The sequence below is a fragment of the Rhinolophus sinicus genome, linkage group LG03, assembly GCF_036562045.2.
Source record: "Rhinolophus sinicus isolate RSC01 linkage group LG03, ASM3656204v1, whole genome shotgun sequence".
Taxonomy (NCBI): Eukaryota; Metazoa; Chordata; class Mammalia; order Chiroptera; family Rhinolophidae; genus Rhinolophus; species Rhinolophus sinicus.
The window spans coordinates 124,811,857-124,883,945 of NC_133753.1; the positions used below are offsets into that span (position 1 = coordinate 124,811,857).

General features: G+C 36.0%; 2 protein-coding genes across 2 annotated transcripts in view; both read right to left on the reverse strand.

The window, feature by feature from the left end:
* Nucleotides 1–15,213: 15,213 nt before the first annotated feature.
* On the reverse strand, nucleotides 15,214–54,807 carry WDR36 (WD repeat domain 36). The gene is made up of 23 exons (XM_019727769.2): nucleotides 54,507–54,807; nucleotides 52,661–52,688; nucleotides 50,571–50,671; nucleotides 49,077–49,194; nucleotides 46,758–46,890; nucleotides 45,208–45,262; nucleotides 43,703–43,835; nucleotides 43,250–43,425; nucleotides 42,797–42,917; nucleotides 42,225–42,290; nucleotides 40,745–40,831; nucleotides 39,372–39,517; nucleotides 34,968–35,082; nucleotides 34,303–34,468; nucleotides 33,950–34,058; nucleotides 31,669–31,748; nucleotides 26,440–26,547; nucleotides 24,899–24,996; nucleotides 24,140–24,285; nucleotides 21,605–21,724; nucleotides 21,326–21,407; nucleotides 19,748–19,935; nucleotides 15,214–18,590 (listed from the first exon to the last, which is right to left on the reverse strand). The coding sequence occupies exons 1-23, from the start codon at nucleotides 54,666–54,668 to the stop codon at nucleotides 18,441–18,443; spliced, it is 2,688 nt and encodes an 895-aa protein (XP_019583328.2). The 5' UTR covers nucleotides 54,669–54,807; the 3' UTR covers nucleotides 15,214–18,440.
* Nucleotides 54,808–67,513: 12,706 nt separating this feature from the next.
* Nucleotides 67,514–72,089, reverse strand: part of TSLP (thymic stromal lymphopoietin) — a 6,548-nt gene continuing 1,972 nt past the window's right edge. Inside the window, exons 4-5 of the mRNA XM_074329201.1 lie at nucleotides 71,974–72,089; nucleotides 67,514–69,943 (exon numbers count right to left, since the gene is read on the reverse strand). The exon at nucleotides 71,974–72,089 is cut by the window's right edge and continues 490 nt beyond it. Coding sequence (XP_074185302.1) covers nucleotides 69,806–69,943; nucleotides 71,974–72,089 — 254 coding nt within the window. The 3' untranslated portion in view covers nucleotides 67,514–69,805. The remainder of the gene's footprint in view (nucleotides 69,944–71,973) is intronic.

Consider the following 72,089-nt stretch of genomic DNA (forward strand, 5'->3'; position numbering starts at 1 on the left):
TTCTGAATACCTCATTTCATTTCATCATGTAGTCATTGTGTCATATCACATCATCACAAGAAGGGTGAGGACAGTACTAATATTTTGGGAGAGAGAGAGAACACATTCACATAACCTTTATTACAGTATATTGTTATAATTGTTCTATTGTTTATTAGTTGTTGTTAATCTCTTACTGTGCCTAATTTATAAATTAAACATTATGATAGGTATGAATGGATAGGAAAAACCGTACTATACATAGGGTTTGGTGCTATCCATGGTTTCAGACATCCACTGGGGGTCTTGGAACGTATCCCTTGCAGATAAGGGGGAACGACTGTACTGTACAAACTGTATAGGTCTGCTTAAAACTGGAGGTGACCTGCCTGGGTGTGTTCCACATGTCAACACATACTTGGACACCAATCACTGATCACCAAATGGGTCCTGGCACACACCAATTGAAAATGATGCATTATTTTACATGGAAAAAAACACATATATTATGAAATATTAAAAAAAAGATGCAGTTTCTAAAAGAGGTGGGCCCGACTATTTCAGACTATCCCCTGTGATTCCAGGACATAGATTTACTCTCCTACCCCATGAAGATACTTCAACAGTCACCGCACAGACGTACAGCACCAGGAGGTGCCCAAGAGACGTGCAATCACATGTGGCTGATGACAACAGACCCTACTGTGGGTGTGGCATTTTCCATGAGCCATGGTGAGCTGTGCATTTTTTAAACCCTGCTTTCAAAGCTGAAAGGACTCCAGAGCTTCCATCAGGCCTGCCAGAGGGTGAGGCACATTCCAGAAGCAATGTTTTCTCCTTTTATACTTGGAGATTGGCAAGGAGGGCATCCTAGGTGGAACAAAGAGCATAAGAAAAAAGCATACAAGTAGGAAAGCTTTGGTTACATTTTGAGAACCTCATGTAAGTAGCAGAAGTGGCTGAAGATTAGCGTGTGTTCAAGAAAGAAATAGGCTCACGGCAAAGGAAACCATCAACAAAACAAAAAGACATCCTACTGAATGGGAGAAGACATTGCCAATGATACATCTGATAAGGGGTTAATATCCAAAATTTATAAAAAAACTTATACAACTCAACCCCAAAAAACAAACAATCCAATTAAAAAATGGGCACAGGCCATGAAGAGACATTTCTCCCAAGAGGACACACAGATGGCCAATAGACATATGAAAAAATGCTCAACATCACTGATCATCAGAGAAATGCAAATAAAAACCACAATGAGATATCACCTCACACCTGTCAGAATGGCTATCATCAATAAATCAACAAACAACAAGTGTTGGTGAGGATGTGGAGAAAAGGGAACACTCATGCACTGTAGGCGGGATTGCAAATTGATGCAGCCATTATGGAAAACAGTATGAACAGTCCTCAAAAAATTAAAAATAGAACTAACTTATGACCCAGCTGGAAAATTCCACTCCTGGGTATATATCCAAAGAAATCCAAAACACTAATTAAAAAAAAAACCCATATGCACCCCCTATGTTTACGGCAGCACTATTCACAATGCCAAGATATGGAAACAACTGAAATGCCCATCAATAGACAATTGGATAAAGAAATTGTCACACATTTACACAATGGAGTATTACTCTATAAAAAAAATGAAATCTTACCATTTGCAACAACATGGACCTAGAGGATATTACGCTAAGTGAAATAATCAGACTGAGAAACACAAATACCATATAATCTCACTTATATGTGGAATCTAAAGAACAGAAAAAATGAGCAAACAAAACAACAGTAGACTCATAGATAGAGAAAAAACTAATGGTTGTTAGATGGGAGGGGGTTGAGGGATGGGTGAGAAGATTAAGAGATTACAAGGTACAAACTGGTCATCACAAAACAGTCATGGGGATGTGAAATACAGTGTGGGGAACATAATCAATCATGTAAATACTATGTAGAGTGTCAGATGGGTACTGGACTTAACGAGGGGGATCACTTCGTAGATTATATAAAAGCCTAACCTCTGTGCTGTACTCCTGAAACTAATGTAAAATAATGTTGAATGTCAAATATAATTATATATATATAGAAACTATAATTATATAGTCATGGGATATAAAGCACAGCATAGGGAATATAGTCAATGGTATTGTAATAGTTATATACAATGTCAAAGTGGTACTAGACTTGTTGGGGTTATCACTTTGTGAGGGGTGTAAATGTCTAATCATTATGTTGTTTTATACACCTGAAACGAATAATAAAATAAAATTAAAAAACAAACAAACAAACTTCCTTGAGGAAAAAAAATTAAAGGAATAAGCTAAGAATGGTTACATTGTGGAATACAAAAGAATAGGCTAAGTAAGTGTGTTGTATTCTGAGCTTGCCTTGACAGAATGGGGAGTTTGTACCCAATCCATTGACAGCACAGACACTGGAAAGGGGTCCAGAGAAGGCAGAGTTACAGATACACACAAGCTAAGCCATGAGGAGAATCCTCTCAAAATGCTCTTTGTTTTCCTCACAGTCTCTTCCTCCTCCTGCTTCTGTTATTCCTTCACCTCATCACTTTAGATACATCTTGTAGAATAAATGGTCAAGGAGTTTATAGGTAAGGACATCCGGTAGGAAACGGTTTAAAGCACCACCACTCATTCCTGTACAGTGGAAGCCCTTGGTCTGGGGGCAGATTAAAGCCTTAAACTTGGGGAAATTCTGAAATACAAACTACTTTTTACAGGCTACTAACTACAATCAATAGTTTAGTTTTCCACAGCCAAGAACTTTCTGGTCACTATAAAAGTGCCAAATAGTATGGGTTTTTAAAGATGCAGTTTGGGGGTTAGTGTTTGTAATGCAGGGTCTCTGGTCCCACTCTCGGCGGGTGGACACAGGATATGGTGAGGCCAAAAAGGAACACCAACAGAGCCATGGATAGGGGGTTCATACCACTATATTCTCGCTGGCAGCTGGGTTGGAGACACAGGAAGCAGGAGCCACAAGATCCGCAATCTGCCGGCTGCTTCTCTGCCAACCTCCTTGCCAGCTTAGCCACGGCAGTTGTATTAGTGGCTAATGGCTAACCAGTAACAGCTGATGGCCACTCAGCTACAGCGAACGGCCATCTGATTACAGCTGATGGCCATCTACTACCCGAGCCAGCACCTTTCCACATGAGGCCAAGAGCCTGGAAACTGCTCTCTGGAACTCCTTCCCTATAGTGTTTTTGAAGGAAGGAGAAGGAAGAGATATATTTTTAAATTGCTATAATAAATTTAATGAGAAAAACACAGAGTACTCTATGTTCTATGTTTACATTTGTTTTCTTCAGAATTCATTTTAAAATGTAGTATTAGTTGTTCCTGGAAAGTGATGTGACATGCTTTGTCTCCTTAAAATATGTCATTTCCCTTTCTGTCACTTCTTCCTTAATGGAAAGGAAAATTTATAGATACATCTTTATTTTTTAAAGTAAACATTCTTTTTTCTGAATGTAGCATATTTTAATGCAGATGTCATTGATAATAGCTTTTAATTTAATATAAACCATTGGAAAATGTGCTGAAATCTTCCCTAGAATCTTCTTTCTAATATTAGGTCATTTAACAATTTTAGATGAGAGAGTGAAAGAGATGGAACCAACTCTGTTTGCCATCACTTGGTTGAAATGTCCTCTCAATCCTTAATTTTCGCAGGGCATTGCTGCTGACAAATGAGGTGCTGAAAGACTGACTAATCAGCAATCAGCACTTTGCCCACACATCCTGGACTAGACCTAAGATTGACTTCTTGTTGAATAAGCGCTGGACTCCAGGAATCCAGCAGAGGGCACTCTGACCCAGCCATGGTGTGTTGATGCCACCAGATGCATGCATGTGTCCAAACTCATCATGTGTGCATTTTTTTTGTGTATCAATTATAACCTCAATAAAGCTTTTTTTTTTTTTTAAAGCAATTATTTGAGTAGCCACTATGCTCATCCTGACTTAACCAGCAGAGTGAGGCACTGACGGGGGTACAGTAAGAGCAAGGAGACCACCTGGTACCATCTCTTATGTTGGAGGAAGCCTGGAATTTAGGCTGCTGTTAAAAAGCAAATTTACACAAAAGAGCAGGATCAGAGCTTATCACAGATGTCACCTTCCTCTTTAAATCTTACCTTCCAGTTTCTTTTCTAAGAGTCATTGAGATCAATTCTAGAAGTGTTGTGTTCATCACTCATTGAAGTATTGTGTATCCCTCATAGACGTATATCACTCATAGCTACTCAGAGAAGGTGAGCTAGGCTCTCAAGGCAGAAAAAAGTTGCACTATTTGGACCATTTTTCATTCCTTTAAATCAAGGCACTTTCATTTCATACTAAAATATTTTACCATTGTTAAATTATACACCAAATATCTTTCATTTGAATCATATTTAACCCATAACTCAATAAAAACAATCTCTAGTAGACAATGAATGGTATAGGAGTTCTTGGTTTTTGGTATTATAAACCAAAGACAGTGCCCATTGCCAACGTAAGACAGCAGTGTCTGCCATTCCTTCCCTTTGAACAATATCCCAATTTCATGTTTCAATAGTGCCCATTACTCTCTTTCTCCAGTCATGAGGGATAAATCATATTTGGTCTAAGTTAATCATTTCTCTTTATTAGTGATTGACCAAACGGTAGTCATGCGAGCCAGTTCTGCCCAGTTAAGACTTAGGCAGCAGTGTGTTTGGAGGGTAGTTGAAGATCTCTCCAATTAAAAGAACAAAGCCTCAAAAGGAGAAACAATTTTGTCTCTCTCCCTTCTTTCCTACTTGGGAAGGTTTGATAAGATCTGATGTCTACAGTTATTGGCAGCCATCTTAACACCACAAAAGACAGAAATGAGGAACTCTGTCCCTGTCATAAAAATGAAGAAGGGAAAGTAGGGAAAAAAAAACAAAACCCTATGTCCTTTACAGCATCATTAAATAACTGACCCAATGTGAACAACTGCCCATCTCTAGACTTTCTGATGTATAAGAAAAATAAGTCCTGTTTGTTGAAATCATGATTAGTTGGGATTTTCTGTTACTTAATCTGAAATAATTTTTAACTGACAGGTAACTGTCTCTGTCAGGTAAGAAGGAAGAGGGTGAGTGTGTTTTATTTGTATGAAAGATAGTATATTATTGTTGCTGCTTTATTGTTGCTGGGGAGTTTATGTACAGAACAAGGGTGTGTGTTAGACAGCCACGGGGAGGATTATGGGGATGTCTGTCCTACTTTTTCACTCCAAATACCTCGAGAACACTCTTTTTATGTTTGGAGAATTTCCCACTCACAGTCCCAGCATCACAGAACCCAGAACCTCACTCTCTTGGCCTCCCTCATGACTTGGGTTCAGGTATGAGCCTTCAACTGTTCCAACTGGATTCACCCACAGGACAATATGATTAGGAGGCATTGCTGCAGAGGTGGTGCTGTGCAGAATCCGTTCCAGTAAGGGTCGTCGTCAAGACGCCCAGCTGTAGAAACACAGGAACACATAGCACCAGGGCCATGCTGGTGCCTTGGAATAATCTAGACGTGGTGCTCAGCCACAGAGGCCACAAAAGATTTGGAAAGATCTCTCATGTTCTTTAATAAATTTATTTTCTGCTGAAAATAGCTGAAACTGATTCCACACACCTAGACTGATACATTTCATTATATTCACACTCTAAATAATCTTGATTTATTACTTCATGGTCTTAGCTTAAAGTTTGCAATCAGGTTCTAACTGAACTCAATAGACCACTTGATCCCAACTAAATCTGAGGTTGAAGGGGATCTCAAAACCTGAGAGCCACCATGGCTCAATTGGCCCTCTCAGAAGACCTGATTCATATTCCCTATCTTGGAACATCAGATTTTAAGACATTTTTGGAGATGCGCATTGGGTATTGCATAGTATATGCTGGCACCTCTTGTTGAGGTTACGTATTTCTTTAACCAATCAATTAGGGCGGTAATTCTCAGCAGTTTTGGTCTCAGGTCTCCTTCACACTTAAAAATTATTAAGAACTCCACCAAGTTTTGGTTATATAGATTATACCTACTGGTATTTCCTGTGTCTGAAGTACTGAGATCAAAGAGTCAAATAACTTCTTAATCTTATTATGAAAATGGTTTTTCACAGCATCATGCAGACCCTCTGAAAGGATTTCAGGAGCCCCCATAGAATACTGGATTTTTCTATAAAAACCATGGAATCAGGTATTTATTGAATATGTGTTGTATGCCCAACATTGAAATGGACTTTGTAGTAAATTTGGAAGTTCACCTAAGAGTGACAGCACAAGCAGAGGCAGAGTCATGGGAACGAGACTGCCATGTTGGCAAAAGAAGAGGAAACCAATAAGGCTGAGCCCTTTGAAGATGTGGGAAAACAACGAGAGACAGGACACTTGACTGTATGATCTAAATTTACCCTACGTGCTGCTAAGCAGCGTTATTTGTTCAGAGATTTTACTACATAAGAACTAGAAGAAAGGAAATTCTTTTGTTTCAAATAAACAATAATAATTTTTCAAGGGTTAGTATTTTTTTTTAAAGATAAATTGCTTTCAAGGTTTCAAGTGATACAAGGTGTGGTATATTTGTTAAGTGATTGCCATTTCCCAACGGGAAGGGGAATGGTAATTTCCTTCTTTGGGCTGGTAAAGGGAAAAGAGATAAGCTAATGCTATATATCTCTCTCTCTCTCTTTGCCATGTAGTTCATGTGGAATCAAGGGGACTATTTATATCTAGTGTTAAAAGAAAGTGAAACTCTCCACCCCAATGTTCCCCATGCTTTCTGAGAAACCTCAGGCATGTACCACACCATTTAGGTAAGGATCTCTTCTGCCAAGAGCTACACTTCCCACCACATCCTGGAGGAGGTCCAGGCTCAGTCAAGCGCCAGATGACTCATGGCCACTTCCATGGGTCTCCTACCTCGCAGCTCATGTCAGCATAGTGCAGAGAGGAAACAAGACCTCAAGACCATCTGCTCCTCTCAAAGAGCATATGCAAGCATGTATCACCTGGTACCTGGAGGTTTCTCAGAAGGTTCAGTGATTTGGGCAATAAATACAGTTGTGGCTTCCAGGAATTGTCTTCCAAGTGGAGGTGAAATTCTAGCCAGCCACACAGAATAATTGTGTATAATAGGATGCATGTACATATGGATGGGGAGATACATATAAATAAATTTTATTTAAAAAATTAATAAAAAAGTGAAAAATTAAGTAAAATAAGCTAAAAACAGCTAAATACAAGAAGTACTGGAACGTGTGTGTGTGTGTGTGTGTGTGTGTGTGTGTGTGTGTATCAATGCCCAGCTTCAACAGTTGTTAATATTTTATCCTATTTTGTCTAATTGTAAACAGAATTTGCCATGAAATAATGTAGAAAAGTTAAGTTTCCTTTGTACCCAGTTCATGGACCACTGTCCTCCACGCATCCCCAGAGGCAACAACTAGCATGCATTTAGCCACCCGGGACTTTCCACTGCCTTCATCATCTCCTTTTGGTTTCTGAATTCTGTCTCTCTCTGCACCACCGCCCTCACCCCCACCCCGCCGCCCGCTCCACCGCCACCCACCTCTCTTTCAAGATTCATGGCAGTTGTCCTCTTCTCCATGCAGCCTTCCCTGACTCCACAGAGCAGGTGCTGTGCTGCCTCCTGTATGTTCATCTCCTGGAGTTCTGGGTAAGGCACCTTGTCTCATTTGTGTTGTTATCTCCAACAACTTGTCAACGGGATTACTGAATGAAGCACTGACGGACGGGAATGGGGTGGATTGAGAGAAGCACACGGGTCCCCACAAGCATCCAGTATTTCTTCACTGGTTACAGTTCTGGTTTGTGTGGTGCCCTTCACCTCATCTTCTTGACAGCACAGCAACAGGCATGAGCAACTCATCCTGTCCCCTGCCTCTGCCTTCCCATCCAGTTAGACTGTGTCTAGTGTGCCAGCAATTAACACTGGCACCCAGCCCCTTGAGGAGTGACCCTTTGCTCCGAGCCATGTCTACCAAGCAGGGCAAGGCTGATTCCTTGCCTTGGCGTCCCCAAATCTGGCCATCTAGTACCAGCACATTTTGTCCAGAAAATGAAGAGGTGGTGTCTTCTGAGAAAAAGAGTAGGGTTTTTTTCCTCCTTAATTATTTTATCTCTTTGTATGCATTGCTTTTCTAAGCTATAAGCAAATCCTTTGTTAAAACAAGAATGGCAGGCATTTTGTCATATCATACTTTCCATGCAGGTATACTACTAGTACATTTAGGTGCAACTTGAGACCTCTATCTGCACACACACAGATACACACAAACACACACGTATGCACATGTGCGTATTTCGAACTTTGAAACAAGAAAGGAAACTCCTGGAAATCACTCTTTTTGCAAAATGTCAAGGCTCAGAAACAGTTTCTCTTTCATCTCTGCTCTAAAGGCAAAGAAGCCAAGCAAAGAATGATTTGCAAAAATTAAGCTCGGCAAGGACTAGAGTCCTTTTATGTTTTGTTTTTTGAAGTATTTCAAAAGCATAAAACAGCATCTGAGACAGAGTAGGTGCCTAGTATTTGTTGAGACAATGAGTCAGTCAATGAATGATGACAGGAGCGTAACACTATGCTGGAGGGTGAGGCTGTCACCTTTTGGTGTATTACACTTCTTAGATACTCAATCTACATGGAAAGCTGAGTCTAGGTTGGGCAACCCACTAACCTGCCACTCTTTCTCCCACTGGGTTTGCATAACATTTAATCTAGAAAGCAGGGTGTGACCAAGAGTGAGGAAACAGGGGCTAGAGTTATGGGACAGAGGCCAGATTTGGAAAGTTCAGAGGAGAAAAAAGGGCCAAGATAAACAAGTTGTAAAGACTGGAATTTAATGAGTGGAAATTTTTCAATGGTAGCAAAAAAAATATGCTGATTTGAAATATCCATTTCTGGCCGTAATAGCAGTAAGTGACATGGCTAAAAATTATGTCTAGGATGGGTGCCATTCTCAGTGAACATCAAATTTACATGTCTGTGGTCCAGATAGATCAAGTTTTAAGAAATGGAGATGAAAACTAAATATTCAATATTTTATATACCTCTTTAGAGACATTTAGAAATCAACTGGAATTGGAAATTAGTATAATTGGATTTGGAAATTCAGCATACGGTACAGACAGTTGTACAGACACAGAAGAAAAATCCCTACCGAATCTTTATAAAACTAATTAAATTTCATCATAAGTGCTCGTACTCCTGGATTTTGGGAAGGGGGCTACAAAATTACCAAATAAAAAGTTTCTCAATCTCTTTCCTATCAGCTTAGGCTCTTTGGAATAAATAATTAGTGAAAATTTATGTTCAGATTTTCTAAGGCTGTTTCTTCTTTCCTCTCAGCGGTTCAATCCACTCCCTTCTCCTGTCCACGATGTCGCACGGGTAAAGGGAAAGCCAGACCTTTTCCTCTCTTCCACCCACCACTTAGCCTGTGCCTCAAGTCTAAGTCAGCCTTCCAGCGGGGCCCTGGGCTGGGGTAGTGCTGTTCTCTGCTGTGGGTCACAGCTCACTCTGCCACAGTGTCTCTCTAGCCAGCCTGTTAGCACTATGCTTTCAGCTCTCTCCCTCGTTCCCCTCAGGAAGCAGGTGGAAACTTCCAGAACTCTCTAAAGAGCCAGTCCTGGAAAACTTTGTCAGCTGTCACAGGCCTCTCTCTCCCTCTGCCTAAATATGTCACCATACAATCACCCCTCCACTATGCTTCAAAGTTTAAGTAGGCTCATAGATTTTTTTTTTTAAAGATAATCACTTTCTAATCAGTTTAAGGGGAAAATATATAAATTCAGAGCTACTGAAAATTGAATTGCTTCAAGTTTTGATCATTTATGTTCCCAGCACAAATAAGATTCTGGAACGGAGTAAGTCCTCAAAAAGTATCTGATGAATCAGGGAATGAGATCTTGATGGAACATTTAGCCAATGAGAGCAAAAGGGGAAGATGGAGAAACTGATTCCCAAGGAACCCGTGCATCCAGCAGTAGGTAAAGCCAATTTTTATCTCTGGACTTTGCAGACACTCATGTGTTTACTTGGACTTCTGTCGCCTGCAACCAAGTGATTAATAAAAAGGCATAACCATAATATAACTTACACTAATAATCTGAAAATTTAAATTAAAGTTACAATTTGTAAGGAAAATATAATTTACCAATATTGGCTTGAGAAGAGACAAAAAATCCAATTAGTTTAGTAAACGGAAAAACTTCAAGAGGCAAAAATCACCATATAATAAAGACTTTACGCAAGACCTTTTTTTCCCCTTTGAGTAGGCTAGTTTTAAAAATATATATCAAGGATAAATAATTCCATGAAACAGACAAATGCACCAGTCTCATCTTACTTATAAACAGTTCTATCCAGATAATTGAAAATGATTCAATATTAGAAATCTTTGAATAAAACTTGCTAAATTACACCATTAAAATAAGATATTGATCTTCTAATACATGATGAAAAATCTCTTGATAAAATTCTTTCACACAAAGGGATTTATAGATGACGTAATACAGAATTGTACACCTGAAATCTATGTAACTTTACTAACAATTGTCACCCCAATAAACTTTAATTTAAAAAAAAAATTCTTTACTTACCTCTAATTTTAAAAAGTAGTAAATCAGTAATAAAATAGAGCTTAACAAAGGGTATCTACCAGAAATTCAGAGCATACATTATCCTTAATGGTGGAACATTAAAAGCATTTCCATTAAAGTCAGTCAAAAGCTTCTGCTAAGCAATGCTAGTATCCAACGTGTAGCACTAGATCATAGCTAAAGCAATGCTAACAAAACAAACGAAATATGAATATTGGATAGAAAATGAAGCCTTACGTGTTCTTGTCAAGATGGCAGATTAGGTAAATGCTGTGCTTACCTTCTCTGACAAACACATCAAAATTAAAACTAAACTACAAAACAATCATCACTGAGAATCACCTGAATCTTGCTGAACAAAAGCCCTACAGCTAATGACATACAAAAGAAGCCACCTTGAGACTAGCAGGAGAGGCAGAAACGTGGAACAAGCTGGTTCCACACCCACATGTGACCATTAAAAACAGGGAGGGATATCTCACCTGCAGAGGTGCCCCCCCTGAGCAAGGGGCCCCAGACCCTCTCCAGCCCAGAGTTCCAGTGCCAGGGAGAGGGGACAGAAGTCCTCATAAATTCTGGTTGTGAAAAACTAGTGGAGATTGTGGTTGAATGAGATGGAGGGGCTTGAATGAGCTGGAGTCCCAGGCCCTCCTCTTAAAAAAAGACTGCACTGGCCTTCCAGATGGAATTACGGGCTCTCAGCCACAGTGCTGCAGCAGCAGCTAGAGGTAAGAGGGACATATGGGAGGGAACTGAGTTGTTTGACTTCAGGATGAGAACTGGACAGCTATCTCCAGGACAGAGGACCTGGCAGAAGCCATTGTTTCTTTGTTGAGCCCTTCCCCTTCCTGGTGTGCAGACATAGGCGGCCAATATATCAGAGTTTCCATCAAGCTGGCAGACATCATTGGTTCACCATGCCCTGGTGATCTGAGAGCCTGACCCACCCAACCTTTGGGCACACCCCAAAGCCAGTGGCTTTTTCATATAAATCATCTGCTGTGGCTCATGCTGCGCTTTCCTAGGGTCTCTCAATGGTTCGCAGAACTCAGACAAGCAGCATCTGGCTTGAGTGTGTCCTGTACCTCTGGCTGAGCAGCCCTAAGCCTGGTATTAATGGCAGCCGGCCTTGGTTCACAGTTTGGCCTCTCGAGGCACTTACAACACAGCACGGACAGCAGCCATCTTCGGATTGCTGTGTGGCTCCTGCCGGGTGTCCCCAGATGGGGCACAGGCTGCAGCTGAACTTGACCTGCAGTGGTTCCTCCCTCAGTTGAGGCTGGGGCTGGCACACCCAGTGGCCAGGCTCGAAATGAGCTGGAGCATCACCCAGCTGCCTCTGAGGACGACACACCAAAGGGCAGATTGGGCAGGCACCAGAGCCCTGCTGAGGCAGATTCTGCTCTGTAGGGTCAGCCCCTGCACAACTCCTCCACTGTAGTCATGGCCAGTCCTCACAACCAGTGAGCCTGAGGGTCAATCCCTCCCACTGACACGTACTTAGCAACAAAGGCTAAACTAGGAGAGGGGGGCACACCCAAACTCTGCACAAGGGACACACCTGGAGTGCAGAGCTCAGGTGACCAGGAGGACTGCACCACTGAGCCTCACAGCACACCTACTACATAAGGCCACTCTACTAAGACCATAGCAGCTCTACCTAATACATAGAAACAAACACAGAAAGGGAGTCAAAATGGGGAGACAGAAATATGTCCAAAATAAAAGAACAGAACAAAGAGCCAGGAAAAGGACTAAACAAAATGGAGATAAGTATCCTGCTAGATGCAGAGTTCTAAACACCGGTTATAAGGATGCTCAGTGGCCTCAGGGAGAACTTCAGTAGAGATAGGAAACATGAAAATGGACATAGAAAACATAAAAAAGAACCAGTCAGAAATAAAGAATAATGAAGAATACATTACAGGAAATCAACAGATTAGATGAAGCAAAGGATCAAATCTGCGTTTTAGCAGAAAACACCCAATCAGAACACAAAAAAGAAAAAAGAAACCAAAAACATGAGGAGAGTTTAAGGGGCTTCTGGGACAACATCAAGCATACCAACATTCGTAGTATAGGGGTACCAGAAGGAGAAGAGAGAGAACAAGAAATTGAAAACCGAATTTAAGAAATAATAACAGAAAACTTTCCTAACCTGGTAAAGGAAATAAGACGTAGTGTAGGAGGAAGTGTGGAGCATCCCAAACAAGATGAACCAAAACAGGCCCACACCGAGACACATCATAATTAAAATGCCAAATGTAAAGACAAAGAGAGAATCATAAAAGCAGAAAGAGAAAAGTAGTTACCTACAAGGGAGCTCCCCTAAGACTGTCAGTTGATTTCTCAACAGAAACTTGGCAGGCCAGAAGGGATTGGCACAAAGTACTCAATGTGATGAAAAGCAAGGACCTACAACCAAGATGACTCTACCCAGCAAGGCTATCATTTAGAATCGAAAAACAGATAAAGAGCTTCCCAGACAAAAGAAAGCTAGAGTTCATCACCACCAAACCTGTGTTACAATGGATCTTAAAGGGACTTCTTTAATACCATATACTTATATATAATAAAATGGCAATAACTACATACCTATCAACACTTTCAATATAAATGGATTAACTACTTCAATCAAAAGACAGCAGGGCTGAATGGGTAAGAAAACAAGATCCTTACATATCTGCCTACAAGAGACTCACTTCAGATAGAAAGGCACACACAGACTGAAAGGGACGGAAAAAGATATTTCATAAAAATTGAAAGCAAACAAACAAAAAGCTGGGGTAGTAATACTTATACCAGACAAAATAGACCTTAAAGCAAAGACTATAACAACGCTATTTACCCGAAAATAAGACCTAACTGGACAATCAGCTCTTATGAATCTTTTGGAGCAAAAATTAATATAAGACCCAGTTTTATATATGTCTTATATAAGACCGGGTCTTATAGTAAAATAAAACTGGGTCTTATATTAATTTTTGCTCCAAAAGACGCCTTAGAGTTGATTGTCCGGCTAGGTCTTATTTTCGGGGAAACACGGAAGAGACAAAGAAGGATCTAGTATTCCCACTTCTAGGAATTTATCTGAAGAAACCCAAAATGCTACTTCGAGGGGACATGTTCCTCCATATGTTCATTGCAGCATTGTTTACAATAGCCAAGATATGAAGGCAACCTGTGTGTCCGTGAATGGATGAACTGATAAAGAAAAGGTGATACACACACACACACACACACAAATGGAATATTAGCCATAAAAAAGGACAAAATCTTGCCACCTGTGACATGGATGGACCTAGAGGGTATTGTACTGAGTGTAGTTAAGTCAGACAGTGAAAGACAAATGTCACATGATTTCATTTATAAGTGGAATCTAAAGAAAATAAACAAAACAGAAACAAACTCATACATACAGAGAACATTATGATGGTTCCCAGATGGGAGGGGGTTGGATGTGGGTGAAAAGAGGAAGGGATTAAGAAGTATAAATTGTTTGTTACAAAGTAGTTATGGGGATGTAGGGTACAGCACAAGGAGTAACTACATATGTTGTCAGATAGGTACTAGATCTATCGGGATGATAGATGGGAGAGGGCTGGGGACAGGGTGAAAAAGGTGAAGAGATTAAGAAATACAAATTGGTAGTTACAAAATAGTCATGGGGATGTAAAGTGTAGGGAATATAATCAATAATATGGTTAATAACTGTATAGTGCCAGTGGGTACTAGTCAGGGGGATTATTTCCTAAATTATATAAATGTCTAACCAGTATGCTATACACCTGAAATTAATATAAAATAATATTGAATGTCAACTATAATTGAAAAATTAAAAAGGGGAGGGGGAATAAAGGGGAATAAGAGGTTCAAATTTCCAGGTATAAAACAAGTAAGTCATGGGGGTGTAACGTACAGCATAGGAAATATCATCAATAACATTGTGATAGCACGTGATAGTGTCAAGATGGCTGCAGGACTTATGGTGATCACTTCTTTAGTACGGAGAATATAATCAATAACATGGTAATAACTCTGTATAATACCAGGTGGATACTGCTGAATAACTATGATGTACACCTGAAACTAATATAATATTGTATGCTAGCTATATTTCAATAAAAATCTTTAAAATATAAAAAAGAAAACGAAGTCTCACAATTGCAGAAGATGGGATTATCTTGAATTTTCAAAGAATATTAAAATTTTAAAGTGTTGCAAAGTAGTAATAGGTGAGCATATTAAAAATCAAATTGCTTACCATGACAGCAATAACCAATTATAAAATATATTTGAAAAAAATGGTGTATTTTCACTATAGCAACAAAAATAAACCCTCCCAAATAAATCTGTCAAAAAATGTATAATTATATAAATAAATCTTATATAAGATTTCTGGTATGCCCACAATAAAGACATGCATTGATCTTCAAGAGAAACATTGTAATTTTCTTCAAATCAATACTATAAATTTAGTGCAACCAAAATCAAAACTTCAAAATATGCTCACCAATACCATGAAATTTTTGAAACATTCAGGCTTTACCCCCACCAAATTTGAAAACAGATCAGAAAACTACAATCAAAGCAATATATTATTTATTAGGGATATCAAATACCCCAATTAAAGAATTTAACACATAGAACAGATTTGAAATCAGTGAGAAAAGAATTCACTTCAGTAAATAGTTGTTGGACTTTTCAATAAAAGTAGCTCTGTATCTTACATTCTTCACAAAAACCAATTCCAGATGAAGATCTAGATGCTTACAGGATAAACATCTTTGAAGAAAATATGGAATATGCTTTATATTTTGAAATAAAAGTCATAAAAATAATCAATTTGACTATATAAATATAAAACAGCTATAAAAAAGATACAAGTACAGTTAAAGATAAGTGACCAACTGGGAAAAACATTGGCAACAGACATGAAAGACTAATATCTAAATTCTATGGAAAAACTCCTAACAAACACATAAGATTAAAAAAGAATAATAATAAAAAATAATCAGGGGCTGGCCTGGTGGCTCAGGCGGTTAGAGCTCTGTGCTCCTAACTGTTGGAATCGAAGGCTGCCGGTTCGATTCCAACATGGGCCAGTGGGCTCTCAACCCCAAGGTTGCCAGTTCAATTCCTCGAGTCCCGCAAGGGATGGTGGGCTCTGCCCCTACAACTAAGATTGAACACGGCACCTTGAGCTAAGCTGCCTCCCGGATGGCTCAGTTGTTGGTTGGAGCGCGGGCTCTCAACCACAAGGCTGCCAGTTCAATTTCTCGAGTCCCGCAAAGGATGGTGGGCAGCGTCCCCTGCAACTAAGATTGAACACGACACCCTGAGCTGAGCTGCCACTGAGCTCCTGGATGGCTCAGTTGGTGGGAGAGCATCCTCTCAACCACAAGGTTGCCGGTTCGAGAAAACGGCAACTAGACTTGGAGCTGAGCTGTGCCCTCCACAACTAAGACTGAAAAGGACAACTTGACTTGGAAAAAAAAGTCCTGGAAGTACACACTGTTCCCCAGTAAAGTCCTGTTCCCCTTCCCCAATAAAATCTTTAAAAAAAAAAAAATCATTCAGTAGAAAAATGAGCAGTGTAAAAGGTAATTCACATGAGAAATACAGTCTAAAATAAACATATAAAAGATGTCCAAACTCACTAGCATCAGATTTTTAGAATTATAATGAGTTTTTACCCATTAGATTAATAAAAAATTTTTAAATCTAATATTAAGTGTCCTTAATGATATGGGGGCAGGCATTCATTCATTGCTGAGAACCTATAACTTGTTAACAGCCGTTTTAGAAGCCAACTGAAGTATCTCTTTACAACTGCCTAACTCTGACCCAGTAATCCAAAAACGAATCACATACACATACAGGATGACATTCTTTCAGCATTGTTTGCAATTAGAAAAAAAGAAAAAGGAACCTAACCTAAGTGTCTATTAGAGTATACAGATTGTGGAACACTATACAAAAGTAGAGATTAGATACGATTAGACTGAAATAAAGAAACCAAGTAAAAAAGTGGCACAATGATACACATGTTTATGTTAAAACCAAAACTATACATTTTCTGAGGCTATATATAACATCTACAGACATTAACAGAAAAAGGTCTAGATGGAAAGTTAACTGTTCCTTCTAGAGAAGGTACTGAGATTGTCAAAAATAGACTTGTCTCTGATGTTTTTATAAGTAAAATGTAGTCATATACTACATTTATAAATTAAATTTTAATGGAAAAACAGTATGCACAGAGTGATACATTTTAAGAAAGTATACTCATATACACACAAATTGCCCTTTGCATTTCTTTCTCTCTCCCTTTCTTGATGGCAAACACAAAGGAAAGGTTCTAGAAGATTAACTTCCAAAATAAGATTGTAATATTATCTAAATAAAATATCTCCAATAAAAATACACTCAACTTCTGTACTCTCATTTTAAAAAAAGAAGAAAATTCAGTTCAAGATTTATAAAAGCAATACAATATCAGCTGAGCTCTCTTATTTTCAGTTATTTACAATCTTCACGCGGTACATGATTGTATATTGGAATTTTGCTACATCGTTAAAATATAGTATCTGGGGCAGAGGGATATACAATTTTTGAAGTTAGAACTAACTCATTATTAACATTTCAGTCAGTGGCTTTATTAAATTTATAGACACTTTTAAAAGAAAAACAAAACTCGGAGTACAAAACCAGATTGGCTGATTTTTTTAACAGTTTACTAATTCTACCTCTACATTAAACACTTTGATATTTAAAATTTAAAATTATCATTGACAACTTCTTGTGAGAATAGTTCCTTCTGGAGTTTATTCTGTAAAACCTTCTTATCCTAAGGAGAATGATACTGGCATTCAAATATAACAAGCTGAATTTTATGAATGACACTACTTTTGAGTTGTTTTTGGAGCACTGTGCTTTTAAGAATTGCTTGTTTTTAATTCAACGTATTGATGAAGATTTGAACTATATCAAGAAAATAATGATGAGAAAAGAGGAACTTCCAGAGCTATCTGGTTTCACAACGGTTATGAGAGAAAAGTACAGTCAGCACTTTCTTGCCAAATAAAAAAATTAGGAAAACCTTTAAAGGATATCTTCAACAGAATTCAGAATTTCCTTCACCTATCCTAGATACCTGTTCAACTGTCTCCTATAGCAATTTGCCTTGTAAAAGTGCCTCTCACATTCCTGAAAAAGGAACAAGTTCCTTTAGGAAGGCTACAGTGGAGCGAGCACTGTGGCAGTGTTAGCAAGTCTGGCTCCCTCACTGAGATCCCCGGTTGCCCTTATTTAGCAGATTCTTCTTCTGCATTACACGAGGGCTGCGTTAACAAGCCTTCCTTCCAGCTCTAAAAGCCAATGAGCCATGCTTTCATCAGAGGCCACCAAGAAGGAAACACAAACAAGCCCTTTTACTTCATATCAGGAAGGCACTTTTATAGCTATATTATATATCAGTTTTATCTTCAGCATAATTAAGCAATGCTTTACAGGAAACATCCAGCATTTCTTATATATGCTACAAATATTCAAAAAACATGAGTTGGTGATGACAATTCAAAAAAAATCATGTATAACCTAGGTGAAGAGACTCACAAACAATTTAGGTAGATTCTTTTAAACAAAAGGCTGGTATAATTTTTTTCCAAGGAGGTATTTAGCATTTAAAGTGAGGAATGACTAGTCAGTAATGCTAGCATTTTTTTTTCCCACAATGAAACCTGAAAAACAAAATATGAATTAAAATGAACCCACTTAATCTTTATTTAATCACTTACATTTATTTTTATAACAAAGCACTTTTTATATAATTTAAAACACACATGCTTTGATTGAACAGTGATTGTAAATAGATCCAGTTTTCTTCCACTTGTGATGACAACTTTGTCATTTCTTCTAGAAGTGTTGGATCTGAAGAAAGCATTTTAAGGTGCAACTGAAAAGAAAAATATGATAGTTGAACATTTAAAAAAATTAAAATTTTGTTTATTCTGGATTCAACTTTTTTACCAAGGAACATGAGAAGACACTATGCTGAATATTTTTTTCTTAAATCCTGGTTTATTACCATCTCCCATTCTCTCTCCTCTATCATTTTTTTTTTCCTTTTATTGTGAGTTCCTTTATGACACTGTCACTCACTTAGAAGAATTGAAGTTGTCATCACTGTCCTCCACCTAAGGACAGTCCTGTATTCAGAAATAAGGACATAGTTCTAACACGAAATCCCTATTTTTGTGCTTCTGTAAGGTTCTGCGTTCACTGTAACCCACTGGTAGTGAACGCCAAATGGGCCCTTTGCTTTATTTTCTAAAGATTTAAGTCACTTTATATTCAGGAACTAATCATGGTAAATTTGGGAAAGGATATTGAAACAATTTTTGGCATTTCTATTTTTTCATGGTACCATCTAAATATCTACCTTTTAAATAATTTTAAATAGTTAGATCAAGTGAAAACTCATTTTACATATTAATGATAAAGAATCACATTTGCTATCATTGAAAATCAGCATCATCGACTTCCTTCAATACATTATACTTTTGAAATAAACATGAGAACTCCATTTCATTGGTCATAAAAGCAACTGTGTTATTGCCAAATCGTTTGAAACTCCTTCAACCAACATAGAAGTAAATATTTCGATTTCAGCAGTAGAAAAAAAACAAAACATAAATATAAAACGTGACTTCCTTCCACAATCGTAGGAAAAAAATGCCAAAATGTAATTACCTTTTACAAAGTTAATAGTTTAGTACATTGAATCAAATAGATGACCCAGAAAAGTCAGGGAGTTGATTCAAAATGTGCTGATTAAAAAAACAAACACTACAAAGCTGCATGATCAAGCTGTCTAAAATGGTAGTCACTAGGTACAGGTGACTATTTAAATTTAATTAAATTTCTAAAATAAAAAATTCAGTTTCTCAGTCACATTAGCCACACTTCCAGTGCTCAGTAGCCACATGTGACAAGAGGCTGCCATGTTGGACAGTGGAGATACAGGACATTTCCATCTTTGCAGAAGTTCCATCAGACAACACTACTCTTGAGGAAGGCAAGCTAGGAAGCACTGTCTTACATTAAACTTACCTTTAGAAACAAAGCAAGATATGCCTGGGCCAACTCAAAATCACGCTTTCTGTCCAACATCATCCCGATCATTTTTAAGAAACTCTGCATAACTTCTACAGACCCGCCACAATCAGGAGACAAGGTTCGAAGCTCTGTTTCAATTCCTGATGGGCCTAATTCTTTCAGAAGGTTAAGAGCAGCTTCATCTGAATTTAGTTTTAAAAAGAATCCGGTTAGTACCTACAATCACTTCTCTTAAAACTAGTTTTCATTTCATAACCCAAGCAACACATTTAAATTGCACACGAAAGTCTTTCTGTGGCTTAATTTTTTTCCTGTTAAGTAGCAAAATAAACCCAAAATTAAGTAAAAATCAGTACAAATGATGAGAGCAATACAATAAAAAGTACTAAACTTTTTGTATTTCCTGTAATACCAGGGTGATTTTTTCTGTTAAAGAAAGTTTAATTAATGCCCAGTAACAGATACTTTTAAATGCTCATAAATAAATCAGATTAAATCTAAATATAAGAAGGCTATAGACAGTACATACCAAATTATTAGTAGTAGTTGCCAATGTGCCAATGGAAATAAAATGAGGTAAGGGAATTTATTTTTCTTTCTTTTTATTGTTATAAAAATTATAGAAGTACCATATGCTCATTAAGAAACACTAACAATACAGAAATATGTAAGGGGAAAGACCCCATCTTATTCTTACCCACCCCAAATCTCCTTTTGCAGAAGTAAAGCACTCTTATTTCATACTCATCCCACGATATTCTACACACAACTATTTTTATATGAGGCATTTCATATTACAATGGCAATGAATATGCTTTTAGCTTTTTGAAAAGGAACACCACCAATGACAAAAGTGTAATAAATTTTACTTTCTGTCTTCAGTATATTCTAAACAATAGTGATTTTCTTCTTTGTGCCCCATAAATAAAACAAGTTACTCCTTTTATGATTCTGCTATTTCTCAGTCATCTACAAAGGCCATTCTTTGGCTTTGCCAATGGGGACTTGAGTGATACTGGTACAAAAACCAAAGCATATGGATCAGAAAACAAAAGGCTAAGTCAAACAGGACAGTGATTGTGATTTTGTTTATTGCTTATAGCTTTTATTGTTTATCATTATTAGCTACAGACTGTAGGTTTCAAAATTCAAATCTATTATTAAACACACTCAATAAACAATTTTTAAAATTGTCTTTTTATGGGATAATTTGACAATATCTGAAATTACCTAAGACAAAAAAGTCTCTTCTACATTGCAAACTGTATTGTAAACTGCTTTTATAAATAAAAACAAAAGCAAAAGCTAGAAGTCTAATTTTCATTACAGAAAGTGTGAAAGATTTTCAAAAGATAATTCTAATATCAACATCTGAGGTTAGCATCACTCATTTAATATAACAGTACAGAAGCTAAAATTAGTTATTTCATAGTAAAACCAAATTTCAATCCTTTTAGTTTTTCCTATCTTCTTTCAGCTACTAAGAAATCTGCTAATATTTCATTCAATTTCTCTTTATATAAAGTAAAATAAGATGAAGCTACTTGGTAAAATATTTATAATTTAACTTACATTTATTATTTACCAGTCCTTCTTCGAGTCTCAAGCAGAAATCTGATTTTTGAGCCAAAATTCCAAGATTTACCACTTTAGACTTAAACAAAAACAAACACACATTATTCAAACAACACAAAAAAATGTACAGTTTATAATTAAAAGCTACCATTAACTTATGCACGTAAAACTTGGTGTTGGTAAAGAACTACAAATGTATAATTTATAACAAATGTATAATAAAGAAGTACAAATGACACACACCACATACTTAGAATGCTCCAATTTGGTTTTTACCTGTTGGGGATCATTCTTTTGTTCTGGAGCCACGTATCTGGGTACAAGGCCAGGAACTGTTGGTATAAAAAATGGTGCTGATTTGGGTACTTTGGGTGGTTCCTTTGGTTTATTCTTTTTCTGATGAGAAAGGGAAAAAGATTAGTAAGTAATTATCTTGCCAACAGTTTCTAATACGTAATTTGAAATCAATTTTAAAACAAAGTCCAAAAAGGAACAAAAAAGGAGTGGAAAATTTTCAGATTAGAATGCTAAAATAAAATCTCATCAATCAATATCATAGATATCCATAAATTGGGCTTCCCAGAGTAAACCTCCAGTACCCTTGCTGATAAGACAGAAGGAAAATGACAGGGTTCAGAAGCCCTAAGACAAAGACAGTTCATTTTCCTGAAACATGAATATTTATATGAATTTTAGGTGAAGAAATAATAGTCAAGCACTTCTGAACTTCTTTTATATTGAAACATTTTAGCAAAATGGGCTAGAAAGCAAAATTTACATATTCACTCAACAGTTTCTCAAATTTTTCTCCAAAAGAAATTTGGACCCACAGGTAGACTCTACCATTAGAATTTAGGTGAAATTTTTTTCTGAAGCATATCCCTAATTCTTCTATTTTGTTGGAATTTTTATTTTTCCTTAGTATTTTGTGTTTTTAAAAAGCATAAGAACACTAATGCTCATTTATAAAATATTTCAAGTGTCAGTAAAATTCAATCAGGCAAAACCTCCATCAGATTTCCCACTGACAGAATTTAGTTTTGGTGACGACCTTGGGGCACATCACTATCACGGGAGCATTTGATGAAGAACCTTTCTATGGTAAACTGCCTCACAAAGGAGTCTCACAATTTTACCTTACACTATTCTTCTTCCATTCTTTAAGCTCTGTAACCTTAGGGAGATTTGCTTTTTGAAAGAAAGCCAGGGATATTTGTGGCCTCACGGAGGCAGAGGATGAAAGAAAGTTCCTACACGAAAGCAGGATAAAGTACTGCTAATTACACTGTAAGCACAGCCCTTCTTTGGGATGACAGAGACTAGTAAGAGTCACAGTTACCCTTCTGACTCACTGTTTTGGAGTTAGAAGGGATACAGTCAGAGCTGCAAATAAAATAAAAGGCTTTGGAGGAGCTTCACAGTGCTCTGCAAATTATCTTATCTTCTAAGGAAAACCAAAAGTAGAAAAGTTACCCAAAGGACAAATATAAGAATCAGACCTTTTATTATTCAGTAGGAAATAAAAATATTAAAGGTGTAGCATATTTCTCTCATAAAGATCATTAAGTTTCTATATAAAGTTTTATGTAGAATAAAGTATATCTTCGCAAGGAGCAGAGTAATCCAAAAACTTAGCTCACATAATTGGGTATTATTCTGATTGCTTCTTTCACACTCATCTACTTACACTTGTTAATGCATTGCTTTTAAAGCTATTCCATTAAGTACTCCCTTTATAGCTGACAGATTGGACGACATGAGGGAGAGATTTCACAATTATGCTGCTAGACAACATCCCTTTAATGCGATGCCCAATCTCTCTCAAAAAAGTGAGCAAGTAAAAAGAAGCACTTTTAACTTCTGTGAGAATTAACATGTGAAAACTTCCTTCTCTTTTCTTACCGAAGACGCTCATCGTTTCTGGTGCTAAGTTATCAGTTACAAAACCACTTAGGCACCTTGTCATAGTTATTTATGTCAGTGTTCCTCATACTTTTTTATGCCGGCTCACAATGTGACTTAGCACATACATTACCTCTAGTGGATGTGTGCATGTGTATTATCTAATCAAATCAAGTGTCATAAAACAACACTTAACCATCATCACTGAAATTTTCTACTCTAGTCAATTCCTTTCAATTGCTTTTGCTTGGGGAGGGGGTCATGAAACAATGCTTTGAAAAACACTCATATATGCTGTAATTGTCCATTTTTCATGAAAAATTATAGTATCCTCAAGTAGAAAGGGCTAGGTAATTTTCCACTGCTGCTATCTCAGGACATTACCTAGCACCTAGTTCAGTCACTTACATGCCTAGACTTGACACAGCAAGCTCTAAACATCTTCTTGGAGTTGGCAGAGTAGGGTATGGGATGATAAAGGGTAACTGAAGCTTAATAAAAAAAAAGACCATTGAAAGTCTTCCAGTCTCAAATGGCTAGCAATAGAAATATCACATATTATGTTGGCAATTTTTTTTCTTGTTTTAGAAGTTAAAAAAGTAATTTATAGGCTGGATTTAAAATATCCAGTTTCTAATAGCTCTGTAGTTGCAGGCTGTACGTTTGCTATATCCCAAGGTCTGCTGAGAGCTCTCAAAGTCAACATGCATATAGAATATACATATAGACAGAAAATCTAGTGATAATCACACTGGATAAACAGGATTCAACTAAATGGCATTCTCTTCACTGCCTTAGGTATTAACAGCTCCTCCTAATGCCCTCAAAGTAGGGGAAGCTTTCTCTACTAAAGAAAATGCTTCTCGAATGTGCCTTTCGGGGTCAATATTAATTGTACTATGGTATTACCTTAATAACATCCAGATAAAGAAGGCTTTTCCACCGTGATTCAGGAAGGAGTGATAGAGTCACCAACTGCTCATTCAACTGTTCTGGGGAATCATACTCTATCATTTCATCGCTTGGTTCTACGGTTTCTTCTGCTAATTCTATATCTTAAAACAAAAATTTTTAGGTAGAACAAATTAACAAAAATGAGATTTTTAGCATATAAAAGCAATTTTATTCATTCCAAATCCATTAGTATTTCATACGATGTTCACTCAGTGTAGCCTTGTAAACACTTTCTATTAATTTCATTTCCTCATCTTTTCATATTAACTACAACTCCCATCGCTAGACCTAAAACTTCTCCACTGGTATACTATTAGATATCTTATCAATGCCATGCCAATCATTTTTGCAAAATTCATGAAGTCATTCAAAACATTTCATATCAGTTAAAAAATACTTTGATCGAATGCATTAAACCAGGGGTGTCCAAACTTTTTTCAACGTTTTTCACCAAGGGCCATATGTGGTAAAATACACAAACAGCCGGGCCACTCACTCGAGGTGAAGTACGTATTGCCTCACCTGGTTTAGTTAAGTAAACTAAATATATTTTTGGAATTTGCTGTGGGCCAATTAACAATGGATTGCGGACTGCAGTTGGCCTGCGGGCCGCAGTTTGGACACTCCTGCATTAAACTTTGCCTTCAGTAGCAATATCACTCATTTCACGTTTGTTACTATACTTCAAAAATTATTTTACTGTTTTGTGATTACCTTGGGTTTGACAAGTACCAGGAAGCATCACTACTGAAGGAACATAATCTGTGGGAAGTGGCCGTATTGAAACAACTGAATACAGGGAAATATTGGACCTGAGAAATAAAAACATAAGCAATATTTAAAAACTTATAAAAATTGGTTTTTCAGAGAAACTCCAATTATTGCTAATAATTTCTATAATCTTGAATTTGGATACAGATTCCAATCACTTACAAATTAAAAAAAGATCTCAAACATAGATAGTATTGATTTGAAAATGCTTTGATTTGTGTCATGAATGTCATCACATGAAAGCTAGGTATAAACATTATTAACGGGGTCTTTATTTTTAATGTAGTACAAAAATGTATTTATTTGAGAGACAGGTACTGGAATAATACTTTTATAAAGTAACATAACCTCCACCAATTTATATTGTTTTGACAAATGTCACCCTTCATTTAAGGAAATATAAATGAAGATAGACTCGGAGAGTTACATTAGAAAATATGCTGACCAGATCCTTAGGGTTAACAGTCATGATTTCCCCTTCTCTAGAGTGGTCCCCTAAGTGGCCATGTTTCTGCTACTTGACTGTGCACCATGACCTTGTATGACTAATCAAGAGGCAGCTACCTGTTCCAAAGTCGGCAATCAGATTCTGTTTCCCATATATTATGAATTTGGAATGGAAAATAAAGATTGGGAATATCAGGTTCTGAGTTATATTAATAGCAGTACTATATACTCTTGCTGCTGAGGTTCCATAGCTACTGTTCTTCTCTTGTCTTGATTGTTCAAGCCTCACAGATTCCAGGAGATACGTACTCCATTTTGCTTATTAAGGTGGCCAGAGTCTATTTCCACTATATATTGAATTTATTTTCATATCCTAAAAATCTAATTATAAAATTTTATAATTAGAAAAAGAAGTAAAATTTTTTTCTCTTCCTCAATATTAACAGTTAAAAGAAATAGACATCTGAACTCAGGAAATAGACAAAAATTTTTCTAGACTCAGATGAGGGACTATTTATTTTGAATTCTTACACGTTTATCACGTGGAGTTGGCAGATCACCATAAGTATCTCTGCATGGTTCTCAAGAGTTGTACAACTAGAATAAATCTTAGTAAGCATTTTGCCCACGCTTATGCCTTATTTTATAGACAAAGTAATCTGAAGTTAAGAGATTGGCCAAGGTCAGAAGGCAGTATTGTGGTAGTGGCAGGAAGCCCAGGGCCTGGCTGGGGACTCCCCTTTTCTAACATTTTTAAATTCACTTATCCTTTCTGCAAATAAAAACTAAATGTAATAGATAAAAATCAATCCTGTGGTTTAGAATACATTTGAACAAAGCTATTTAAATTATCAACCAGATGTTGAATCAGTCATAAACTTATGGTAAATTAACTCTGTGTTAACTATGTAACATTTTTATCCTACAAATTAAAAAAACGAAAAACAAAAAAACTAAATGTTAGCAACTGTGATTCTCTGACAATATCATCTTCCTTCTCTTCCTTACTCAAAACAGAATTGTATGAAAGAACTCACCATAGATAAATTCCAAGGTGGTCAACGTGGGAAGTGGCCAGAAAGTCTCCAGTAGGCGACATAGTAACATTGAGAGGAGCTGAGTCCAACAAAAAGCTGTCTATAAGGCTATAAAAAGAATCAAGACATTACAATATTTTAACACTACCAAAGGATATAATTCACAAAATACATTTTTGTTAAAAGAATATGGGATAAGATATACAGAAAATTTTCATTTTTATTTTTTTTTAAATCACCACCACAAGAAAGTCATCCATAACAAAGAGCTCTGTCAACTAAGTTGCTATATGACAATAATCTCTTAATGAGAAAGCCTTAAAATACTAAATAGACCAATTAACCAGAGAAAAGAGTTTTCAACAGGGAGAATACAGGAAGAAATACTCTGTTTTTCTGAAATTCCATTTTGGTAGACTAACATGTGGACAATTCTGAAGATATCATATGTTTAAAATAAATCTACTTATCAGCACTCTCTTATATTTTTGTTATCCCAGTGAAAATAATAAAAGGCTTAGGCAATAGAAGAAATTAATAAAATAAAATGGCTGTAAATAAGAGAATAGTAATGCAAAAAAATTGAGCAGTTCTACCTGTTTTTCAAATAGGTAACCTGTTTTTCAAATATATATTTCATGCTATACATGAAATATATAAAAAAAATTCAATCTCTAGAGCATAACCATAAAGCAGTGTATGGAAACTAGTCTCATAGCTTTAAAAGCTGGAGGGGTGGAAAAGTTGGGGAAGAAAGGGGAGTGATGACACCCAGGTAAGAGACTCAGAATAGACTTCTCAGAGAATACAGTATTGGATGCATAAGGATAAGGCTACATACAGGGTCTTGAATACCAAACATCTGAGGTTGTTTTTATCTTTTAATCAATAGAAAAAATCACTAAAGGCATTTGACCAGATAGTGGTGTAATCTTCACTTTCATTAAAAAAAAAACAAACAAAAATCTGCCATCACAATGTAGAGTGTTTCTGACCCGAAAAACAGTAGTGGTCATCTAACAAGCAATGGGGATCTGAATGAAGTGGATTTAATGAGCAAATAGAAAGACCTCCTGCAGAGGATGCTTCTCAGGCTGGCTAAGTGTAGGATACTTTGTATACTTTAAGAGGAATATATGGTTTTAACCACTGCTGTTTTAAAAACTTTATTCACTGAAGCCAGTACATTATCCATGGACAGGCCCCGCAAAATTAAGTTCAGAATCTACATTAAATAAAACATTTCAAGCAAAAAAAAAATCACAGCAGTTATCACTTTTTTTATTATAGATATCACTTTTTTTTATCACTAGGAAGTATCTTGGGCACTTGAGTCTACAAAAGTAATCCTCATGACCTCATGGGTAGATTCATCCTTACTATATAGGTCAGAAAAATGAGGAACACACAGTAAGATTTAAAAACTTGTTCAAGGGAGAAAGCAAATGAACCAGGACGTCACCTCTAAATCACTATAAACTCAGTAAAAACACTACTGAAACTAAAGGTACACAAAGCTTGTTAGTACATACACACCCGGGAATGCCTACACTGGTGATTCAGGGAACACACTCAGCAGCTCAAATGGAAATGAAGACTCCCTAGTGGAGACAAGTGACTCGTCCATGATGAAATCTGTCCCTTTATTTGTTCAGAAAATGATTAACAATGTAAATTTAAATAACGAATGCAAGGTAGGAAGACAAGACTAAAATTAGGAGCACTGGGAACACATACTCAAGTGTACTCAGGACGGTGACCGCTGTTTAATTCCAGTGTGGGGGAAAAAGTGAGTAATAACCTGTCTCATTTCTGTTCAGACCTACTTTCGAAGCTCACAAGAATGGCTTCTCTTGGGAACCAGGAGAATTGAGAAAAAGGATACACTGGTGAACACTTATTATATCCAGAGACTGTTACATTATTTATGTGAATTCATTGAATCCAAAAAACCTGAGCTGAAAAACCTGAGCAGAAACATTATCCCAATGTATATAGATGATAATTAAACCTAAACACAGCAATTTCAGATCTTACCATTTCTTGTCTTAATATTTGTTTATTAAAAGTGTAAGTATGTGACGGGTTAAACTCCGTAACACATTTAAAATCTGTTAAAAATAGAATCTACTGCTTGAGCAAATTTATTTTATGTGATACTATAATTATTTTGTCAAATTCACTGTGCAACTTGATTCCACAGCTGTTGTTGTGTGTGGGTAGAAAGACCTTCCATTAGTAAAAGCATCAAATTGAGGAAGATGGTTTCCACATACACAGCATATTTCTTACATGGCCACATTAGTTCATAAAGCATAAGCGTGCAGACTTAATTCCAGACCTAACTACCAGATAGTCTCCTGCTAATTGCACAGAATGAAAAGTCCCAAATAAGGTATATATTGAGAGAATATTAATAAAATTCCCATTCTAAGGAATCAGAGTTTCAAGCATAGAGCCCTGCATATAGCAATAACACTGATTATATTCTGAATAAATGCAGAGTGTCTAGATGGTCAATGTCCAAAGTGATGGAATCACCTTACACAGGAATCTTTAATGAATAGAACAAAGGGATGGTTTTACCTCAGTGAGAAATGAAAAACAATGTTCTATGCCAATTATTCTCATGTAATTCTCCTCAGAAAGCAATGGTGAGACAGAACAAAGTGCAAAATTCTATTAAAACTATATAATTTTATATTTTTCTCACCCCCAAAAGAGTTCAACCTGAACTTCCAATAGGTTGAAAACAACCAGAAATATAAAGTGGTATTGATAGGGAATGACAGATAAGTTCAGGGATAAAAAACTTCAACTCTGCTTCTCTGAGAATCCTACAAACACGAGAAAATTTTCTGCACTTTAAAACAACTTTACAGGAAAACTTCAGTACCTATGCAATTTGTTTTAGAAGGCACAATTCCAGACGGATACACTGGTATGTTACCACACCCAAAGGTTTACTCATAAATAGTTTCACTTTTCAGGCTATGTAATGAGTATACTCATTCTTTAAATATTTGACATGTTATATAAAGATAAAGCTGCTTACTGAAGAAAGAACTAGGAATCTCCAAAGGCTGTCACACTAATTATGGTTTAAAACAAGGGGGAACCCAAAATTCCAATAGTTACATATCGTTGTATGATGAAATACTGATCCTCACTTCCTTATTATCTTCTACATCAGGAAAACAAGTTCACAACTGTTGGGAAATCTGTTTCTTTCTCCTATGCTTATTACAGCAAAATGCCATTTATAAACTATGCCACCTTGGGCAAATCACTTAACTTCTCTTTAAGCCTCCATTTTCTCATTTGTGAAATGGGATTCCTAACAGTAATAGTACCCACATCCATTAGGATATGAGGGAAGATGAAATATAAAAGCATATAAAGTGCCTTGTGGCTCTTAGTAAATGTTAGCTTAGTTGCAATTAGGTAGCAGTAGTTGTGTGATATTGCTTTTCAAGCTTTCTCATTTGCTCCACTTCAAATCTTAATTAAAGTAGTACTTATTTTTGTCTTTATTAAAAATATACTTTGGTTCAATCACTGTAGATATTATTACATTTTCTTTTAACAATCCCTTTGTGCCTCATTTGTTGCTCTTGGGTTTCTTTTAGCTTCATGCCTCTGTATTCACCTAAAATTACCTCAGTGTTCACCCAAAAATAAGATACCAGAGTTGAAAAACTGTCAAATTTAAATCTGCTCAACTTTCTACTGAAATAAGAAATTCAGCAAAAAGGCTAATGCTGAGTCAAAGATTAGCAGCTTTCAATGTTTTCAGATCCTAAATTTTCCATTCCAAAGAAAAACTTGCGACTCTTAAGAAATATTTTGCTTATTTAGTACTACTGAACCTTAACCTACCTCTCCCATCTAATGTGAACGAAAACTACTTAAAAGGAAAACGAAAAGGGCATAATTGTGCAACTTTCCTACTGTAATTAAAGCAACTCAAATTATAATGTTCATTTTTAGAAAGTTGCAAAAGTCCAAGAAGCAACCGACTACCAAATATTCTATCAATATTTCTAATGGTGCCTTTAAAAAAAGTTTTTTAAAAATTAAGAAAGTACCAACTTTAGGTTAACTTTTGGAAGTTGGAGAACATAGCCAATTAATTAGATTTTGCTTCCTCTATTTTAAGTGAAAAAGTGACACACCTGTGGACAAAAGTCCCTAGTTATTAGATAGAGCTGGACTCAACAGCAACACCTGCTGTGCATATCCCAAATCCAGTGTGTGTTGGATGAATAGCTCTGCCTCACTGCTGTACCAAACTTGAAGGGAAATGAGTACATCAGGGATTTTCCTTTCTAAAGGTCAAAATGCTTTCAGGTATGAGCTTATCCAATTCCCAAGAAAGAAAAGGAAATAGATTTGGACAGAGCTTAATTGAGAAATATTTCAGAAGATTAAAAAGTATAATCCTTCCTTCTCACCTTTCTCATCAATGTCTTTCCTTATGGTGTAGTCCTGTTAAACTAGATACTTTGCTACTCCCATCACTCCTTTTATACTTAATCCAGCAATTCTACGTTAAGTGATATGATTTTAAATTGTATCTATTCCTATATAATTTTTAACAACAGCAAAGTTCTCTCTCTCTCTCTGTCTCTCTCTCTCTGTCTCTCTGATCAAATTATTTAACAGAATTAGAGGTTTCCTCTTCAAGTGCTGTTTTAGTAGAAAGTGTCAATCTATAAAACAGATTTCTGAACACTGCTGGGTTTTACCCAAATCTTAAGTCACACATTTTCATTACTTAAAGGTATCTACAATGTCTTCTTTCAGGAATTATGTTACACAGAAAATATATAAGATACATAAAGGAAAGTTAGGGCCTTTGACCTTTTAAACTAAATTCAATATGAACAAAATAAACAATCAAAAAACATTCAAAATAAAAGTTGCAGTCCTAAAGTCTGAGGTGTATTTTAAATTATCGAAAAGACCAAATGAGCTTTTTTAAGGTTTATGCAACTCACTTTTATATCTCCATTTTGCAGGTACAGAAAACCTAAAGAGACTGCATTTTCCTCACCATTATTTTCTTATGGCACTACTGTCCTTGGAGATCAAAAACACTCCAAGGACAAAGTACCATCAAGTTAGAAAATATATTCCTATTCAAAGAAGCAGATAATCCATTAACTATAGGTAAAAGACAATGACTGGGAAATCTGATAGAGGTTGGGGATTTAAAAATAAACTCACCACCCAGAAGGAAGGTCCCAAGTTCTAATAGTGCAATCCATTGAAGCACTTATTAACCAACGACCATCAGGACTGAAAGCCTTTAAATTTAAAACAAAGAACACATATATAATTTGTGTGTGTATTTATGTGTGTATTTTTGTGTCTGTATTTTTAGCAGCTCAAAGAATGTAAGAAATGAAAAGGTGCAGGCTTCATTAAAAATTCAGACTGGATAAAATTTAGACCACTCTCTTTTACATAAAAGAAAACACCATTTCTTTTATGCTAGTAATTTAGATATAGATAAGGATTAGGCTTACATGAATTATAACTGTTATAAAACTTAACAGTATCACCCAATTTTAAATTTTTACTCCAGAATCTCCTATAATTTATAGACAATAAACTGTCTGACTACAAATCATTCTTAACATAAAACAGCTAAGTCTGAGAACATTCAATTAGAAATATTTCGTTAGTCTAATTTTAGTTATAAAGTATCTGTGAAAGTAACAAAAACCACAAATTTCTTGAAACAGTCTATATATTAAACTAGCTTTCTAAGACTTAATTCAAAATGATTTTGAAGACAAGAATGCAAATTCTCTTAAAATATAAAAGTTACTAAAGAAGTCTTTCTACTTTTACTTGCAGCTTCAGTTAAAAATTCTCCTTTTCTTCCTTAACCATGCTTTATTTCCAAAATATAATTTAAAACCACAATTATCAGATTTTCAAAATAAATTTAAACAATAAACTACTTATGCCACCTTAAAGAAGTTATATCTCTTCTATCAATAAAAATGGATAAATAATAGTTCTCCTTGCCTGCAGCTAGTTAATGTGGTAAGGTTTAAATCAGGTCAGATTTATAAGAAGACCCGAAAGGACAAACTTTAAGGTTTATAACGGTGGCATGATAGTTCATTTAGGAGTCTAAGCATACCACGGGGATCACGACTCTCCATATTGGCAAATGATACTGGGATAAGTGAACACTAATTTGTTCATTGGGTTGCAGTGATACCACGGAACCTCAAAACTTAAGGTCAGAGAGCTCAATTTACAGGATAGTGCAGATACTAAAGGATGGGAAAAATGATTCTGGTAGGTAGAGTCATGTTATAAATATGCATAGATTTAATTAAACAGGAGTAATTTATTACTGAGCAGGGGAACCTCTAGGCATATGGTGTTTCCCCGAAAATAAGACTTAGCCAGACAATCAGCTCTAATGCATCTTTTGGGGCAAAAATTAGTATCAGTCTTATATTATATTATTAAAACCCAGTCGTATATTATAGTAAAATAAGACTGGGTCTTATATTAATCTTTGCTCCAAAAGACGGATTAGAGCTGATTGTCCGGCTAGGTTTTATTTTTGGGGAAACATGGTACAAGTTGAAAGTAAAGTTTGAAAAGGAAAGAAATAGGAAGAGCACGTTGGTCCTGACAGATGTTTTCAAAAATGTCATTTCACCAAAATTACCTCACTCCCACCCTATTTCTATAGATACTGTTGCAACAAATTCTGTTCATGGGTAGTTCTGCCAGTCTCCTATCTGCAGCACAACACTACTTCCTGACCATTTTCCCCCTATTTTTAAGGAAATGGGTAACATTGCAAACTCTGATTTTTGATGTGAGAACTATTAAGTAGCTGTTGGGATTGCTGCTCAGTAGCTAGGATTTTATTTTTATTTTTTTCTGTTTTCAAGTAAATTTCATGCAAAATAACTATATGTACTTAAAATAGTCCTCTACGTGCACTTTTGAAACTAGAGTACTTCTTACCATATATCCTACTATAAGAACATAATACATTATTAATTAAACTCTTTAGGAGTTAGGATATATAAACTCTAGAAATAACACAAAACTAAATAAACTAGGTACCAGATATTCCAGGTGCACTAGTATTAATTTGTCATGTAGAAAAACAGAAATGTGTTGTCTCAGTTTAGTTTAATATTAAGTCATGTTTCAATGCATCATTCATTCTCCAAAGTATATGCTGACCTTGTATAGAGTTTAAGAGAACAAGATAAACTCTGAGATTTGTATTTTAATCTGATGGCATTAACTTCCTGACAAATATTAAAATTCTTTTAATTCTACACATCTTCCTTAAAAAAATCTCTTTGAAAAACTAGCTTCCAAATTATTTATTTTGAACAATTCCTCATATGATGAGTTCAATGCTACTAAAGAATAATAGATTCAATTATTTGAACATTTTAAACCTAAACAGAAGTAGAAATGAGTTAAGTTTTGTTTAAACACCTAAAGTTTGTTTTACCATGTCATTTATTTGACCTTGGTGTCCAGAAAACTCTCTGACAATCTTCCTAGTTTCTATGTCCATGACACAAATGGAGAAGTCATCCAAGGTGAGTCCCAGAATGCCACTAGCAAGATAAGTGAACCAGTTTTAATAAACAAGTAAGAAAAAACAACAACCTTCAATTAATATCTCATAGTCACTTTAATTTTTTTAATCAAATATATTTGGGGAAATTAAGTAAAATGCTGTTCTTTTATATTAAGTCTGATTTTTCCCACTTGGCAAATTATGTACTGTACTTAAATCAAGAACTTTTACCAAAAGCATCAAAAAAAAAAAATCCATTATCATTAAAAGAAAAACTTTACCTGTCCCTGTGTAGTAGCATCATATTTGGAGATGAATTGAGGCTCACAGAATGGATTAAAGTTTTGTTTTTAAAGTTCCAGAACTTGAGTAATCCTTCACTACCAGTTGTAACTGTCAGCTGGTTTAATCCATCTACTGCAACACCTCTGACCGACCCTCCATGAGCTTTAAAGCATATGTTAAAAGAAAAAAAAGAAATAAGAATTGGCATTGCCTCTCTGAATACTACACAAAAAGGATTCCTTCATTTAAATATCTAAGCTCCCACTATTTACCTTCCCTAAAATCTTAACATTTATCTGGGATTTTAGGGAGCAAGGAGAAAACTACTATATTGCTCGAATAAAAACATAGTCCATCAGGTTAATGCCACAAAAGTTTCAAAAAAAATTAAGATTTTCTGCTTACAGCAAGGGGAAGAAAACAAAAATTTTAATTTGTACAATATCCACTTTCCTCTAATTCATCCATGACTTCATTCTGAGTATTTCAACATGGTGTTTATAAGAGTAGTAATGACAGTATCTGTCATATAGTGTTGACGATAACCCATCTACTTTAGCAAAATGGCCAACACTGAAGAATCTAATACATGCCAGTGATGGTTATTAGCTAGTATCTATCTATACTACTTTTTTAAAAATAAGAAAAAAAAATTCAATACCTTGATCCTTGCCAAAACTTCCTCGATGTATACCAGACTGCATGTTATATACATCTACAGTTCCTGATGAAAGACCAATTACAGCAAAGTTTCCACAAGAAGTTATATCCACGGCCTTAGAAAAAAAAAAAATTAAACACAAATGACATCAGAAAATAACTAATGGTTTTACTGTACTTTATAGTTTCCAAAGTATTTTTTAATCTACTAATTAAAAAAGCGTGGCAAATTGCTTCAATTTTCTTAAATATAATAAAATTATACTTGAGTATCTAAGAAATATATGCTTGATTCCATCTCCATTCTAAGAAGTATGAAGAAATTATTATCCAAAACAATAAAATATAACCAAAGTTAATTAAAATTTGCAAAGTCAGGAGAATTCTGTTATCAGCTGGCCTTCAATTTTTAATTTATTCACAACAGTGCTAAAGTCGAAGCATTCCATTGCCTAATTTCTCCCTACCTTATTTTTGTAATTGCTTCTACAGCTGATATAGAATTGAAAACATATCATTAGATAGACTGTCCAGTGAAAATGCCCAAAATATTTTAATTATGACATATTAGGAAGGAAAACATAAGATATTGCATAGAAAATATTTAGTTTATAAGTAGTTTCTGTAAAATAAACATATTTTAATACTTAAAGTGTCACTATTGTATTAATAACAGGTATTTTCTTCTATGTTAAAAATATGACACTGGGTATTTATTGGGTCATGGCCAGAGAAATCCCTGATTGCCATTATGTGTCAATCAGATGTCACCCACCCAAGAGAAAATTCAAAAGACTGTTGAATTTATGTCTAAAGAAATAGGTATCTTCTAAGATCTAAAAGAAAATATTTAATAGAGGCTATTTAACTGTGCAGAGTAAAACTGCTATACTATCTGAGTCAAGACATATTTACATAGCATTCACATAAGTATGTTCCACTTACACACACTTTCTAGGTAATTATAGTTTATTCCTTAATAAAATATTTTACATAGGGAATTACGGACTAACCTTAAAAAGCATTCTATCTTCCTAAATAGAACACAAATGTAATTTTACCTATTTTTAATAACTCATAAATGTTTATGTTGTATAGTTACGCTATCAGGAACTAATGGAGCTACTAGGCTATCACCTACAATTAATAGTCTTCTGATGGCCTTGCTGTACTTTTCATAACGTGCAATTATTTTAATAGGATTTCTTGTTGTTAGTAGGCCTGCTTCTGGTACTCTCCTTTTCTAATTTATTTACTCTAATCTCTGTTATCAAAGACAGCATAAACAAAGCAAAAATGAATAAGCTGAGAGGGTTACCTCTGAGTATCAAATTGTACTTTAGAGCATGCGCTCTTTGATAAATACTTCTGTTTATTACTTACTGGTTACTGACTTTGTTACAAGTAGTTGAGTTTACCAGACAAATGGGTCATCACCAGTTAAGTATCAGTGTATATACATTTACTGAATGATCTATGAGTGATTACTATTGGCTGTGAGTTAAGAACATAGGTCCTAAATTCAATGGTCCTAGGTTCAAATCCCAGCTCTTCCATTTTACTAGCTTTACTGATGAGGCACGTTACTCATTAGATTAAGCTTCAATTTTATTGTCTATAAAAAGAGGCTAACAATATCATAGGATATTGGACCATATCATAGGATTGTTGTGAGGATAACACAAAATAATATGTTCTGGGCAGAGAGCCTGGAACAAAGTAAGCACACAACAAAAGTCAGCTGTAATTATTACTACCATTACTACTATAGCTACACAAAACTGTGCCAGTAAACTTAAGATGCTTAAGATAGTTTATATGGTTTAGAAAATAGTGTAAAAGTTCAAGACTGGATTTTGTACTATGGGGAATACTGCATACATACTGACAAAGGAATCTGTACAAAATAGGATCAAATGTGGAGTTACACTTTTAACAAGCATTTTCAAAATCCTGCTTCCTTCTTTGCAGAAATTGATAAACTGATCCTAAAATTCATATGAAATGCAAGGGACCAGAATAGTCAAAACAATCTTGGAAAAAAAAAAAAAAAAGCTTGGAGGATTCAGTCCTCCTTTTACTACAAAGGTAAAAGATACTATAATGAAGATGTGGTGCTGGCATAAAGATAGACATATAGAACAATGAAAGAGAACCGACAATCCAGAAATAAACTCTCACATTTATGTCAAATGATTTTTGGCAAGGGTGCCACAACCCTTCAATGGGGAAAAAAGAAATCTTTTGAATAAATGATGCTGAACAACTAGGTATCAATATGCGAAATAATAAACTCTGACTCCTACATCACACCATACACAAAAATTAGCTCAGAAAGTATTATAGACCTATATGCAAGAGCTAAAAATATGAAACTCTTAAAAGAAATCACAGGAGTAAATCTTCATGGCTTTGGGTTAGGCGGTGATTTTTAAAAAACCACAAGCAATAATAATAATAATAATAAAGATAGGCTGGACTTCATCAAAATTAAAAACTCTTAGGCAGAAAACGATACCAACAAGAAAACAAAATGACAGTCCATGGATTGGGAGAAAATAATTGCAAATCACGTATCTGATAAGAAACTTGTATCCAGAAAGCGCTATTGCAACTCAATAAAAAGAAAGAATTCATTAAACAAAGGACAAATTATTTAAATAAACATTTCTCCAAAGAGGATATACAAACAGCCAATAAGCACTAAAAACAAACAAACAAAAAAACACTTATCATCATTAAGTGATTAGGGAAATGCGAATCAAAACCACAGTGAATACAGCTTCGTACCCACAAATAATCAAAAGAACAGACAATCACAAGTGTTGGTTAGGATGTATAGAAATTGGAACCCTTATATTAGGATGGTACAAAAGTAATTGCATTTTTGCAATTATTTTTAACCTTTTAAACCACAATTACTTTTGCACCAACCTAATACCTTGCTGGCGGAATGTAAAATGGTGCAGCCACTTTGGAATAGGTTGGCAGTTCCTCAAAAATGCTAAACATAGTTACGTTATGACCTAACAATTTCACTCCTAGGTATAAATGCAGAGAAACAAAAACATCCGTCCACACAAAAACCTGTGCAGTAATGTTCATAGCAGCATTATTAATAATAGCCAAAAAAGCAGAAACAACACAAATGTCCATCAACTCATCAATGGCTAACCAAAATGTGGTTTAATTCACAAAATGGAATATTATTCAGCATTAAAAGGTATGAAGTTTTGATACATGCTACAATATGAATCTTGAAAATATTACATTAAGTGAAAGAAGCCAGTCACAAAGACCACATATTGTGTGATCCCATTTACATGAAATGCCAAGAATAGGCAAATCTACAGAGATAAAAAGCAAATTGTGGTTGCTTAGGTTAGGGAAATGGGAGAGGGGGAAAGTGAGATGGGGATGGCTGCTAATAGGTACAAGGTTTCTTTTTGAGGTGATGAGATTCTAAAACTAGATTGATAGGATTTTGGTGATGATTGTACAATTCTGTGAATATACTAAAAACTGTTGAATTATATACTTTAAATGAGTGAATTATAGCTCAATAAAACTTTAATAAAAAGCAGAAGCAACACTTCTGCAAACCAAATTTGAAATCTGTCTTTATATCTTAAAATCTGAACCTAATACAAGAAGACTTACATATTAACAAAAGAAAACAATAAAATTTCAATAAAAAGTAAGAACTTATAAGTAAACACTTATAACTAATAAAAGTGAACTGGCATCTGAAGATGACTAACTCGGCTGCACATGTGCAAAAAAAGAGCAGCCACTTCCCACGATGGTCTCTATGTATAAGAATCCCTCCCCTGGAAGTTACCAAGAAATTTTAACAGAACTTATAAACAAACACTTTAAGCTATATTTTAAAAAAGCTTAGACAGAATTCAATCAGAATTTCTCTAAAAGGTACTTCTCACAAAAGACAAATATAAGAAAACAAGAAATAAGACTTAACTTCTACTACATCTATAATTCATTAAAAATTTACCTAAATCTTACTCCTATTGTGAAAGAAATGGAAGGAAGAAGAGAGGAAGGAAAAAAGAATCCTTTAGATTCATACTCATTGAATATCATACTGTATACTCAACATAATTCAGGTGAGAAAGTATAGTGATAAATGCTGAAATCATCTTCAAAGGGTATTTTGAGTAATCATGTATTAATTAATTAGAAAATTTAAATAACCAATATACTACATCTGATTAAGCAAAGCTTGACTTAAACCTAAAATAATTCTCTGTAAGTTGGGAAACAACACTATTTCTAAATGTTAAATAATGTTTTTTCAACCAATACTATTATTAATAAACTTGAGTATAACAAGATTACCATAGGACAGTTTTATGGGGGAAAAGCTCTTACAAACAAGCTCACTTACTGTTGCAGTTACGTCATCTGTCTTCAGCTCTTTTGGTTTGAGAAAGTAAGCGCCTATTGTAGATCTTTGATAGTTCCAAGTTGAGCAAGACAGTTTACCTTGATGGCAAGCAATGATACCATCCCAGTCACTTTCACGAGCTTCCTCTGAAACATAATTAAAATCATAAATCAAATTGCTTTTCATTCTCTCATTCATTCATTTACCTATTATTTATTAAACATCTAATATCCATGTTATCATTAGGCACTAGGAACACAATTATAAACAGGTATCTCCTGATAGCTATGAGTTTCCAATCTAACAAGATATTCTGATTAGAAGAAATTACAATAAATTATGATAGTGTGTTATAAGAGCACTCAGGAAGAGTCTGCTAAGAAATTTGGGGAGAGTTAACAAATGGCTCCCTCAAAGAAGCAGTAAAACAAGTAGTAATTAACTGAGGGTGGGGGGCACACACAGGCCCGAGAGTAACTTGAACAAAATTATAAAATTAAGCACAGCAAGTAGGTGACGCATTTTCTCCAAAGGGATGAGAAGAGGTCAAGGCAACTTGGGCCACATTACAGAGTGTTTTGAAAGCCATGTTAAGGAAAGGAGATTCTACCCTAAAGGTAATTAGGGGCCACTGAAAGATTTGTAAGACAATGAGTGAAATGTTTCAGATGTTTGAGAAAGACCACTCAGACTCGAAGATAAAAAGTAGAGAGGAGGGTGGTCAAAATTAAAGTTTAAAAAAAAAAAAGTCACCAGGTTGTTAGTTATAATAACCTTGAAGTAAAAATGGTGCCTATACAGTTATTTCTATGACAGTTTTCACTCAACAATTCCATCACCTATACATTTTTCTTAAAATCACTTCTTTGAATAAAGCACTGCTCAAGTGACAGTATATACTAAGACCTCAGTGTATTTAGGTATTTATTACTCAGAACTCTACTTTCTCAATTCTTGCCTTTTTATATTAGTGACTTTCATTATTCCACATATGACAGAATAAAAAGAAGGGCCACAAAATGAAATACCAAGGATTGTTTATTAGTAGCTCTTATAGAGAAGAGCAAAGCCAGAAATTAATAGATAACAAGTTCAAATTATAAATAACTCATTTTCGGTCTTCACAAAAGTACTTGGGGTTACCTTTTAGATAATAATATTTGCATGTACTTGGGGTTACCTTCTAGATGCTTAATAATATTTGCAAAAACATTTATTGACAAGGAAGAAATAAAAAAATATATTGAGATTACTTTACAGATGCTTATTCATATTTGCAAAAGCATTTATTAAAATGGAGAAAATAAAGAAATATATAGTAGGAAATAAATGACATAGCAGAATGTCTCAAAACACAATATGAAGTTACTTACCAGCTGCAAACTTTGTGATGGGTGGAAGTCTCACTGACATGGCATTCTGAAGCCCTTTACGTTTGACTCTCTTTTTATTTATTAGTCCTGAGGTTGGGGGAGAGGAGAACATAGCTATGAATCCTTCATAATGAAAATATACATATAAGTTATTTATTGTCACGTAACTATGAAGTTCAAGATATTCCCATTTAAATCAGGAGCAAAATGATGATGATATTACCATTATTATTTAATCATTTGTGAAGTTTAGCCTATGTAATTACACCACAAGAAAATAAACTATAAGATATGAATAACCGAAAAAAAGAAGGTAAAAATATCCTTTTTTGCAGATGATATGATGATCAGACAGTCATGTCAATTAAAAGAAACAGCCCGGTGCAGCCAGATAGCTCAGTTGGTTAGAGCGCGGTGCTCTTAACAACAAGGTTGTTGGTTTGATCCCCACATGGGCCACTGTGAGCTGCGCCCTCCACAACTAGATTGAAACAACTAATTGACTCAGAGCTGATGGGTCCTAGAAAAACACACTTAAATAAAAAAACTTAAAAAAAAAAAAAAAAAAAAAAGAGAAACAGCCAAATAATTATTAAAAGTAGCAAGTTTCACTGGACCAGCAACAGAACCAACACAAAAAAAAAGTAGCTGAATTCCCTACATGCAGCAATATTTAGTATCACTATAATAATATATAGCACAACGAACAAAGATCACATTTACATTAGCAAAAAAAATTTAGGAAATTACATTAAAATATGCAAAATAGCACTAAATAATCTTAAATATATAAGATTGTAAGGAGGAGATATGTAAGGAGGAAAGCTGAAAAACACACTTCACTGAGGAAATTAAAAGACCACTTGAATGAGGATGTATGATATTCCTAAATGTGAAGATTCTTAAAGATAACAAATTTCTCCAGTTTAATTCAAAAAGGAATTACTTGGGATATTGATTTAAAAATGATCCTGAAATTCATCTGGAAGTATATACATGGATGAATAGCCAGGATATTAGCTTTAAAAGAGTAATTATGAGTAAAATTGAAAAACATTTTTGTTTAGTAAACAAAGTATTCCAAATGCAGAATAGAGAATAAAATGTGTCCTTTTTACAAAAAGATGGGACACTGCTTACTTGGATGCTTCTGTCTTTAATATTCTGCATTCCTTCTGTCTTTAGTATTCTACATTCAATAGACGGCTGAAGTTAGACCGTCAATGTACCTTGGGTGGCAGCAGTATGTTGTCAACACCCAAGATGTCTAACTCTTTTCAATAACCTTATAGCGGCATCTCAACCACTTCTTCAGCAACACTGATCTTAGGACTGTTAGTACTACCACCCTTCCATACAAGTGGTTTTTATTTCATCCAAGAAAAGAGGAAATTTATCAAAGAAACCTCCACTGCTATCTCACAGAATCTTGAAACGTTTTTGTGACCAGCAGTTTTCTTTCCAGTTGCAAATGACCTACCATGCCCTAAGCTCTTGTTAAATTTTTCATGTATCGTGGAAAATGACTGAAGAGTTCCATCTTGACCTGTTGAGATATATATAGAAAATGCCTAATCAAGCTTCATCAAAACAATGGACCATCTGAATCACAGATCGTTAAATCGGATTCTATAAAAAGCTTTAAGTTATAGTTTGGGACACTTTAAAAGGAGAGTCATAATGCAACTACATTCTTCATTACAGTATTCAACTGTGCACAGAATTCTATTTATTAAGAACAAAGAATAAAATGAGGTACTAATAATTCTCAGCATATTATTAGAATAAGCGAGGGCTACATTTTCAGAATCTGACCATGCTGAGGATTAGTAAATAGAATGACACTCCAAATGAAGATATCATCTACACTGCTTCCTGAAGTATTAAAAAAGAATGGCCTCATTTTTCTTCATCTCATTTTATCTACATTTCCAAGTCACTCAAAGGGACAGCTGAATCTAAAAATATGTAAATACCAAAACTTACTAAGTATTAAGCACCCTGCTCTCAATAACTGTTGGAATTAACTAATAGCATGAAGCAGAAACTCACTTGCGCTAAGAATTTGTTGTCCGTTTTGTCCATAATACCTAATTTTGGTGAGAGGAGCACTATGTCCCATTCTGAATCTCAAAAGCCGTCCTTCACCTGCGGGACCATCAAATATCCATATCTGCCAAGAAATACAAAGGTAAGGTTCTTCCACAATGTGTGAAGTACTCTGCAAGAAGCCAAATCACCTTTGACATAAATCAGCTGGCACTGGGTAATGCTTCCCATGCCGCTGACAGGGGCTGCAGGAGAGAGAAACTATAACTCTGTCTCACCTCATTGCAATCATGTAAACTCCTGGTTTTTTTGTGTTTTTTTCAATCTATACCACTATCTTACTTATCCCACATTCCTTCCATCTTTTAGGTTCCAGGCTAATATATTAAAGCAGGCTTGTAATAATACAAGGGTAGGACAGATGAGTTAGGAAGATGACAATGATAATCATAATACCCTGAGAGCATTGTCAGCACCATTTGTGACAAGAAGTGGCTCTCTATGGAGAAATGTCAGTCCGGCGATTGCTGTAGAATGTGCATTTCTCATTTGATTGACTAATTTTTTGTCTTCAAGATCCCAGAGTCCAATATGGCCACATGGGCTTCCAGCTGCCATTACTGGATGACCGTCTGTTATTAAAATAAAATACATTAACAAAAACATGCACCATAAAACAACTACATAATTCTTTTCTCCACCTTTTTAATCAATGAAGTTAGAATAAACTATACACCAAGAATCTATCCATAGTCTTTTGGCTCTTCATATCCCAGTATTTCATTCATTACAGTATTTCATTCATTTCTATTAGATTAAATTACAAGAAAACATCTATTAAGAAAATTTCTGAGCTTCTAAGTAATGCATTTTAAGTGTTCTTAACTCTTATCAATAATTAAGACTTACCTGTACGAAATGAAATCGAAGTAATAGGTCCCCAGTCTTGACGAAACTTCATTAACGTTTCATCAAACTTAATGTTGTGAATGATAACCTGACCCGACATAAGACCAACAGCAATCACATCCACAGCTGGTGCCTGAAAATTAAATTATTCACTATTTTCAGAGCGTTACTAATCCTGATTATATGCATCATTACTTATGCGTAATTAAAAGAACTTATGGAATATCTTCCTGAAGGTGGCAAAAAAAGGGCACTAAGTATTACTATTGTGGCATACTTTGGATTTAGCATGGAAATAAATATTTAGGAATGATTTTTCTAAGTTACTTCCCAGCTTCAAATCTGGTAGTCACCAGCACCTCCCTACCCCCAAAACAGCCAACTTGGGGAGAAAACAGCTATAATAGAAAAGGAAGCTCACATGTAAAATCACTATAAGTCATTGACTGGATGGAAACAAACAAAAAAAGACAACTCCTAGAAAACATATAAAGGCTCACCATATGCATGGCAACATAAAAGGCCAACTACAAAGGAAGTGAAGAATTGTTTACTCAAGGAAAACAAAAAAAAACCTACAAAACAGGTTAAAAGGCAAAAAAGTTTTACAATTAGTCTGTTCCATCTCTAATAGCCTATGATTATAAACTTCATTTTATACAACAGTCTTACACACAGGCTCTATATTAATTTCCTCTATTATGCAGAGAAGATCAATGTCCAATACTATTATAGAATGGAATCAAGCCAAACATTTGATCAATTGGCCATCATATGACTACAACGCATAAGAGCCTGTGTAGAATCTGTGGATATTAAAACAAGTATATTCCTTGCCCTCAAGGAACCTAATCATCTGATACCTTTGGGGTCTTCTGGGCAGGCAAAGGCAGAGCAAGGTTTATAGTAATAACAGAGGATAAAAGAATGCATGTAAATTGGGCAGGAATAAGTAATGGATATTTAGAAAGACCAATGTACATTAGCTGCATATGTCCAATTACGTATAAGATTATCTGCAGACAGACTTTCATTCATTCATACGTGTTCTGCAGATGCATAAAAACAAAAAGCAGTTATTTCTGGAAGAGTCCAGGCTTTAATGAAATATTAAGATTTTGGCCCCAATTATTTCAAACTATAAATATCAACATCCTGACAAATGTCTCTGTACGACCTACAACCTCCCGGCTTCACCGAACAATTCATCGCTGCTCTGCACAAGGCACTGGACTACATGCTTGCAAGATAACTAGTAAACATGGTTCCACAGCAACTACAGGTTTAGAGCCTAATTCCAGGCAAAGGAATTTCTACCAAGTTTACAGTCAAAGGTTTTATTACTTGCTTTCAATTACATTTCCAAAACACAATTTTTAGGGTAATATTTACAAAGATAAACTAGTCTACATATTTTGTGTTTAAGTCCAAACATATGATCGACCCCTGAAGCTGAAAGATTCTACAACTTTGTTTCTTCTTTGACTTGACAGAAAAATACTAACCTGCTGAAGAGCTGTCACTCCAACTTTCCATCCTGGAAATGTATATAGAAGTTTACTACAAGAAGAAAAATAGTTGAAAGCTATTTTTTGGAGGAAAATAAAATCAACTACATATTAAAAAGTTAAAAGATAACAGGTGTGATATTTATTAAGTTCTTACTCTGTTCCCACACTATTCTAAATATTATACATATATATATATATATATATATATGCTTATTTAATAATCTTCAAAACAATCCCATGAGGTAGACATTTTCCAGATAAAGAAACTAAGTAACTTAAATATGTGAAATAAGTAAACTAAGGTCACATGACTAATAATTTACAGAGCCTAGAGACATCAATTCCAGACCTCACGCGGCTAATAACTACTATACTATGCCACCCAGTTCTTTAAGAAAATAGAGGGGAAAAAATACATGAGTAAAAACCATTTTAGATTACAGACAACAGAAAACAATATTAGAATATAGGCAGATCTCATTTTTCACTGTATTGTGTTTCTACAAACATATCATATAGGGAATACATTAGAACTACATTACTGCTCGTATGTTACATAACTGTTATATGACACTAGTGATGCTGCCAAATTTCAGAATCAAGCCATGAATGATAAGTCAGTCCATGGAGAGCAAACAGAGATCTCTGAAACTGTTATACTGATAATCAATAAAGTACTAAATCATGTATTAAATTCTGTAACTGGGCACAGATTATTAGTTCACTCAATGACTACCCATGGGATACTAAATGTACAATAAAGAGTGTAAATATCACATAAAGAGCCTAAAGAGATAACCATAGGGGCAGAGCCAAATATCTCAGTCATTATCCCTGAGCCTAGCACAGAGTAGGCAGTCAATAATATTTGTTAAATGAACAGGAACACTAATTTAAAACTAAAAACCAGGATAAACATTAAACCTTTGAGAATCGTACTTTCTCTCTTGAATTTATAAGGGATTTATAAAGACAATTTGGATAGTCAAATATTTTTGTTTTTCTTTTTAATGCTATACAAAGATGTCTCGGCTACCCCTTTTTTCTCTGGATAAATATTCAAATAACAGGTCGAGTTATTTAAAATCATTTATCTAGCCCTCTAGCTATACCAATATTATAGTAGATGTCCATCATGTTTATGGTTGATGATGAAATACTTTAACTCTGAAAAACCATTCCTATATGTTATCACTAAATGAATACTGACTTGCTTTGCCTTCTTTTACCTTGGTTTATCGAAAACTAGAAGCTGCCCAGTGACAATCTAATAATTATTTTCTGATCTTACGTGACTTTACTAGATCCTTCTCTACAGCGATATGGATTTTTTACAGTGAGTAGGGCCATCAGTATATACTTTTCAATGGGCATTTATGAAGCTGAGTAACCATTCCAAAAACATGTATATTTATTGAAAGCCCTTTCTTTAATAAACATATAAAGGCAGGGAGAGAGAACTGAGAGGCTTAAGTATGCATTAGGGAGTAGCAGATGAGAATATGGTAGAAGCGATCCATGTTGTGTTCTGAAAAAGTGCTTACTTGGACTTTACGTTCCACAACTGTAGGCTTCCTTGTTCACTGCCAAGAAGAATTTTATTCAAGTAGGTACTTGGATGCAAAATTGCAGAAATTTTAAACACTGATTTATCGAAAGTCAATTGCAGGTATTCTTCTACAAAAGTAAGTTATAAATAGCAAGTAATTATTTTTTTATAAAATAGTTCAAAATATTTTTCATATACCCAAATATTTAGCACTTAAAATCCACCACATCAAAGATTTATGTACTAATATAAATCAAAGACTTATATATGAACCTATAAACATTCCTTGAGAAATTTAAAAAACGTGTTGAAGGACAATTTATAAATATAATTTAGACTCAAAAATTTTCTAAAAGTTCTAATATCAATAGTAAAAAATTTCACTCACCGCTGAATTGGTTTACAGAAATGAAAAATAGAGTTAAAAAAATATGAAACTAGCAATCGGCCTTATTATTTTTATAATTAGATCAAGAAGTGAGTGAATATTCCACATGAAGTGTTTGCTCTGAGCTCTTCCAAGGTGAGAAGGGCCAAGTATCTAAAAAGCTTGATGGGCCACTCAAAGATGTGAAAAGTAGAGGCAAACCTCAATGAAACTAAGAACAGTGTCTCTCACACATTTCCACAGAACCTCTTACAGAGGAGAGTAAAAGAACTTAGAGCCCTGTGCAGTGGGATATAGCACAGCCTGCTGCAAGATCAAAACATTTTTTGAAATCTTACATACATTTAAAATTCCTATGTGTAAAGTTTGTTTTCTACTTCACATAGTTCCATCTATGATGAAAACAATTTTTCACTAAATTTCCCAATAAATTTGAGTATCAAAGAAGGTACATTTCACTTAATCTTTAATTCCACATACTATCTGGCACACTGCTACACACTCCTAGGGGTATGTATAACCCAGTTTAAAAAGCATAGACACAGGTGAAATTATACCAAGTTTACTTTAAATACTATTTTCAAAGATCTTTGCCTTTATTCAAAAATAGCAGTTTTACTTAATATCGTTATAAAGAGCTCCCTGAAAACACTGGTTCAATGTGTTGCTGTTAACAAAAAGCTGGGCACCAGCATCAACAGAAAGCCTGCTAGATTCTAAAATCACATTCTCTAAATTTATAAAAGACCTTTTAACAGCCATCTGCACAGGGACTACTTTTGGAATTCTGTTCCCTCTACTTGAGCAGACAAAGAAAAGAGTAACTAATTTGAATAATACATGGAATAACTCCCAGGAGAGCAATCTCTAGAATTTCTACTAAAAGGAAACATACTGTATCAAAAAATGAGTTAATTAAGAGATAATATAAGATAAAAATGTAAACAGATTAAAAAACTAAAAGCTTTGGGCGGCCAGATAGCTCAGTTGGTTAGAGCATGAGCTCTGGACAACAGGGTTGCCAGTTCGATTCCCACATGGGCCAGTGAGCTGCGCCCTCCATAACTAGACTGAAGACAATGAGCTGCTGCTGAGCTTCTGGAGGGGCAACCTGATGGCTCAGTTGGTTAGAACGTGAGCTCTTAACAAGGTTGCCGGTTCATTTCCCGCATGGGATGGTGGGCTGCGCCCCCTGCAATTAAGATTGAAAACGGCAACTGGACTTGGAGCTGAGCTGCGTCCTCCATAACTACATTGAAGGACAACGACTTGACTTGGAGCTGATGGATCCTGGAAAAACACACTGTTCCCCAATAAAAAAATTAAAAAATAAGACAAAAAACAACTTAAAAGCTTTAATTCGTGAAAGATCCAGTCTGTTACTGAGGAAACCTGGGAATAGTCTGGTGATAAATTCCTAATCTTTGAAGATAACATAGTTGCATAAACATAGCTCACTGCATACATGCCACTGTACAAGTGTATCACTGTTAAAGGATGTTGACTCATCCTTAGAAAAAAGGATGTATATTTTCCTTCATATCACAGGATCTTCAAGTTTACTATTATAATCTCTTTTACTGAGAGTTGAAAATACAAACCAAGAATTAATAAGTGTAAATATATACCAAAATACACTCGAGGAAATAACATATCATGTCATTCAACTGGAGAACTGTAATAGAAAATGTACTAGTTGAGATAAACACATTTAACAGGTTATAAATAGCTCAACTAGCTGATTAAAATTGCTTATCTGTTTTTCACTCAGAACCTTTTTTCCTATACATGTTAAAGATTCTTTCTTAATTTTTTTTACTGCTTATATTCGAAACCTCTGGTGTTAAAGTTATGCTTACATAGGTTTTTAATTTTAACTACAAACATACCACCCCAAGATAAAGCAACAAATTGGTTAATTCTTACCTTCTGAGTATATGTGCCATATAATAAGAATGCTGTCAATATCAACAGAGATAACGTGATCCCCAAAGGGTTGCAAAAGACGGATTTCTGCCTTATGACCTTTAAAGGTATGTACTACCTATAATGTCAAAATTCAAAAGAATTATTTGATATTATTAATCATTCATCATGTAATATTATTTATATTAACCAAAAAAATGCTAATTCTGAAGATGTTCATATTAAGAAATGTGGTCCAACTTTTGATTATCCATTGACAAACAGCAAGGAACTAGGCATTTCCCCTGCTCCCCGAGCCAGTCCAATAATAAGGAAATATGAATTAGGAATACAGAAATGAGACCTCAGAGACTCAGCCTCCCAACTGAGCTTAGGGAGGAGGCATGCACACATCTGGGTCCACAACCCAATTCAAGCAGCATAACTCCATGCATCCTAGAAAAGTGTTATATTCTAGAAGGCTAATCTCTAGTGACTCCACCACCACCTGGGTTCCAGATGAGATGAGGGAGGCGAGGTGGGAGATGTAAGGTACTTCTTTCCTATAGCTTTCTGTTTTAGGGAAGAAGTATTCCATTCCTTAGTAACTACAGCCCCTTCTTCAGTTTCAGCTCTCGCCAGGTTCCAGGAACTCTATTTCTTCTCTATGACCCTTTGGCCCTAACGATGGAAACAGCTTCCTATAGTTGATAGACTCTGATGCCCTCCCACATCTACCAGGGAAAATTACAAACTGCAATACTTTGCAAAAAAAAAAAAAAAAAAAAAACAGACACATTTCCTGACTAAAAATTCAAACAACTGCCATTAAAGAGCTCCACAGGTAAGTTGCTGTCCTCTGCCACACACAGTGATAATGTGTGTGGACATTAGGAACATTAGGAACAAATGTCAGTCCAAGTCAAACCTTGACAAGTACACTGATTCAATCACTTGGCTATCTAGGCATCCCCACTGTCATTTTCCCTTTTCATTCTGGACCACTAAAGCCAGGTCATCAAGTTGTCCCAGGACAAACTTAGAAACCAACAGGTAGCTAAGACAAGAAATGATTCTTCCTCAGCAGTGGAGAAACAAAGAATCTAGGTTTCTCAATTTAGGGAACAAGCACTTGGTTTTTAGAAAAGGAGTCATGGGCTGAGTTGTCCATAAAAAAGAACAGCCAATTCACATAAAGCAGTAGTGCAAATATGAATCTCCCAGGAAAGCATTTTCAAAATATACAGAACTAAATCCTATCTCAACCAAATATACAAAGTGGAAAGTTCCAGAGAGAAGACTCAATTGCCACGAAAATTTTGAAGATGCCCAAATAATTCTGACATTAACCACTGGGAAAGAAAACGATACTAAAGTTTTAACTAATTTTAAGAATTTGATGAAATTAACTTTCTCTTCCTCCAGAAAACTGTATATACGCGTATGTTAAAAAAAAAAAAAATCAACTACTAACTGCAAAAGACAAACAAATAAAAATAGTTCAGTGACACAAACCTCTTTATTTCGAGCAAATGCAGAGAATACATTCCCGTAAGCAGCAAAGACTAGCCTCCCATCAGCTGCCATACAGCAGATATCCTGTGGAACAGAGTTACCTAAGAAAAAAGAAATATAAAAGAAGTATGAATTTTTAAGCTCTTGGATCAGATAGAAACCTCAAGTATACATATAACATTTTTCATGGTTTCATACACACACACATACATATACACATATATGTAAAATGAAAGCTGAGAATTAGAGTATAAAATTTTGACTTTAATGTTATTTTAGACATCTAATAACTATCAGACTGAGACTATGAAACCACCCTAAGCTTACCTACGAGAATTAATGTCTAGTATTTGCAGACAGAGAGACATAATTCTAAAGAAATAAAGCTTTTTGAGGTTACTTAGGAAAAACTTAATACCTCACTTAAAGCTCTAGCAGATGGTCATGCATGTGAACGCCTTCAGGAACATCAAGTTCACTAATAACTCCAGGAAAAAACTTTAAAACTAAATAAAAACCTAGAACCCTGTATAACTCTACACTATAGAGTACCCTAAGAAAAAAAAGTCATGATATTCTATATGCTGACCCTTAAAACGAACAATATGTTTCCACTCAGTCCTCTCCAAGGTAATTATGCCTATCACATCTAAGCATTGTTTATACATGATTTCTTGAGTCCTCTCTCACTACTATAATCAACTTTTAAAAAATGTTTTTAAAGAGTTTTATTGAGAAACAGTGTGTATTTCCAGGACTTCATTGGGGAACAGTGTGTTTTTCCCAGGACCCATCAGCTCCGAGTCAAGTTGTTGTCCTTGCAATCTTAGTTGTGGAGGGCACAGCTCAGCTCTAAGTCCAGTCGCCGTGTGGGGAGATGAACTGGCATCCTTGTTGTTGAGAGCGTGAGCTCTAAACAACTGAGCCATCCGGCCGCCCCTAGGCAGCTCAGTGGCACTCTAGTTGCAGAGAGCGCAGCTCACTGGCCCATGTGGGAATGGAACTGGCAGCCCTGTTGCTCAGAGCTCATGCTCTAACCAACAGAGCCATCAGGCCTCCGTGGACTTTTTATTTTTTATTTCCTGTTTTGGAGGCAGGAGGATTAGAAGATAGAGGATTGTTTTAAGTATTTTTCACACTGCATATTACACTTCGGAGTTTCATTTCCATATTATTATTATTATAGGTTTATTATCTACTTCTGTAATCAACTTAGGATATAGTGTCCTTCTGTCTTCTATAATCTTTTATAAAATGTAAGTTTTATCAGACATACACACTGGATTCCTTACAGTTCTCCTGTTTCTCTTACAAATACCATTATTTGATAGTGAAACTAGAATCTCTCAGCCCCAGGAAGCCCTTTATTCTATTAAGCAGTTTTCAAAAAAATAAGTATTCCTTCCTTTGGAAAAAATATCAAAATGTGGGATAAGGGAAAACTCTCCCTTCAGTAAAAGAAATGATGGAATCAAAAAAAAATCACTATTTGGAAATCATAATACTGATTCAGGCAAGAATCACTAAATGATAAAAGCAGTGGTTCAAAGAGTAATAAGATATTTACATAGTCTCCAAGTATCTTACCACAAGGTACTTAATAATTACAAAGAGTAAAACTTTAAAATGGAGCTTCTGACAAATCTCACCTTAACCAAATGATCAAAGTTATCACTGCCAGGAAAAGGACTAACAAACAGCGTGTGCCTCCTGATATGATTCACTGAGAATTCAGCATCATTTCTTTGCTATTCTTGCCATAGTGCATAACCTGAATCTAATAATCAGGGAATTTTTTTTAATCAAATCAAAGGACATTCTAAAAAAGAACTAGCGTAGATAGTCTTCAAAAATGTTAATGTTGTAATATGCAAAGCTTGACAAACTATTCCACATTAAAGAAAACTAAAAAGATATCACACATTAACTGAATGTAACACATGATCCTGACCTAGAGTTTTTGGTTGTTTGTTTGTTTGTTTTTTGCTATGTATCAGATATATGCACTGGATTCCTTTTATTTTCTGTAAATCTTAAATTTATGTCAAAATTTTATAAACATGCATATTCAAGATAAAGTCTACACTTACTTACTGCGACCAGACTAAGTTTCTGAACCTGTTTTAAAAAAAGAAAAAAAAAGGATTAAATTTTCATTAACAAAAACAATTATAATAATATAACACTTGAAGATTAAGATACAAGTTCATACATAAATTTGTTACGCTGCCCTTCCTAAAAAAGACATTGATTCTAATTTTCATTATTAGGAAAGCTTACAGTTTCAACTATTTCATCAGGGGTGGTGATGGTAGGTGCAGGTGAACATTTTCTATAATGGGCCATACAGTAAATATTTTAGGGTTTTAGAGGCTATGTGGTCTTTGTCGCAAATACTCAACTGCTAACGTACCACGAGAGCAGCCATATATAATACATAAATATATGTGTATTCCAATAAACTTAATCTATGAGTAAAGAAGTTTGATTTTTATATAATTCACATGTCATGAAATACTGTTTTTAAAATTTTTTTCTCCAATCATTTAAAAATTTCAAAACTGCCCATCTCCGAAGCACAGAGTTCAGAGAGGTGTAAATGGGAATTCAAACACTAGAGATACAAGAGTGCTAAGATTGAAAGGGCCCTTAGGGATCAATTAAATATCCTGGTTCTTAAATGAGAGTAGATGTCTTCATGCCATGCCAAAATTTGACTATACTGTATTCTACTACTGTGCAAATTTTAGTTGAAGTTGTTATGACCTATTATAATAAACACAAGCATACATGGACAATAATTAAAATGTCATGGGTCATATAAAAACAAATGGTGGGCACGATTGGCTTGTGGGCTCTAGTTTGCTGACCCCAATCAATTGTTACTGATCCAACCCTGTAGCCTTGAGAAAGTTACTTTGATCTTGCTGTGCCTCAAATTCCTCATCTACAAAATAAGGATTAAAATAGATAACTACTTTAGGGGATTATTATGAGGATTCAATGAATAAAATTTGTGTGAAACAGAGTGCAGCCAGTCACACAGTAACTGCTCAAAAAATGTTAGCTACTATCACCACCATCTCCACCTTGGGCATGGCCCTCACTTTCCCTTCCGCTAACTCTGCGGCTACCAACAACCAGTTCATCTTGCTAATAACCTGCTTGATTTTCACGATCCTTCAAGCAATACAACTTTATAGCACCGTTTCCAGAAAACGTGCTTAACTAACACTTGCTATTATCACTCTCATCATCAAGAAAAGGTCTGTTTTCACAGCGAATACATTCATTTGGAGAAGACAAAAGAAACAAGTAAACAACAAAAGACGATTTCAACGATTGGTGAGATATGATGAGATATTAAAGGAGAAAAGCCCATCACTAACAAGCAGGAAGGGTGCTACATAAGGGTGTTATGAAACAATGATGTGTATGTACCTTGCAAAGAAATTGCTGCAAGGTTTGCAGTAAATGGCACCATGACAGACCCTCAACACTGGCAGAATATAGATGCCGGGGAACTTTAGGGAAATTAGTTTGCTATCAATATGGATAGTCCCCTAAAATATAATTAATCTCAACCCCATCAGTTCTCCCAATATATTCTTTCACATTAAGAATGCGGGGGACGAGGGACTTGTCTTAATCACATTTACATCTTCAAAGGAACTTCAAGAGATATTTACTGAACCAATATATTGCCACAGAACTGAAATGTTCTCCAGTATTCTCCCCTAGCCAGACTGCCTCTGAAACTCGCCCCAAGCGGGGATGTGATGCTTAGGCGAAACAGGGCAAGAAGGGCTTAAGGGGCAGAAAGGCAGGAAGCGAAGCCTTGGTAGGTGGAAGGGAGGGGTCGGGATCACCCCAGAGCTGAGCTGGCGGCCCAGGAGGGCGATTCCCGGGATGCCCGCGAAGGAGGAAGGCACTCACGTCATAGGTGTGGAAGCTCTTGCCCACGCAGGTCGTCACATAGAATCGGCGCTTCAGCGCACTGAACCGCACCACGTGTGGAATGTCGTTGCTGAAAAGCCCCAAAGCCCGGAACCCTGCGAACAGCGCGCTGGCCGTGCGGCCTCCCGCGTCCTGCTCCATCGCTGCGCGGGGCCCGGTTACTCTGGACTCCAGTACCGGTGCAAACCGCGTACCCGACCTTTCCGCGCGTCTCGCGGAGGAAAGCTTTGCTTGGGCAGAAGACTCACAGTCGCTTCCGGTGTCAGCTGCCAACCGCGTGAGCGGAGACTTTCCTCAGTGCAACTGAAAAAGAGCTCCCTCCGGAGCTTGCAGGCGAGGCTCGACTTCGGTTCCGCGGGCCACAGGCTCCAGCACTTCGTTGGTGCTCCTGAACTCTGGTAGGGCTGGAAGAAACTGGTCTCTTTTCCGTGGGAACTTAGGGAAAGAGAGCGACAAGAGAAGCGCGAAGTCCAAGAAGATGAAGGGGAGACCAAAGTCTTAACCCAAAAGGTGTCAGGTTAAACGTGTAAAACCATGAGACTATGAAGAAATTTGAACACTGTCTGGGTATTTGATGACACAAATTATTGTTAATTTTTATGTGACAGTAGTGTTGTGACTATGTTTTTAAAGGTCCTTATTGTTTAGAGATACATCCCGACATAGTTACACATAAAATGATATATCTGAGGGTTTGCTTTCAAAATAATTGGGGATGAAGTGCAGGGTTTAGATGAAACAAGATTGACAATTGTTGAATCTCAGGAGTGGGTATGTGAGAATTCAGAATACTATCCTGATGCTTCCAATAAAATTTAAATTCTTTATAATAAAAAGATTTTTGTTTGCCTTCTACTGAGTTTATTTACAGTAAAAATGAATGGAATATTAATGGATTATTAATTTTTCCCTCTGAGTTACAGACGTATGTACAACCTAGATAAACATTTTAAAGAATTTTCTAAATTGTGTATAATGCAGATGTTGCTTTTATAATCAGAAGCAAAGACATCTGCATCTATTGGCAATTTGGGGAGAGAATTGAAAAGTTTCCTGACCAGGACTTTACAGTTCACAAAGCTTTTGACACCCATTATCTTAATATAATCCTCAAATTAAGGCTGTGAAGTGTTTAGTGCAAAAATTATATTACTGTTTTACAAATGAGGAAATTGGATCATTGGGGTTAAGTGATTTGTCCAAAGTTCCAAGATTATTTAGTGCCAACATCCAGGCTAACACAAGGCTTAGAACGGGAGGAGAAAGGGAGATCACTGAAGGGCAGCAATCATATTTTCAAGACCAAACCTTGGGCCATATGATGTGTGTGAATTCACATTAAATAAGGAACGTGAGTGAGGTTTCTGGAGATTACCTAATGTCGATCAATTAATACTAGTGTAGCAATTTGAATTTAGCCCTGTCTGACAATCAGATTTATGTTCTTTGACCTCCATCTGGACGTGAGACAAAATTTCTGAAATTAGAACTGTCATAGAAAATCTACTAAACATGCATGTTAACCATTATGTTGTGATCTTTTAAAGGGAGGATGTTATGGGCTGACAGTGAGTTTTCCAGTTTTAACAGTTGGCCAGAGTTTATTTCTCCTTACCAGTTGCTTCCCTGAGTTACTTGCTATTCAGCTGCCAGCAAATAATGTGAATGTGTAGTCAGAGAAAAGGAACGAGCTATTACTCTTTTTATTTGGTGATGTCCCCAAGGATGCCAGTATCAAGTCAGAATAAAAGAAACAGTGGATGTAGTAGATCGTTGACAAAGGATCCTTTTCAATTTGATTCAATGCATTGGGGCATCACAATATTCTGATAAATTAAATATATAGCTATGTCATGTTATCATTTCTGACTTTTTAAAACGGGTTAAATATGAATGTTTCTCAGTAGTTTATATAATAAAGATCATTTCTTTTTGGTTACTGACTACATGTATTGTGATCACCGGCCTTCAAATGGCCCTCAATGATTCTTACCTCGTGGTATTCATGCCTGTCTGTAGTCCTCTCTCACACTGAGTAGGGTGCCATGTATATCCAGGCAAGATTATAAAAAAAAAAAAATTGAAGTTTTGACTTGCTCCTTCTTGAGTCATTTGCTCTTCATAAAGTCAACCACTATGTTGGGAAGATACTCAAGCAGTCCTATGGAGTTTTTCACATGGCAAGGAACGGAGTGCCTTCTGGCAATCACCAGCACTACCGTGCTAGACATGTGAGTACAGCACCTTGAAAGCAGATCCTCTAGCCCTAGTCAGCCCTAGTCAGGCCTTCACATGACTGCAGCTGACATCTTGACTGCATCCTCATGAAAGATTCTGAGCCAGAACCACCCTATTAAGTCACTCCTGAATCTCAACTCTATAACTTATAAATGTTTATTGCTGTTGTAGGCCACTACATTTTGAGGTAATTAATACGTAACCAATACACATTAATACATAATGTATTTATGATTATCTTGCTAATCAAATTTTAAAATGCTTACATTTAGTTCTATTGTATTGATAGAAGCATGTCAGTAACCCAAGAAAATTTCAAAATCTTTCTTGTCCATCCCCTTAATTCGGAGATGAGTTAACTAGTATGGACTACAACTGTGCAACTCGGTGGTAGAAGAGCAAGTACCACATGTCAGTTCTCCTCATTCTCAACCCAAGACTCTCCACTTTGAGGAGTTGTTCATTCTGGCTGCCCCATTTTTGCTCTGTAGTGGAAGATGTATGACATCACATCTGTCACTGGTTCAGTAGTGCCACTAGAGCACACATTGCACTCAGATATTGTTAACCAGGGTAGAAATAAGAGATTTGCTAAATAAGTCAGATCTATTTTTTCCACAGATAAGCATGTACATTTCACTAAAATGTTGTCGTGGCAATTCTGATTTGGAGTTTGGAGACTATAGGAAATGCTTGTTTTAGCCAACCTCCTTGAGAAATGTCTTCTAAATGTTGCAGTGTAGAGAAACCTCTTTCATAGCAAACTATTTGTTTCAACTCTTTTCATGTAAATCCTCCTCTTTTTCACATATTAAACACTATTCTTTCAAAGTAATAAAGCATTTAATCTGCTTCACAGTTTTGCCTGTGGCCAGGTCTGGATTGGCTTTTTCCCTAATCACCTACTTTGATAATACTTTCCTAATTACAGTCAGTCCTAAGAGTTATCAACCCAGTTGCTGCCATTATTAAAGTTTAACAAGGAAATGAATGGTGGATGATTTTCCCAATACTCAGAACAAATTTTACCTGGTTAAATAACAGCAAATAAAACAGTTCTTCAATCGTACCCAGGCTAACACTTAGCCTGAAAGAAGCGTCAGCTCCCTGGAAAGAGTATCCTTAGGTTTGTTATCACTTCAGGCACCCACACAACACTATCCTTTCCTGTAGTTAGGGTAGAGAAATTCTCTTTGTTTTAAAGATCCTTTTACTTCCTTTTTCAATTACACTGGGAACTCAAAGTTGAAGTACTCCACTGTAATGAGCTGGGATAATAGGACACGTGGGCTAACAGCATCAGATGACGATATCATGAAATACCATTCAATGCTCTGCTGTTCTCTTGAGGAATTTTGTTTGACATGAGTGCCAGAAATACAGGCCCTCCAAAGATCTGTAAAAGGTAGTTCCCAAGGCCTATTCCTTTTTGTATAACAGCTTTTCCTAAGTACTCCAAGCAGTCTTTTCCCTGAGTAGAATATCTGGTATGAGACTAGACCCATGAAGGCCCACTGACAGTAAGGTTATTACTTTTCTTTCATCCTCATTTAAAAAAAAAAAAATTATGCTACATTGATGGTAATAAAGACTTTCTTCTCCATTCATTACCAGACGTTCCTGACACCAAGGGACTAAGGGTAGGAGGGGGAAAAGGAAAGAATTAATGGAAAAAATTAATCTGCAAATTACCATAAAAGTTCTTACCTTGAAGTAGATCTTTATAAAAGAATTATCTGGAAGGAAGATGTTGGCATGTTTTGTTATCAATATAATTTGAGCACATTTCAGGTACATAATAAACACAAAATGAAGACGTTATGATCAGAGGTGTCCACCGACCTGGAGAATTGTTAGGAACAGTTGTGAGGCCATAATTTCCCAGCTTATCTCATTGGTACAGAATCAGCATCCACTGTTGCAAAAATGGTCTCCCCAGAAGCAATACCTGATCATCAAAGACCTCTCCAAAACTAAAAATTTATAAGGAATAATGTGTTCTTGGAGTTCTCTTCCTTATCTCTTTTTTAATCATTTGCTTATAGGCCATATAAAACTATATTTATGGGTCAGTTTAGAATTCTAAATAACTGAATACATGGTTGGATATGACTAAACTATTGTCACTGGGGTTGGTCAATATGCAAAAGAATCGCTGAGGACCTACAAACCAATACTCTGATTCAGCAGAAGAGGGGCAGACAAATAGGAATCTACATTTAAATAAACTTCCCAGGTGATTTTAATGCCGGTGGTCTGCAAGTCACTTTGAGACCTTTTGACCATTAAGGAAATGGCTGGCATAGTGATGCTGTCAATACTGGAAATGGATGAGCTCATGGAATGTGTGCTGCCAGTACCTGTTAGCAGGATTTCAAATTCTCTGGCACCAGTTGAGAAACGGCACCACTGAAATAGCAGTCTTGCATGATGGAAAACCTCCGTCACATATGATCCTGAACTCATAACATTCACTCTGAAGTCTTCAGGTAAGTTCCAGGGAGAGAAATAACTGAATCTCGTTTAAGAATTATTTACAGCCATTTAAAATAAGAACAATGATGCTATTATTGTTCTTTTGTGGAGATTAGGATTTTCTAGAGAAATGAACCCTAAGTAATCCAGATTTGGAAAGCATGCACAGAGGGTTGTTGCAGCTGAGACTGGAAAATGAAGTGAACATCACGCACTGACTAGTGGGTCTCCTAATTCCTTTCATACCATGCTCCCAGCACATATACCAACCTTCAAGCACATAAACACCTCCAAATAGAAGATTGCAGGAACACTAAGGAAAACTGAACCGTCCCAGAGAAAAGACCTATAGCTGCTGCCATTGGTGACCTTGCACTGAAAATGTCTTTTGTCACCTGAGTGACCTAACATTTCATTCAAGAAGTATTTATTTAACATTAATGAATACCAGACACTCCGAGTGTATTGCCAAAATCAAAATAAATATAAAAGACATACAAATAATTAGAACAGACATATAAAAACTTGCCCTCATGAAATCTGTGTTCTATAAAAGAGAGACAGAAAATACAATAAAAAGGAAGTAAACAATAGCTCTGAAAGCTGTTGATAAGTGTGAGGGGGGAAAAGGCATAGTGAGGAGTAGAAAGTATGAGAATTACTATTTTAAATATTTCCAGGGAAATTCTCACTGAAAGATGACCTTTGACTTAAGTAGTTTCAATAAATGCCTCGGTTCTCAGTCCAAAGATAGGAGAATTTCTCAGCAAAAGATAAATAAATGAGATACATTGTTCTAGTTTTCTTCTTCTTTGGAAGATAGGAGTAGGAAAAAAATGAAACATGGATAAATAAACATACAAGAAAATATTAGCAGACCAAACATGCTTTTATGAAGTTATTGCAAATGTCTTCAAGCAGTTAAAATACTTAGTTCGGGTCAAAAGCCAAACCTCAACTATTTATAATTTACTGTAGACAGACTATATACAAATATCATAAGTATGTCTCTCTAACTTAGAATTTAAGGTAGGGAATAGGAAAACAAATAAAAAGCAATTTTATATTAATCAAAGGCACAGTTTAGGATGAAGATTTAATCTCCATAAACCTTTATGCATCCAGTGATAGCACAAAAATAAATAAAAAGCTGATATGTGTTTATGGAGAACCTAAGGAGCACAAACATCATAAAAATCTTTAACATTTGATTCTGAATTGTAAAGAAGATAAGCAAGAATTTGGAGAATTTGAATAAAATTATTGACTTAAGATAGCTATCACGGGCTGGCCAGCTGGCTCAGGTGGTTGGAGGCCCGAGCTCCTAACGCCCAGGTCACCGATTCCATTCCTACATGAGTCAGTGAGCTGCGCCCTCTAAAGCTAAGAATGTGAACAACGGCTCTCCCTGGAGCTGGACTGCCATGAGCAACTAGAGGTCGGTGTGAGCTGCGATGGGCTGCTGTGTGCTACCATGTGCTGCCATGAGCAGCTGGTGGCCAGTGTGAGTGGCCAGTAGCCATCGGAAGTGGCGAGCAGCCAGCGAGAGACCGGCTGTGAACTACTGTGAGGGGCCGACCAATGACCGCTGACCGACTGCCTGGGAGGGGGGGAGTGCAAGGCTCATAACACCAGCATGGGCCAGGGAGCTGGGTCCTACACAACTAGACTGAGAAACAACGGCTTGAACTGGAGTGGGAGGGTGGGGAAGTAGAAGGGGGGAAAAAAAGCTATCACGTTAGATAATACGTACCTGTTAAATGCCTTTGAATATTTATAAAAATTGATTAAGTAGAAGGTAATTTTAAAAATCCAGATACATTTTATAAAGTTTCAGGAAATTGTGGCAGCAAAAAACAAAAACAACCCTACACAATGAGAGAAAGATCTTTTGGAGGAGGGATTTTTAAAATTTACATTTTCCCATATCTTCTCTGATAAGCATTGAGGCCCATACTTGTTGCTATTATTTTTCTTCTTTCCACATTTAATTAAATATTTGGCTAGATCTCTTAAACATTGAAAAGAACTTGATCACTCTGAAGCAGGGCCCAGTTGGGACTCCTGTAGTAGAGGTCTGGCCACATCCTCGGCCTCGCCTTTCCTTGACCTAAAGCTTAGTAAGAGATCATTTCCCTGCAGCTTGAGCTCAAAATGTCCCCTGCCCCAGTTCCCTGTTTTAGAAAATTACCCTGAAACTTATAACTCATATCCCCATGCTTGCTGATCACAATCTTTATGGCCCAGGATTCTTTCCAGGTTACTGTCATCGCTGCTCCTAGGTTGATAAGCGCATTGAAGAGCCACATCGCCAGAGGGAAGACTCCATGCAGACCCCATGGTACTGTCACGTATCCTCTAGAGGAACACCCAGATTTTCCTTAAAGTATCCCAGGCTGGTCTGAGAATGTTAAAGCACTTTTTGGAGGTGTTAACCCGATGCCTTCTCAGACCACCAGTGCTCTGATAATAAACACTTATTGTATGACTCCATTCCTGTGTTGGTCTATTGGCTGAGAAGTGCAGGCTGCACAAGCCCCAGACTTGTTTGGCCTCTGGTTTCAGCTCTACCACCTGTTGTTAATCCTCCAAATAGGCCACCCAACTGTATAGTCAGGGAGTATGGATGGCTTCATTCAGTACTCTATAAATACAGGTGGAGGGCATTGGGGTTGGTAAGAAAATTTTGTTGGCAATTTTGCCCAGAAGTATTCTTAATTATAAAAAGAAAAGAATAAACGTGATACCATTTTATTTATCATGTAGCATACTTACATTATTTCTCTGACTTATTCAAGGATACTTTAAAGAAGATTTTAAAAGATACATACAATGTAACATGATAGCAAAAAGTAAAAGTAGAGTTAAGGTAGAGAAAGACAAAAAACAAGATGCCATGGGGGGAATAAAATGGAAACCGGATTGAGAGTAAACAAGTACACAGGCTTCTTTCTTTACCAAAACCAAAGAAAGAAAACATCAATTAAAACTGAATTTTGAGAGACAGCTTTGATTCTTATGATGTATTTTATCTAAGTCGGCTATCTTTACAGGAAATAAACTTGAATATGGTGTTAAATCTATGTGTTTGAGCCTGTCTGGAAATCAATTTCCTGGTCCTTAAACAGAGTGCCTCAGGGAAAACAGGAGAAAAAATCACTAAAAACAATGTCTCAACAATATAACTTTGCATTATGAAATACTTGGCTCCTTCAAAACACTTGTCTGGAAGATATGTTAATATATTTCTCAGACACTTTTTAGGACTTTTTTATATTGTTAAATATTACATATATTTAAAAATTCAATGTCCACTTCATTCTATCAATTTCTGTTTCTTTCCTTCCATTTCCAGAAAAGTGCTTCTATGTAAAAACTAATAATTTTTGCTCTATAAAATGTACATATTAAAGGTGCAAAATTACCATAGGTTTCCTGTTTTACTTTACTACGTAGACATTCTTGCATTTTGTTAATATATTTTTTCTGGATTATGAAAATAAGTGATGTAGTATTATGGTAATTTAAATATCTTTCTACTGTGGTCTAGAATATATAATTGATGATTGTAGTTCTCTGAGGTGATTTAATATGTGGAAATAGAAAATAATTAGAAGCAAACTAAATGGGGTCCCAAGTGTTTTAGTCTTATTTAGTAGGAAAGAGAGTATGTGAGAGGTACAAACAGTCTGCTTGCATTTGCAGACACTCCCATTAATAGAAATGCAGGCAAATAGGTCATGTCGTGATTCTTACAGAACATCTAATGAACGTAGTGTATATGCAGATACTATCCTATGTTGAGTAAAGATCCTCATATGGGGACCAAGGCTTCCCAGAGGGAAGAGAATTAGGTAGAGGAATGATCTACCTCTAGATCAGGGGTGTCCAAACTGCGGCCCGCAATCCATTTTTAATTGGCCCGCAGGAAATTCCAAAAATATATTCAGTTTACTTAAATAAACCAGGTGAGGCAATACGTACTTCACCTCGAGTGAGTGGCCCGGCTGTTTGTGTATTTTACCGCATATGGCCCTTGGTGAAAAACGTTGAAAAAAGTTTGGACACCCCTGCTCTAGATCATTAGAATTAGGTAGAGGCAGACAACCTGCCAGGCACTGAACAAGGTAAATAAATTGATAGCGGCAACACAGCTGACACTGAGTGGTGTGTGTTGAACCAGCGTACCCGTGTGGCCCAAGTGTGTGCCAGTGGTATTGATATGGTGGTGATTCTTCATGAGGCAGTCAGGGAGCACTCTATGGATTGGCTTTGCCTTGTCCCAAACTATGTGGAAGGGCTTCAAAACACAGATGTGGTTATAAGAAGATGGACATCTGAGACAAAAGAGAAAGGCAGTGTAGCACGATAGAAAGAACACTGAATTAGGTGCTGCCTTTTATCTGCACAACTTGAGTGGTTCAGGTGCCTTCTGAAGGGGAAAAAAAGGATCAAGGTTAAATGTTATCAGGAGCCTTGGATTGAAATAGTACTCTGAGGTCTGCGGTCAAAAGCAGACAGTAGGGGCTCTACAGAGGAATTCATCGTAAAGGGAAGGGGAGTCTGGACAGATAATTAGAGCTAAGAAGTGCCTTAGAATGCTGGAGGCGGCTGATTCTACTACGGTGGGTAGTAGAGGCTTCACCTCTCAGGAGTCAGGTGCCCTAGCAAGATGTGGGTTTGGGGAACAATCTCTGAGCATGTGAAAATGAACTAAAACAGTGGTGACCTTAGAACCCAGGATCAAAGTTCAACATACAGAATAACCTCTTAACCTTATTGTTTTATTTCCATATGCTTTTCACTTATGAAAAAAAAAAAATTTAGCACCCTAATAAAATTTGGACCAAGTGACTGATATAATAAGTAAAAATGTACATGACCCTCTTTATACTTGACAGTGATGAAAGGTCTTACTAATTATATCTAATGAGCAGAGACCTGCATAGATAATCCCTTGGTTTTCTTCCAGTTCTAAAATGTTATATTTTATTATGAAGATGAGAATAACTTCTCAACTAATTTGAACATTTGACCCACATATTCCTGAACAAGAACATCTTGATTTATTTTGTACTACTTGGCACAAAAGAGCCTTGAACACTGGAATATCAGGGCAATTAAAGAGCAAATGCTAACAGAATGATAGCTTGTTATTTGCTTCTTGATATGTTGTACTTACTTGAAGTTTCACCTTTACCCTGGATTTCTCAATAGCAGTGCACATTCCTACCATGTTTGGGACATGCCTTGACAGTGACCAAGATGCTGATTTTCTGTAAATATTTATTCAAATTCAAAAAGAGAGAAGAAGAGCTTCTTACTACACTATTTGCTTATTTATTACATTTATTTTATTTTATTTTAATATTTTAGTGGATAAGCATCATAATGGTGGAGGTTTTTTCTTGTTTTGTTCATTTGTACATAATCAGCACCCAGAACAGTATTTAGCCCCGAGTTATTCTGCAAAATTTCATATCCAAGATTCATGTTCCAAACACAATCTAAATTCATTTGCAATATAATTTGAAATCCCTTGCCATTCCTCTCCCCATAAGAATCATAGTTAGCAGAAGGGAGAATAGAAGGGGAGGGAGCAGGGTCATAAAAGTGCATCCATGAGCACATTCTAGAAAAGTAGCATCTTAACTATAATATCCAAGGTAATAATACATTGATATGAGACTTTGCTGATCTTTCCTTCTGCAATGTCCAATCTCCCATTAACGCTATCCACTGTATTTTTCATGTCACGCATTGTAGTTTTCACCTCTAGAAGTTGGATTTGAGTCTCCTTTATATCTATCACGTCTCAGTTTAACTTTTTGGACCTATTGAAGCATTTATAAAAATTTCTTTAACGTTCTTGCCTGCTCATTTTAACTTCTGTTATTTATAGATGAGTTTCATTTTTTTTCTCCTCATCATGGGTTGTTTTCACTATTTCTTCATGTATGACAATCTTTGATTGCATGCCAACACATTGTGAGTGTTGCCTTATTGGATATTTTTTATTTCTATACATATTCCTGACGTTTGTTATGAAATGCAGTAAGTTACTTATAAACAATTTGATCCTTTCAAGTCTCTCTTTGAAGATTTGTTAGGTGAGATCACGGCAGCACATAGGCTTGGACCAGTTATTTTCCATTATTGAGATAAGACTCTTCTGAGTTCCCTTCCCAATACCTAATGAATGGAGAATTTCCATGTCTGGCTGGGGGGAACAGGCAAACTTCCTGGCCCTGAGTGAGCACTAGGTACTCGTCTCTAATCTTTCAGATGCTTCTTTCCTCAGTCTTGGGTAGTTTTCTCACAGGCATGTGTTGGTCAGAACTCTGCCAAATACTCTAGGGGTGTCCTCTACAGATCTCAGGGTTTCTTTCTGTGTGTAATTCCCTTTACCTAGGTACTGTCCTGTAAACTCTACTGCTTTGGTCTCACTGGACTCTCAGCCTATCTCCTTAACTCAGATAGTTTGCTCACTCTGCTGGAGTCCCCTCCCTGTGCTGTGGTTAGGAAACACTTTCAAGCCAGTAAGCTGGGTTCACCTCATTTGTTTCCCTTCTTTTAGGATTACTGTCCTTCATTACCTTATGCCCAATATTATGAAAACCACTGTTCTATGTATTTTGTGGGTTATTTTCCCCCGTGTGTGTGTGTGTGTGTGTGTGTGTGTGTGTGTGTGTGTGTGTGTGTTGGGGTGGGGGAAGGTCATTTCAAGTAGGAAGGTAAATCCAGAACTTGTTACTCCATCTTGGCCAGAAACAAAAACTCTCAATCACAAATTTCAAGTACAAAATTGCCAAGCTGTCAAAATTGTGTGATTAACTTTTTAGCCTTCTTTCCATTGCTACAAAGCAGTCCTAGACAGAAAGCTAAAAACTGAAAGGAGATTTATCAAATGAGCATATTCCCTGACTTTCTGTTTCATTCTTCCATAATTGACAGTCGCTTAAAGTAAAAAAAAAGAGAGACTTGACTTAGTAATTAGAATGTTATCAGTCCAAGATGGTGAATAAATACTTCAGTCTTCATTCCAAATAAATACATACATACATAAATGAATGAATGAATGGAGATTTACCAGACTCTGTAACAGCCCTTATTTCTCATCTGTGTAATGAAATAGGCATTTGAATAGCTAAATTTAAAGTATTTTTCTTCTGATTGCTGGGAGCTTTGTATTTCTTCTGTACTTTAATTCTCATAATAATCCTTCAGTATAGACAGCATCATCCTTATTTCAGAAGTGTAGAACCTGAGACTCAAGAAAGTTAATTAGCTGTTATCCTCATCTGTAAACTATTATTCTTATGTCTAGGCACAAATAACTTGTACATAATAGTAATCAGTGAAACTTTATTAGTTGGTATTCTATAAACACTAGATGTCAAAAACATAGCTGTACTTAAAAAGTACTAGGCCAATTAGAAGATATTATCAAAGCTACAGCTAAAACAAAAAACATTTGTGAAAAGTTAATACTTTTGAATAACGGAAAGGAAGAAACAGAAAAAATTCAGATCAGCCCGACATTAATCTCTGGCATAATTCTCGTTGGTTTGTAAGATTTAGATAGGAATACAATTGCGATATTAAAAATACCCCATTGATTTTTTGGGGGTTAAGTGTACTTAATTTGTAGTTTGAGGGATGATATAGGTTTAGCATTTAAAAAAATTTTTGTTTCATTTTTTTATTTGTTTCTTTAGTCTTAATATGTTTTGACTTCAGTAAAGCATTTGACACCTTTCCCTTGACATTTACTGTATTTTGATTGCCATTATGGGGAAATGGAGATTCAGGTCTACAAAGTTAAAGGAACCTTTTTTTTTTTCTTTTTTAACAAAGAACATAGACAAATGACTTCATCAGCTTATAAAGATGTATATTTTGAAGGTAAATAATTCTGGCTTCTGTTTGATTGACGTATGTTCGGTAATTTAAATTAAGTCATAGGAAGCCTATGAAGGAGAATCATAAATACCAGAAACAAAACTCAAAACTTTAAGATCTCATATGCCTGAATGTTGAGATAAAACATCAACAAGAAATGCTTGATGGGAATAAAAGGTAAAGCCATTATTTAAGGTTAAAGTTACACGAATAATTTAGTAGTATAAAACCATAAAAATGTAACAATGCAATGACAGTGCTAAAACTAAACAAACCTTTCCCCTTACAACAAACTTTTTCAACCACACACAAACTTGTATTATGTATCTACATACAAGAGATGCATATAAAACAAAGAGACTCAGAAAACATTGAGAATGAAATAGCATATATTACTTGGCAGGAAAAATTTTCATTTGGACATATAATGATAAAGAGTACAATTCTCAATAAACAGCTTTCATGAATTTTTACACATTAAATAAAAATAGTATCAACAATTAGAAAGCAAAATTTTATTAGAGATATAGGGAAATAAAGAACTATAACAGCAGTAGACTTTAAGGTTTCTCAGCCTCTGACTGAAGGAGACAAAAGTAAGGATATAGATTATGTAACAAGCATAATTAACAAGGTGGCCTTAATGGGTATATATACAACTTTTTATGCTTACATCAGAATTTGCAACTTTCTTTCCATTGACCATGGGACACATGAAAAACTGACAATATATTAGTCTACCTAGAAAACCTTAATACATTTCAAAAAGTAGAAATGTATAATCCATTTTTTAACATCAGGAAAACTTCTTACTATTAAAAGCTTAACATGGTGCATCTTCTTGCACATTACTTTTACTTGATAGTAAGTAATTCAAATTATTATTTTTATATTAAACACCTATGGAAAAATAATACATAGAAAATAACACATAGAAAAATAAAATATATACACGATTTTTTAAAGATAAAGCTGAAAACTCAAAAAAACTGCATTTAGTGGGATGACTTTGAGTTGTCTCTTCTTTCCTCAGTCCTTATTCCTCCCTGCTTTTAGGAAAATCAGGCCAAACACCTTGAGAAAAATTGTGAGGGTATTTCTTTTTACAGTTTATTGAAATCTAGTCAGTGAATCCTTACTAAGATGAAGTAGTAGGCTTAAAGTGTCTTTCCCTTCCCCGCCTTTTGCACAGAAAATGAATGAATACTGGCCAAAGGAGTTTCTCTTATGTCATTTAAGGCCCTGGGCTACGTCTTTAAAGAAAGATTTTTGGAAAGAGGGCATGTCCTGATTCCATCAGGGCAAAGGAAACTGCCTTTTCAGCAGCACTCGGAAGGAGCTTTTCTGGATGAGTTTTGTCTTGTTTACTTTTGTATCCCCAGTAATTGGCTGAAGGCTTGACACAAAGTAGGTGCTCTGTAAATGCTTATTGGGTACAAAATATAAGTTTCCTCTTACCTGTTGGCAGATAAAATGGATTTAGGGACATTGATCCTCCCCTATTCTATTACTGCTCAGCACCACCCACAGGGCAGTGGTCAGGGATAAATTTCCACTTGGGACAAAGCTGATGTTTTTCTATCTGCTCTGTATTGGCCTGGGCGCTGAGGCTAGGGTGGCCCCTCCCACTGTTGGTCAGAGAATTCCAAGTGGAGGATGAGTGACAGGGTGCCTATGGCTCTAGCTTGAAGGAGAACGGATTTAACATCTATGGTTTACCTTTGCCTCCTTTGTCTCTTCCAGGTGTGAGGAAGTTCAACGGGAAAGAAGGAATGACTAGAGATGTGATTTAAGAAAAGGATGATCGGAAAGCATTCTGAAGCCACCTATCTCCAAATAATCTCTCTATGCAGGAGGGGCATATTCAATGGGCCTCAGGGATCAGAGGAGGTAAAGAACTGAAGAAAAGTGAAGTCCCTCAGAAAAGTGTGTAGGTGAAAATCAGCTACTAATGACATTAAAAAATATTTGAATTTGAGAATTATTTTATTAAGAAATGTATAGTGTCAATTACAAAGCAATATGTACATTTTTAAAAGTGCTTACAAAATAAATTAAAAATATATTCCATAAATTTAAAATATATATTATTTTAGCTTTAACAAAGGCACTTCTTCAGGATCTGCTTGCATACACCACTTGTCTGTTACATAATTTAAAAAAATACTTTCACAATATTTTGCATGGAAATTCTTTCAGATTGCTTCATTTTTGTGCACATCTTTGTGCTTTTATCTCCTTCTCTTGTAAATTTTTAATATGAGAACACCGGAAGTGTCAGTACAGGTGAAAGAAATGCCTGCCTTTTAAACAGAGGTTTATATGCTACGGAGTTCAATTATTTTTCCTTTTTCAAGGGATAAAATTCTCCTACTGCATTTTTAGATTCTTCCCTTGAATAAGGCTTATATAATTCCAGCTGAGAATTACTGTCACAAATCCAGTGGCCCAGACATCAATGCTACACAAGTCTCCCCCAACATCTGAGGGACAGTACCTCTCTTATAAAACAACATTAAACAATAACAGCTTACAAAAATAAGTTATGAAATCTGTCTATAATTAAAAAATAACTATCAGTGATTTTTTTGTATGTCACAGTTAGAGTTAGCATTCCATCTACCTAATAAAGATGATTGATTTTGCTGCTATGAAATACGACTTCAATGAAGGTTTTTGTTTCTATTAAAGCGAGTGAAACGACGCCACAGCCCTATTAATTTTGAGACGATTTTCTGGCATTCATTTTTTACGTCTTCTCTTTCCTTTCCTTTCTTCATTGCCAGGGTATTATTATTTATCTGTGGAATAGGAGAATTAACAATCAAAATTAATTATCACTATTGTTAACAAGTATTGAGTGGCAGGTTATAGTGTCTTCTCTATGGAAATTCATCTCTCACTGTGTCCCCAAAACACCTGCTTACTGTCTGCTCCTATGTGCTTTCTCCAGAGAAATATCTTCCCGTCTTTCCACCCACCTACTCTTGCTCCAAGGCCAACTCCACCTCCTTCACAAGGGCTCTGCTAATTGCTCAGACTTTTCTTTTGGAAACCCTTCTAGTGTTTCATAGTGTGTTTCATTTAACTTGGCTCTCACTTATATACTGTTTTTATTATTGCATCATGGGGATTCCCCATAGTAATGAGCACAATGTTTTATGCATAAGAAACACTGAATATTTATTGGATGATTAAATAAATGAATATGTTGATGATTTCATGATCTCCCTGACAAGACCATAACTTCCTCAAGAACAAGACATATCTATGCCTCTTGATTGCTATAACACAGTAAATCTATTATTTAGACCCAAAGTGCCCCCACCTTCTGTCCTTTTCACCACCTAAATGTGCTACAGACACCTGAAGGCTTTTCTGAAAAGGAGCCTAAAGTTAAAAAAAAAAGACTGCAATAATCTTTTGGTGTATTCCTCTTCCTAAATTACTTTTGAATAGTGACAGACTGGGCCTCCTAGACACATGTTATTCAGATCAATAAGGTTCACCAGGTTAGTACACAAAAATCTTACAATCTAAAATTTGCTAAATCATAATTCAATATTATTGGTCTTAGGCTCTCCCTTTGGGCTTTGGAGAGGGGTGAAATAAATTACTCCAGACTCTCCCTTTCTTACTGTCTCGAACTTGATTTAGTCTGTCCTCTATACTCTTCTTATATGGATGAATTCACTGTGGCCATCTGTAGATTTGCTCAAGTCTCCTTGATGGAAGGCATAGAATTAAACAGGTTTTTCACATGGCTGCCTGGTACTGAGTACCCAACTCAAGCTCAACTCGGATCCAACCTAGGGCTTCAATCTTTAGTCCCTAAAAAACTGACAGCCTTGGCCATCCAGACACTCAAGTGTGCAGATCGACTGACAAAGTCCATTGGTTAATAGATAGCAATCATACATATCTGCACTTGTGTCTCTTTGTCTTTTTAAAATTTGTCATCAGGAAGATAAATTCCCTGCTTTACTCGCATGCTGAAATAAATGCTTACTGAGTACTAGTTACATGCCAGGCACCATTCCAAGTGCTTTTACAAATACTGACTCATTTAATCCTTATAAACACTCTGTGTGGGATTTGCTAATATGATCCTCATTTTGCAGATGAAACAGCACATGGAGGCTAAGTTACTTATCCAAGTTTTCACGGTTAGAAATTATAGGGCTAAGATTTAAAGTCAGGCAAAACTGTCACCAACTTCCTGCTCCTAAATCTCCACCACTGTTTCCATATATAAAGTTACACATTCATGCTAATGCATATAACTGCATATGCAAAAATCCATTATATAAAGAGACAGAAATACAAGCAATTAAGCAAACATGGGGTAAAGATTTAATGTATAATATAACATTTTAGAAGGAACACACAATTATTAAGTGATAAGCTGAACTAATGCTGTTCAATTTTGTAATGGATAAGAATCTCATAAGGAGCCCATCAACAGGGATTGTGATTTTGAAGGTCCAGGTTCCGTCCCTGGGAATTGGTAGTTTGGCTAATCACCCTCGCATGCTCAGGCAGCCAGGCCATTCTGATGTAGGAGGTGTACTTATCATACCATGAAACACTGGACTAAGGTTTAGAACAATAAGTCTGCGAAAAGAATCAGAACCCTAGAAATAGGTGGGTTTGGGTCGAGGTGTCAACGTGGGACCAATTGACAATCTACAGCGTTTACCCATTATATTTGCTCTTCAAAAGATGGAACCTGAATAAAAATCACAAGGACTTCTGCACTGCATGAAAACCCCACTTTGAGTCAAGGTTAGCTCCAAGATATTAAAAGCGAGAGTGCGTTGCTTCAGCTTACCTGAATTCCGGAGTAGCCTGGGCACCGGTGAGTGAGCGTCGCTTTAGTTTTTATTGCAAAGATTTCCTCGGCGAGTGACTGGCAGCCGTGGGTGGGATGGAAGGTAAGGTGCTCGA

Bases quoted from the DNA above. Each gene is read 5' to 3' on its own strand.
- WDR36 (XM_019727769.2), bottom strand. From the start codon at position 54,668: ATGGAGCAGGACGCGGGAGGCCGCACGGCCAGCGCGCTGTTCGCAGGG. The intron at 43,426-43,702 runs GTAAGTCTTAAT...TTTTAATAACAG, and splicing joins TTCGATTTCATTTCGTACAG to ACGGTCATCCAGTAATGGCA. The intron at 34,059-34,302 runs GTAAAGTTTTTC...TTATCTTGCTAG, and splicing joins ATGCTACTACACAGGGACAG to TGGCATTCTGGGACTCACCT.